At 43.7% G+C, this 72,089-nt stretch overlaps 1 protein-coding gene across 1 annotated transcript; it reads right to left on the reverse strand.

Annotated features, from left to right (window-relative positions):
- Window positions 1-23,876: 23,876 nt before the first annotated feature.
- LOC130482848 (putative 60S ribosomal protein L39-like 5) lies at window positions 23,877-24,118 on the reverse strand. Its single transcript, XM_056855721.1, has one exon. The coding sequence runs from the start codon at window positions 24,064-24,066 to the stop codon at window positions 23,911-23,913; it is 156 nt and encodes a 51-aa protein (XP_056711699.1). The 5' UTR covers window positions 24,067-24,118; the 3' UTR covers window positions 23,877-23,910.
- Between the last annotated feature and the right edge of the window lie 47,971 nt (window positions 24,119-72,089).

The following is a 72,089-nucleotide window of genomic DNA, read 5'->3' on the forward strand; positions in this document are numbered from 1 at the left end:
ACTGTATGGGGTTTTATTTTGTTGTTGTTGTTGTTGTTGTTCAATGTTGCTGTGCAACATGCTTGCTTGTACTAGCACTGTTAAGAGAAATGATTTAATTCCTCTTTACTCAATTTCTCCCTAAAATCCAATCGATAAAATTATAACTGCTATCATGACATGGCCTTTTATTTTCTCTTTTCTTTTATATCTGTTTTCCCCCTATATTCTGTTGCTATATATCTATAAAAAATAAAAATCTTTTTAAAAATAAAAATTTCTCCCTAAAATCTAACATTCAGTTTCTTTTCCTCGTTTCTAGGAATCTGGAATCTGTTTGAAATTAATTCATTTGGGGTAAAATGAGAAATTTGGAGAGAAGAGAGGCAGGAAGAGAGGTTCTGCAGAATTTTAGAATTTCACTTTGCAGATGCTCAGAGGCAGACGATGTCTTCCCAAACCTTCCAGTCCTTCTGCTAGAGCACCACCTTGTGGTGTGAAACATAATATACTGGCAAGGACTGTAGTTACACAAGGATGCACTGATTTCTCTACTGAAATAAAAGAGAACCCCTGTTTTTAAAAGAGAAAAAAAGAGTAAGAGGAATCAATGGCTATACCTAAAAAAGTGAATTTGGCAAAAAAAACCCAAATAAAATAAATTCCACTCCCCATGACAACACCAGTTTGTACATTTATAGTTTGCTGATATTTGTATTGTTGTAAGAATTACATATTCAGTGGTTTTATTCTGACTGACATTATTTTTAAACTGTTTTTAGTGAGATTCATTAAAATTGTATTTTTGTTTAGAGTCTGTTTATATTTGAACACTTCTTTGTTTTTGATTCCTCAGCCTCCCAATTTACCTGATCTGTCTTTTGGATTGGGTTTACTTTTCCCTTATTTAAAGTTACAACACGCTGCAGGTTATTATCTTGAACAAGCAGCAGATCTGAAAACATTATCTTTTGATTTGCTGAAGGGGGGAGGAGCTGCAATTAGTCATGCAATAAGGGCTCAGAGGTGTATTATACTGCTCAGAAAGATGGCTGTGTGTTTCAATGGGTAACATGCTGCACAATTAAGTCAACTGCAGATAGTAATGTGCTTGCAATACACAATTGTAATTCAGATCTTCATTTCACAAATCACCAATTCAATGGTGCAAAATGCATGTGGTCAGATCTGCAATGTTCTATGTGACGTCTGTGTTGAATGGAGAATGTGATGCACAATTAAACCAACTGCAAATAATATGTTGTACTGCATACCAATGGTTCTTATTTGCAAAAGCCACATTCCTGCCTGTTGCAGATATGTCTTCCAAACACAACAGAGTGAGAAAACATGAATATATTGGCAATAATAAACAAAGAGGCATGAGCACTAAAATACGTACATTTATTTATGAACATGAACCAATAGTCCGCTCCAAAAGTAATAAAGGGGTCCATATTATATATTGCTACTGTTTCCTCAGGAAGGATATTTTAAAAAAAACCATACCTCTTGCATAAGCGGTGATTTTTGTTTGTTTGTTTGTTTTGCAAATACTTCAATCTATCCCTTCTTCCAAACATTTCCTGGCAAACCGTCCTTTTTAAGTGAATCTCTAAGAAAGTTAACTTATTGCTGGAGTTGTCCCTGTCTTGCTCTTTGTAAATGATTAAAGACTGGGAATGAAAATTCCTTGGAATCCCATTTGAAAGACAGAGGAGCCCTTCCAGGTTCTGCCTGTATCTTGGGCATCAATCATTGGTAAGACCTTAAGTACCAGCACTACCATCAATAACCTGAAAGGAGGGGGGACACCCTGAAATTCTGTCTTAAATTCACTCCTTATCAGAAATTTATGCTCCTCCATTCCAATGGAGGAGAAATGTTGTGATCTAAAGCCATGTGAATGTGTAACAGCTGCATTGCTTTATAAAGCAATGACACTGAGATATTTACCATCACCAATAACGTAACACCCTGATCTGGATAGCCCAGGCTAGCCTGATCTCATTACATCTCAGAAACTAAGCAGGGTCAATTATGAAAAGATGTGAGATAAGGTTGCCAATCTCCAGGTGGTGGGTGGAGATCTCCTGCTATTACAACTGATCTCCAGGCAACAAATATCAGTTCACCTGGAGAAAATGGCTTCTTTGGGCGGTGAACTCTATGATGGTAAAGTTCCTCCCCATCTTCCTTAGCCCACCCACCCTCCGAATTTCCAAGTATTTTGCAACCTGGAGCTGGCAACCTTAGAATCATAGAATCATAGAGTTGGAAGGGTCCACCAGGGTCATCTAGTCCAACCCCCTGCACAATGCAGGAAATTCACAACTACCTCCCCCTAAACCCCCAGTGACCCCTACTCCATTCCCAGATGATGGCCAAGATGCCCTACCTCTCATGAACTGGCTAAGGGCATAGAATCAGCATTGCCTACAGATGGCCATCTAGCCTCTGCTTAAAAACCTCCATGGAAGGAGAGCTTACCACCTCTCGAGGAAGCCTGTTCCACTGAGGACACTCTTTAACTGTTAGAAAATTCTTCCTAATGTCTAGACGGAAACTCCTTTGATTTAACCCGCTGGTTCTGGTCTGACCTTCTGGGGCAACAGAAAACAACTCGGCACCGACTTCCGGTGGTGCTGCTGGGGAGAGCACTCCATTTCCCCAGGCTGTCCTGGGAGAAATCCAAGTTTGCGTTACTTCTGGGGTACATAGATACCCCAATCCGACCCTTGCAAGTGGGTTGGAAAGCAGGAACTCCCTGCAGCCCGCAAACGCGGTTTGACCTCCCAGGTACTCTGAGGGGGCTTTTTTAAGCCCCTCGGAGTCCTGGACGCCGGTCCTGCGAGGGCACTAGGGAAGGACATCGCCAAAACGCAACTTAGGCATCAAGCTCCACCCTCCACCACCTTAATACCAACATAAGGACTACATAAAGAAAAGAACCTCACCTCTTGACACCCAAGTGAGTACAAAAGAACTCTTCGTCTACCTACTGGAAACTTGAACAGACGGGGGGCTGATAAGAATATTTCTGGGACCCCCACTCCTCCTTAATCCGAACTGAAAAAGTTTGATCTGAGTTAGCCATCGGGATTAGTGACAGGAGCCTTATCAATCCGATCAGCCTAAACCATAATAAAGAGTCGGAAGGATACCTTTTGATTGACAAGAATTATCACCAATGGGTCCAAGGGAAGGGGAGGGTGATTTTTCTTCCTGATTTTCTGGCGAAAAGAATATCCTGCCACGTTTGCAGTAAGGGAGTGCCTGGAACGGAAGACCCTCTATAACACCCTCTCTATCATCGGAACTAAAACAACAGGAAGTAGTCGTAGGACTGATTACGCGTCGCACTCGAGTTACTCTGAAATCATTCCTGAAGGAACAACCATCGAGAAGAGGCGGTAGAAGGTCCACGGCACTAGCAACTTCCTGTATACTTCCTGATCAGCCCGACCTAGAGCGACCGAAAAAAACTCACTGGTATTTCAAAACTTTAAAACGCAATTTTAGAGCTAATTTCGACTCTTTTCAACCCGAAAAAATTATAAGGCTGATGTTTGAATCATTATCTTTTAATTAGTACTTTAAAGGCCCTGTCTGTGGACATGTATTTTACCAGCTTCTTTTGAATGTAAATGTCGGGAACTCGACCCCGCTCTGGCTCACTACACAGCCCTGCCTATACTAAACTAAGGGAATCACTACAAACCTCAACCATGGAAAAAAAATTACAGGACATGCTAACTAAACAAACAGAGGCAACAAATAAACAGTTTGAACAGATGTCTACACAGATGGCACAGTTGACTTCTATGATGACAAATCTTGGTCAAGCATCCCAAGCTATTAATCAGAAGTTGGATGTGGTTACAGGAGACTTGAAAGAAGTAAAAACTCAAATGACTGTCATGAAGACAGATATGCAAGCGATGGATGCATCAATTAAGAAAGTGATGGATGAGCATAAGGATACAAAGAAAAAATTAACAAGTCAAGAAAAACAGATTGAAACAATACAAACTGACCAGATGGCGGCAAAAAATCAAATGGCAATGATGGAGATGAGAGTGAGAGAGACTAACCTTCGTATATGCAACTTTCCAGACATGATGGGAGACAATAAAGAAACTGCACTACCAAATTTGGCCTACTTATTTCAGATAGATGAACAAGAATTAAAACAAGCCATTAACAGAGTATACAGGATACCATTACCTGCTAGAATGAGGAGATCTAAGCCAAGAGATTTGATGATAGTGTTTTATGACACTAGAGTTAAAGATAAGATTATGAAGATTCACTATGAAAATCCAGTGTCAGCAGGAGATTCCCCTCTCATATTACTGAAGGATATTCCAAGGCATCTACTTTCAAAGAGGAACAACTACAAAGATTTTGTGTCTACATTGAAAGCTAATGGTATCAAATACCGTTGGATCATGCCACAAGGTTTGGCTTTTACCTACAAGGAAGTGAAAACGACAATTCTATCTCAAGCGGATGTGGGGAAATTTCTGAGAAAGTATAAAATGGACCTTAAAGAACTATCTGGGGAGAAGGAGGAAGAAGAAGAGGAAGAAGAAGAGGCACAAGGTGCAGAAGGAGGTACCAAATTATAGACTTTTTACTCTGTTAAAAATACTACATTATGGCAAAAGCAATTTCTTGGAATGTAAATGGACTGAATGAGAAAACTAAAAGGGCTAGAATTTTCAAATATCTACAGAAATATAAATACTCCCTAATTTGTCTACAAGAGACTCACATAGCTTCAAAGCATAAAAAATATTTGGAGAAACAGATGCTTGGACAAGCATTTATTACCTCAGCTAAAACTAAAACAAAGGGAGTGGTAATTTATGCCCACCCCAGTCTTTGTCCAGAACTATTATACAAAGATAATGAAGGAAGAATTGTAATTATTAGAACTAAAATATTGGGACAAAGAACAATAGTGGTTGGAATTTATGCACCTAATGAAGGGAAAAAATCCTTCTATGAAAATCTACATGATTTGATAGCCCAACACGCAAAAGATCAAATCTTATTGATGGGCGATTTCAATGGAGTTATTCTCCCATCATTGGACAAAAAATCAAAAGCAAAAGACATCAATGACGGATGCTTACCTAAAACTTTCTTTACTATGGCTTCAGAATTAGAACTACAAGACATTTGGAGAACAATGAATACAACTGCTAAAGAATACACTTTTTATTCAGCGAGACACGATTCACACTCCAGAATCGATATGATATGGGCCAGTAAATCAATTTTTACTCAGTTACGTAAAATCCATATTTTACCCAGAACTTTTTCTGATCATAATCCTGTTACTTTTGATTGGAACAATAAACAAGCATTTAGATGGCGAATGAATGATAAACTTCTAAAAGACAACAAGATACATAAGGAATTACAGGTTTTAATGAAAGACTTTTTTGAAATTAATCTCAATGGGGAAACTTCTTTAAATACAGTTTGGGATGCATTCAAAGCTGTTCTGAGAGGCTTTATGATACAGAAACATTCGGCTTGGAAGAAGACTCAATTACAATTTACAAACAATTTACTTTGGAATTTACAAAATTTGGAACAGAAATTGGTAACGGTAACACAGGAAGAGGAGAAAAGAGAAATTCAAATAAAGATTTCTGCATCTAAACATCAATTAAATTTGGTAATAATGGAGGAAATGAATAAAAACTTGAAACTTGCTAAACAAAAGTATTTTGAATATGCAAATAAACCAGGAAAATTTTTAGCAACACAATTGAAGGACGCATTCCAAAAAAAGGTTATAACAAAAATCCAAACTGTTAAAGGACCAGTCTATTCAACTTCAGAAATTCAGAAAGAATTTGTTTCATTTTATTCTAAGTTATATCAGAAAGAAAATATTCCAAAACAGAAAATAGAAAAATTTCTAAATTCAATACAGATGAAAGCTTTGTCAATGACCCAGAGAGAATGTATTGAAGCTCCAGTAACAAGGGAAGAAATACAAGAAGCAATACTGAGACAAAAAACGGATAAAACACCTGGACCAGATGGAATTACTGCACTATTTTACAGAACATTTAGTGACAATTTAGTTGGATTTTTTGGCTTACTTTACAATGCAATTTTGGATGAGGGAACATCCCCGGAGACTTGGTCACATGCATTTATATCATTGATACCTAAAGAAGGAAGAGATCCAGAAAAAACATCCAATTATAGACCTATATCGCTGTTAAATGTGGATTACAAAATTTTTGCTTCAGTTTTGGCATGTAGGATAAAACAATTCATTAAGGATCTTATACACGAAGACCAAGCAGGTTTCATACCAGGAAGGCAAATAAAAGACAATGTGAGAATTTTACTAGACTCATTGGAATATTTTGACCAGAATATCCAACAAACTGCGGCTTTTGTATTTTTGGATGCAGAAAAAGCCTTTGATATGGTCTCCTGGAACTTTTTGAAACGGATTTTGGATAAATTGAATTTTGGAGATCGTTTTCAGAAAGGTATATCGGCTATTTATACCTCCCAACAGGCTAAAATTTTGGTTAATGAATCAATGTCAGATAATTGCCAAATCACGAAAGGGACCAGACAGGGATGTCCCTTGTCTCCACTTTTATTTTTGTTGGTGTTGGAACCACTATGTGTGAAACTAAGAAGTATGGAGGACATCCGCGGGTTAAGAATTAAAAAACATGAATTTAAGTTGAGAGCATTCGCGGATGACCTACTGTTAATTTTGGAGAACCCAACACAGTCAATGAATATACTTCGGGAGACTTTGGACGATTTTGGGAAAATATCAGGCTTTAAAGTGAATCAAGAAAAAACAAAGATAATATTTAAAAATCTACCGGAAACACAGCAACAGGAATTTATATCATATACTGGTTGGGAGAAAGCCAACAAAGTTAAATACCTGGGAATTTGGATTACTGCAAAGAATAAAGATTTGATAACCAACAATTACCTCAAGTTATGGGGTAAGATTAAAACTGATATGATTATATGGTCAAATAAAAAATTGTCACTAATGGGACGTATTTCAACGATTCAAATGAATGTCTTACCAAGGATGCTCTTCTTATTCCAAAATTTGCCAATAATATCACACACTAAATATTTCGATACTTGGAGGAAAGACATTTCAAACTTCATCTGGCAAGGGAAAAAACCAAGGACTGCTTATAAATATTTGGTGGATCTAAAAACTAGAGGAGGTTTAGCACTGCCTAATTTTCAACTCTACGCTGAAGCGGTAGCTTTAGTATGGCTAAAAGACTGGATGAATTTGTCAAATATACGTTTGCTAGACTTGGAAGGCTATAATAACTTAAGTGGATGGCATGGCTATTTGTGGTATGATAAAATTAAGTTACAAGCAACATTTCGTAATCACATAATCAGGTCCTCTTTATTTCGTATCTGGATGAGATATAAACACATCTTGGAACCAGAAACACCGATGTGGATATCGCCTCAAGAAATGCTAACATTGCGCCCACTTAGACCAGACACATTTATTACTTATCAAGATCTAATTAATTGGGACGGAAAGAAATGCTCACTAAAAGACTTTAAACTTCTTAAGGATGATTTACAATGGCTCCAATACTACCAAATTAAATCAGTTTTTGTACAAGATGCTAAAAAAGGTTTTTCTAAAGAAAAATCTTCTTTTCAAAGGATTTTACTAGATAATAATACAAAACTGATTTCTAAAATGTATAATCTCCTTTTAACAATATATTGTGGACTTCCGGTGGTGCCGTTGGAGAGAGCACTCCATTTCCCCAGGTTGTCCTGGGAGAAATCCAAGTTTGCGTTATTTTTGGGGTACATAGATACCCCAATCCGACCCTTGCAAGTGGGTTGGAAAGCAGGAACTCCCTGCAGCCCGCAAACGCGGTTTGACCTCCTAGGTACTCTGAGGGGGCTTTTTTAAGCCCCTCGGAGTCCTAGACGCCGGTCCTGCGAGGGCACTAGGGAAGGACATCGCCAAAACGCAACTCTGGCAGCAAGCTCTACCCTCCACCGCCTTAATACCAACATAAGGACTACATAAAGAAAAGAACCTCACCTCTTGACACCCAAGTGAGTACAAAAGAACTCTTCGTCTACTTACTAGAAATTTGAACAGACGGGGGGCTGATAAGAATATTTCTGGGACCCCCACCCCTCCATAATCCGAACTGAAAAAGTTTGATCTGAGTTAGTCATCGGGATTAGCGACAGGAGCCTTATCGGATCGATCAGCCTAAACCATAACAAAGAGTCGGAAGGATATCTTTTAGACTGACAAGAATTATCACCAATGAGAAGGTCCGAAGGAAGGGGAGGGTGATCTCTCTTCCTGATTTTCCGGCGAATTCCTGCCACGTTTGCAGTAAGGGAGTGCCTGGAACGGAAGACTCTCTATAACACCCTCTCTATCATTGGAACTAAAACAACAGGAAGTAGCTGCGGCACTGAATATCCGTCGCACTCGAGTTACTTTCAAATCATTCCTGAAGGAATAACCATCGAGAAGAGGCGATAGAAGGTCTGCAGCACTAGTAACTTCCTGTTTACTTCCTGATTAACCCGATCTAGAGCGACCGAAAAAACTCACTGGTATTTTAAAACTTTAAAATGCAATTTTAAAGCCAATTTCGACTCTTTTCAACCCGAAAAAATTATTAGGCTGATCTTTGAACTATCATCTTTTAACCAGCACCTTAAAGGCCCTGTCGGTGGACATGTATTTTACCAGCTTTTTTTGAATGTAAATGTCTCGACCCCGCTCTGGCTCACTACACAGCCCTGCCTATACTAAACTAAGGGACTCTTTACAAACCTCGACCATGGAAAAAAAGTTACAGGATATGCTAACTAAACAAACTGAGGCAACAAATAAACAGTTTGAACAGATGTCTACACAGATGGCACAGTTGACTTCTATGATGACAAATCTTGGTCAAGCATCCCAAGCTATTAATCAGAAGTTGGATGTGGTCACTGGAGACTTGAAAGAAGTAAAAACTCAAATGACTGTTATGAAGACAGATATGCAAGCGATGGATGTATCAATTAAGAAAGTGATGGATGAGCACAAGGACACAAAGAAAAAATTAACAAGCCAAGAAAAACAGATTGAAACAATACAAGCGGATCAGATGGCGGCTAAAAATCAAATGGCAATGATGGAGATGAGAGTGAGAGAGACCAACCTTCGTATACGTAATTTTCCAGATATGATGGGAGACAATAAAGAATCTGCAATACCAAATTTGGCCTACTTATTTCAGATAGATGAACAAGAATTAAAACAAGCCATTAATAGAATATACAGGATACCACTACCTGCTAGAATGAGAAGATCTAAGCCAAGAGATTTGATGATAATGTTCTATGACACCAGAGTTAAAGATAAGATTATGAAGATTCATTATGAAAATCCAGTGTCAGCAGGAGATTCCTCTCTTATACTACTGAAGGATATTCCAAGGCATCTACTTTCACAGAGGAATAACTACAAAGACTTTGTGTCTATACTGAAAGCTAATGGTATTAAATACCGTTGGATTATGCCACAAGGTTTGGCTTTCACCTATAAGGAAGTGAAAACGACAATTCTATCCCAAGCAGATGTGGGGAAATTTCTGAGAAAATATAAAACGGACCTTAAAGAATTACCTGGAGAGAAGGAGGAAGAAGAAGAGGAAGAAGAAGAGGTACAGGGTGCAGAAGGTGGTACCAAACTATAGACTTTTTATTTTGCTAAAAAACACTACATTATGGCAAAAGCAATTTCTTGGAATGTAAATGGACTGAATGAGAAAACTAAAAGGGCCAGAATCTTCAAATATCTACAGAAATATAAATACTCCCTAATTTGCCTACAAGAAACCCATATAGCCTCAAAGCATAAAAAATACCTGGAGAAACAGGTGCTTGGACAAGCATTTATTGCTTCTGCTAAAACTAAAACAAAGGGAGTGGTAATCTATGCCCACCCCAGTCTCTGTCCAGAACTAGTACATAAAGACAATGAAGGAAGAATTGTAATTATCAGAACTAAAATATTGGGACAAAGGACAATAGTGGTTGGAATCTATGCACCCAATGAAGGGAAAAAATCCTTCTATGAAAAATTACATGATCTGATAGCCCAGTACGCAAAAGACCAAATTTTATTGATGGGCGACTTCAATGGAATTATTCTCCCATCTCTGGACAAAAAATCAAAAGCAAAAGATATCAATGATGGATGCTTGCCTAAAACTTTCTTTGCCATGGCTTCAGAATTAGAATTACAAGACATTTGGAGAACAATGAATACAACAGCTAAAGAATACACCTTTTTTTCAGCAAGACATGATTCACACTCCAGAATTGATATGATATGGGCCAGTAAATCAATTTTCACGCAACTACGTAAAATTCATATTTTACCTAGAACTTTTTCTGATCACAATCCTGTTACCTTTGATTGGAACAATAAACAAGCATTTAGATGGCGAATGAACGATAAACTTTTAAAAGACAACAAGATACAAAAGGAATTACAGGTTTTAATGAAAGACTTTTTTGAAATTAATCTTAATGGGGAAACTTCTTTAAATACAGTTTGGGACGCATTCAAAGCTGTTCTGAGAGGTTTTATGATACAGAAACACTCGGCCTGGAAGAAGACTCAATTGCAATTTACAAACAACATACTTTGGAATTTACAAAATTTGGAGCAGAAATTGGTAATGGTAACACAGGAAGAGGAGAGAAGAGAAATTCAAATACAGATTTCTGCATCTAAACACCAATTAAATTTGGTAATAATGGAGGAAATGAATAAAAATCTGAAACTTGCTAAACAAAAGTATTTTGAATATGCAAATAAACCAGGAAAATTTTTAGCAACACAACTGAAGGACTCATTTCAAAAGAAGATTATAACAAAAATCCAAACTGCTAAAGGACCAGTTTATTCAACTTCAGAAATTCAGAAAGAATTTGTTTCATTTTACTCTAAGTTATATCAGAAAGAAAATACTCCAAAACAGAAAATAGATAAATTTCTAAACTCAATACAGATGAAAGCTTTGTCAATGACCCAGAGAGAATGTATTGAAGCTCCAGTAACAAGGGAAGAAATACAAGAAGCAATACTGAGACAAAAAACGGATAAAACACCTGGACCAGATGGAATTACTGCACTATTTTATAGAACATTTAGTGACAATTTAGTTGGATTTTTTGGTTCACTTTACAATGCAATTTTGGACGAGGGAACATCCCCGGAGACTTGGTCACATGCATTTATATCACTGATACCCAAAGAAGGAAGAGATCCAGAAAAAACATCTAATTACAGACCTATATCGCTCTTAAATGTGGATTACAAAATTTTTGCTTCGGTTTTGGCATGTAGGATAAAGCAATTTATTAAGGATCTTATACATGAGGACCAAGCAGGTTTTATACCAGAAAGGCAAATAAAAGACAATGTAAGAATTTTACTAGATTCACTGGAATATTATGACCAGAATATTCAACAAACTGCGGCTTTTGTATTTTTGGATGCAGAAAAAGCCTTTGATATGGTCTCTTGGAACTTCTTGAAACGGATTTTGGATAAATTGAATTTTGGAGATCGTTTTCAGAAAGGTATATCGGCTTTCAGAAAGGTATACCTCCCAACAAGCTAAAATTTTGGTTAATGAATCAATGTCAGATAACTGCCAAATCACGAAAGGGACTAGACAGGGATGTCCCTTGTCTCCACTTTTATTTTTGTTGGTGTTGGAACCGCTATGTGTGAAACTAAGAAGTATGGAGGACATCCGCGGGCTAAGAATTAAAAAACATGAATTTAAGTTGAGAGCATTCGCGGATGACCTACTGCTAATTTTGGAAAACCCAACACAGTCAATGAATATACTTCAGGAGACTTTGGATGATTTTGGAAAAGTATCAGGCTTTAAAGTGAATCAAGAAAAAACAAAGATAATATTTAAAAACTTATCGGAAATACAACAACAGGAATTTATATCATATACTGGCTGGGAGAAAGCTAACAAAGTTAAATACCTGGGAATTTGGATCACTGCAAAGAATAAAGATCTGTTAACCAACAATTACCTCAAGTTATGGGGTAAGATTAAAACTGATGTGATTATATGGTCAAACAAAAAATTGTCATTAATGGGACGTATCTCAACGATCCAAATGAATGTCTTACCGAGGATGCTCTTCTTATTCCAAAATTTACCAATAATATCACAAACAAAATATTTTGAAACTTGGAGGAAAGACATTTCAAACTTCATCTGGCAAGGAAAAAAACCAAGGACTGCTTATAAATACTTGGTGGATCTAAAAACTAGAGGAGGTTTAGCACTGCCTAATTTTCAACTCTATGCTGAAGCGGTAGCTTTAGTATGGCTAAAAGACTGGATGAATTTGTCAAATGTACGTTTGTTAGACTTGGAAGGTTATAATAACTTAAGTGGATGGCATGGTTATTTGTGGTATGATAAAATTAAATTACAAGCAACATTCCGTAATCATATAATCAGGTCCTCTCTACTTCGTATCTGGATGAGATATAAACACATTTTGGAACCAGAAACACCGATGTGGATATCGCCCCAAGAAATGCTAACTTTGCGCCCACTTAGACCAGACAAATTTATTACTTATCAAGATCTAATTAATTGGGAAGGAAAGAAATGCTCACTAAAAGACTTTCAACTTCTTAAGGATGATTTACAATGGCTTCAATACTACCAAATCAAATCAGTTTTTGTACAAGATGCAAAAAAAGGTTTCTCTAAAGAAAAATCTCCTTTTCAAAGGATTCTACTAGACAATAATACAAAGCTGATTTCTAAAATGTATAATCTCCTTTTAACAATATACTGTGAGCAGGACACGATTAAACCAACAATGATCGATTGGGCTCAAAATGTGGGACATGATATTGTTTTAAATAAATGGGAAAGATTATGGTCTAAAGATTTAAAAGGAATAAAAGCACAGTCAGTGCGAGAAAACATCTATAAAATGATGTATAGATGGTATCTAACACCCAAGAAAATTGCAAAGATTTATAAAACGATGTCCCCTACTTGTTGGAAATGTAATAAAGAAATTGGTTCCTTTTATCACATGTGGTGGACCTGTGACAAAGCCAAAGACTTCTGGGACATGATCTATAATGAATTGAGATTAATACTACAAAAGAATATACCCAAAACACCAGAAATGATGTTACTGAGTATGATTCCAGACGACTTAGCAACACAAAGAACCTTTTTGATTTATGCCACAACAGCTGCGAGACTGCTTTATGCAGCGAAATGGAAAGGGCTAGAAACTCCCGAGAAAAAAGACTGGATTGTTAAAATGTTTGAAGTGGCAGAAATGGCAAAACTCACAGCTATTCTAAATGAAGAAAATGACGTTCGGTTTTTGGGGGAATGGGGGGCGTGGATGCATTATTGTGAATATGAGTTAAAATTGGGAAGAATGGAAGAATATTTTCTAATCTGATCCAGAGGATTATTTTTGATTTTTTTTTTATATTGAATAAGCATAATTATATTTACTAACAGATTATGGTTTTTTATATATGGTATTGATATTTTATCAAGATTAGATTACCTATGACGGGATGAACTTTTTATTAAGAGGCAGATAGAGGTGATGGGGAAGTCAAAAAATTTTCCATTTCTTTTTCTTCTTTTTTCTTTTCTTTTTTTTATTATATGATATGGAATTATAACAACTTTAGGTTAGAATTGAAATTCGATATTGTTATAGATGTTGTTAAATGCAATGGAAAATTTCTATCATAAAACCCAATAAAATTTATATATAAAAAAAAAAAAACAATATATTGTGAGCAGGATACGATTAAACCAACTATGATCGATTGGGCTCAAAATGTGGGACATGATATTGCTTTAAATAAATGGGAACGACTATGGTCCAAAGATTTAAAAGGAATAAAAGCACAGTCAGTGCGAGAAAACATTTATAAAATGATGTATAGATGGTATTTAACACCTAAGAAAATTGCAAAGATTTATAAAACAATGTCCCCTATCTGTTGGAAATGTAACAAAGAAATTGGTTCCTTTTATCACATGTGGTGGACCTGTGACAAAGCTAAAGACTTTTGGGACATGATCTATAATGAATTGAGACTAATACTACAAAAGAATATACCCAAAACACCAGAAATGATGTTATTGAGTATGATTCCAGACGACTTATCAACACAAAGAACCTTTTTGATTTATGCCACAACATCTGCGAGACTGCTTTATGCAGCGAAATGGAAAGGGTTAGAAATTCCTGAGAAAAAAGACTGGATTGTTAAAATGTTTGAAGTGGCAGAAATGGCAAAACTCACAGCTATTCTAAATGAAGAAAATGACGTTCGGTTTCTGGGGGAATGGGGGGCGTGGATGCATTATTGTGAATATGAGTTAAAATTGGGAAGAATGGAAGAATATTTTCTAATCTGATCCAGAGGATTATTTTTGGTCTTTTTTATAATGAATAAGCATAATTATATTTACTAACAGATTATGGTTTTTTTTTATATATGGTATTGATAGTTTATTAAGATTAGATTAACTACGACGGGATGAACTTTTTATTAAGAGGAAGATAGAGGTGAAGGGGAAGTCAAAAATTTTCCATTTCTTTTTTTTTTTTCCTTTATTATATGTTATGGAATTATAACAACTTTAGGTTAGAATTGAAACTTTATATTGTCATAGATGTTGTTTAATGCAATGGAAAATTTCTAGTATAAAACCCAATAAATTTTATATTAAAAAAAAAGAAAAAAAAAGAAAACAACTCGGCACCCTCCTCTATTTGACAGCCCTTCAAGTACTTGAAGATGGTCATCATGGCCCCTCTCAGTCTTCAGGCTAAAGACTGGTTATCATAGCCCCTCTTCAGGCTAAACATACCCAGCTCCTTCAACCTTTCCTCATAGGACTTGGTCTCCAGACCCCTCACCATCTTTGCTGCCTGTGAGGTACTGTGTGCTTTTCCTGTGTGCTCCCGCTTTGACTCATAAAAGCAGTCTGGCGGCCCTTTGGATTTCTTTGGTTCAGGCTCTGTTTCCAACAGGGCCCAGGTTGGAATGTCTCGCTCCGCCATCCTTCTCCCTCGTTCTCCCCGCTCTCCCCGACCCCCTCCCCTTGCTCTGGCCTTGGCTTGTAGATAGCAATAACGAGCTTCCTAGGACCTTTGATGTTCCTGTGCTAGGCACAATTATCTCGTGGTTTTCAAAACATGTAACTGGCATCTGTTCTGTTGTAAGGTTTATAATTCTGTCCTTTTGAAACTGTAAGCACTTGCAACTTTGATCCTGTAGAGCCTAGTCAAACCTGAAGCTTTCAATAAATTCCTTGTTTCTGAATGATCGTCTGAGCAAGTGATTTTATGGAAATTGCACAGGGAGATTAGGAACCCTCACATTAAGTTGCAAGTCTCTTGCCTCGTTTTCCTGCTCCTGTACCGTTCTTGGACAGCTATGGCAGGCAACGGGGATGACAACGACAAGAAGGACAGCACCGTACCCAAGAAGCCCGATCCGGCCCCTTCGGAAGGGAAGTCGACTGGGAAGACGCCCAGTGGAGCCGACTCGGGATCGGGCCAGGGTACAAAGCCCAAGTCCACCCGCTTGAATACCTGGCTGGAGTCCCCCTGAGGATGGTCGCTCCCGCAGAGCGACGCGCGGTCACGACGGACTGCAGTTCCCGGGATAGGGTTCGACGACAACCCGGCCCGAAAGGAAGCCCTGCTGCTACACCAGATGGATGAGGAACGACAGAGGTGGCAGGAGGAGCGGCAGGACATGCTCGAACGGATGGATGCCATGAATGCGGTGATCCTGGAAATGGCCCAAGCCCTGGACGATCTGAAGGTCCAGCCGCCACAGCCAGCCCCGACGGATGGAGGGCAGCCAGTGCAACCCGTGGCTCCTGCACCCCCCATCCGCCCCGCTCCCTCGGCCCGCCGGGACTTGAAAATCACGTATGATGGGTCGAGTGACCAGTTGACATTTTTTATGGTTCAAGTGGATATTTTTATGCGGGAACAAACTAGGACCTTTACCTCGGAGGAGTCTCGGGTCCAATATGTGGCGTCCCTACTGCAGGGCGAAGCGGCGGCCTGGATGGTCTTACAGTATGAACTCCGCTCCCCTGCCCTGCGAAGCCTAGATGACTTCATGATAGCCCTCAGACATCGTTTCGAGGACCCGCATCTGGGCGAAAGGGCCAAAACCGCTTTGTTACAGTTGCGCCAAGGGACTAAAACAGTGGCGCAGTATGCCAGCGAGTTTCAGTCACTTTCGAGTAAGATTTTAGACTGGAGTGAAGCTACCAGGGTGCAATATTTCCGTGAAGGTTTAAACCCGGAATTGCAACACTGGGCTTTTATGCAAGGTAACCCTCCCGATGTAGAAGGATGGGTGCGGCACGCCGCCGACATCGAAAACCGAAAGCAACTGCTGATTCTATCCAGGCAACGTACCGGCCGAGAAACCAAACCCCGTGGAGACAGGCCTGGCGGCCCGAAAGACTCTCGTTTCCCCTCAGGGGGAGGGCCGTCAGTGGCAGAAAGCCGCAAGCGCTTCGAGAGCGGGGCTTGTCTCATTTGCGGGGGTAAGGGGCATTTTGCGTCTCAGTGCCCCTCCCGGCTTGGACGTCCGGGACCATCTCGGCCGGCAACGACCGAACCTGAGAGGACCCCCTCCGAGGGAACATCTCGCCGCCGGAGCAGCGCACCCGGCCGCCGGAGCACACCCTCGGAGTTACAAGCACGATCCGACTTCGGAGCTGCGAAAGCTACTGACCCATCGGGGTCCCGGATTACAAATGAAACCCTCGACTCACCGGAGTCACGGATTACAACTGCTGAGTCCGCCTCCTCCAGCGAGGAGGAGGAATGGGACAGACCGGCAAAAAACGCCGTCGGTCTGCTGTAATAGGGGCTCCGCGGCAGACCGCTCCGAATGTTGTGCAAGGAGCTCCGCTTATGGTAAGCGATCAGGAAGACAATGTGTATGTGAAAGTCCTTCTCACTTTGCCTAAGGGGGGACCGTTGTTTGAGCTGACAGCCCTGGTTGACTCGGGTTGTTCCCGCACCCTGATAAGCGAGAAGGTCGCCCAACAACTGCGGGTTAAGTGAAGACGATTGCCCGAACCCGTCCGGTTTTCCCAAATGGACGGTAGTGACTTTAAAGGAGGCCCAGTTACCCACCGCACGGCAGCAGTAGTAATGGGAGTGGGGGAACATTGGGAGCGACTTTATTTCACCATCGCTCCCATCGAGGCCTCAGTCGTTCTGGGGATGAACTGGTTGTTAGGGCATAACCCCTCCATAGACTGGGTCGAGCGGGTGCTCACTTTTCCCCACTCCCTGTGTGAGCACCATGATAGGGACCGCTTACGGAAGACCCGAGCCGCCGCTCTCGTGGAGGCCCCTCCTGCTAGGACGTGCCCATCCCAGTTACCCAGCGAGTATTCACAATACGCGGATGTGTTTGACGTACGGGAATGTGATGAATTGCCTCCTCACCGTGAAACTGACTGTGCCATAGAAGTGGTGGGGGATGGCAAGTTATCCAAAGGGAAAATTTATCCCATGAGCCCCAATGAAAAGGCAGTGTTGCGAGAGTATTTGGACACCAACTTGGCGCGGGGTTTCATCCGCCCCTCGAAGGCGCCATACTCAGCTCCCGCCTTCTTTGTCAAGAAAAAGACGGGTGATTTAAGACTGTGTATTGATTTCCGTAGACTGAATGCAGTCACCCAGTCTAATGCATACCCCCTCCCTCTCATTTCAGACCTACTCGCACAATTGAAGGAGGGCCAGATTTTTACTAAATTGGACTTGGTAGAAGCCTACCACCCTCAAACTGATGGCCAAACCGAACGTGTCAATGCTGTGGTGGAATGTTATTTGAGGTGTTATGTTAACTACCACCAGGACAATTGGGTGGACCTGCTGCCTTTTGCTGAATATGCCTATAATAATGCCCCCCATTCCTCCACAGGTTTTAGTCCATTTCAAGTGGTGTACGGAAGGAAATTCGGACCCTTTGGTTCTCCTGCCATTACTCCAGAACTTGAAGGAGTACAGGAGGTCCAGGATTGGGTCCATGTAGTCCAAACAACTTGGCCCTGGTTTCAGAAGAACCTGGAAAGGGCCAAGCTCAAGTACAAGGATCAGGCCGATAAGCATCGGTCCCCGGGATGGGAACTCAAGGTGGGGGGACAGGTTTATCTCTCCACTAAAAATCTACGGTCACTTCGGCCTTGTAAAAAGCTTAGTGACAAGTATGTGGGTCCTTTTCCCATTACTCGGGTCATCAACGATGTCACAGTGGAGTTAGAACTCCCCAAGTCACTTCGAGGGGTGCATCCGGTGTTCCATATCAGTTTGCTCAAACCATACGTCGCAGCCCCCCAATTCCATCCCCCTCCTAAGCCCGAAATACCCACGGTTGTTGGGGGGGAGACACATCTCGAAGTGTCAAAGGTGTTGGATTCTAAGCTTAAAAAGGGGAAGTTGTTTTATTTGGTCCGTTGGAAACATCTGGGCCCCGCTCAAGACGAATGGGTGGCGGCTCCCCATGTGGCAGCCCCCCGCCTTGTACGAGAGTTTCACTCTGCTTATCCTGACAAGCCTCGTCCTGCTGAGTTCGGGGAAGGGGGGCCTTAAGGGGGGCAGAATGTGAGGTACTGTGTGCTTTTCCTGTGTGCTCCCGCTTTGACTCATAAAAGCAGTCTGGCGGCCCTTTGGATTTCTTTGGTTCAGGCTCTGTTTCCAACAGGGCCCAGGCTGGAATGTCTCGCTCCGCCATCCTTCTCCCTCGTTCTCCCTGCTCTCCCCGACCCCCTCCCCTTGCTCTGGCCTTGGCTTGTAGATAGCAATAACGAGCTTCCTAGGACCTTTGATGTTCCTGTGCTAGGCACAATTATCTCGTGGTTCTCAAAACATGTAACTGGCATCTGTTCTGTTGTAAGGTTTATAATTCTGTCCTTTTGAAACTGTAAGCACTTGCAACTTTGATCCTGTAGGGCCTAGTCAAACCTGAAGCTTTCAATAAATTCCTTGTTTCTGAATGATCGTCTGAGCAAGTGATTTTATGGAAATTGCACAGGGAGGTTAGGAACCCTCACACTGCCCTCCTTTGGACATGTTCCAGCTTGTCTACATCCTTCTTAAATTGTGGTGCCCAAAACTGGGCACAATACTCTAGGTGAGGTCTAACCAGAGCAGAGTAAAGCGATTCCATCACTTCGTATGATCTGGACACTATACTTCTGTTGATGCAGGCCAAGATCACATTTGCCTTTTTAGCTTCGTTCCCGGGGAAAAGTTTGGGAGTCAAAACCGCACTCTTCAGCAGCAGGAATTTCCTGCTCCATGTTCCACCTTTTAGGAACGTGGTCGGGACACTAAAAGTGTCCCATTTTCGGAGAGTCTCCAGGTTCTCTCAAGAGCTCTTGAGAGAAAGTGTGATCAGGTCAGCCATCTTGCCGGAAGTTCATTAGGTTTACTTTTATTAATTGCTTTATTTAATTCCTCCTGAGTTATAGGTTCCTCCAAAATATTTTGTAAAGTTTGATTAATATCTTTACATTTATTTTCCAACAGATATAAATCCATCTGTTGCTCATCTACAACCCCTCTTGTATATAACCTGGTATAATATTCTAAAAAATGTTTTTTGAATATATTTGGTGTCAGTTGTTATAACACCCCCTCTTTTAATTTTTAAGACTGGTTCTTTCTTATTAGTCCCTTTCATTTGCCAGGCAAGTAATTTACCTGCTCGTGTGCTCAAAATATCTCTGCTTATTAAACAGAACCTTTTTTTCAATCTCTGATGTAATGTCTTTATTTCATTCTGTGTTCTTTGTCTACTGGTTTTATCTATATTCTTTATAAGGAGCCTTTCTTTTTGCTTTATATCCTCTAAGATGGACTTTTAAATTTTTTCTTGTTCTTATACCAAATAGAATTTTGTTGGATCAGGACCCCTCTCATCACTGCTTTCCCAGCATCCCATACCACTGTATCTAGGGTTCCCCTATCTAAATTATTAGTTAGATGATCTTGTATAACTAACTGTATATTTTATCTACACTCCTTCCTCCTCAATAAATTTTCATTTATCCTCCATATTTTCCTTCTATCACCACCCATTTTAAATTTAGCCCCATAGCATTATGATCTGATAAAACCTTTGGTAAGATTTCTGCTTTCTCTAATTTATTCATTAAGGCCAAGGAGGCCCAAATCATATCAATTCTTGATAAGGAAAGATGTCTATCTGAAAAAAAAGTATAGCCTTTTTTTGTAAAATTCCTACTTCTCCAAGTGTCATACATATTCCAATGGTTATCCATGTTACAAAAAGCATCTGGAAGCTTCCCTTCTCCTTTGTCTCTCTTTTTTTAATATTCCTATCTATACTAGGATCTATTGTGTGTGTTAAGTGCCATCAAGTCCCTTCCAACTCATGGCGACCCTATGAATGAAAGTCCTCCAAAATGTCCTGTCTTTGACAGCTTGCTCAGATCTTGCAAATTGAAGGCTGTGGCTTCCTTTATTGAGTCAATCCATCTCTTGTTGGGTCTTCCTCTTTTCCTGCTGCCCTCAACATTTCCTAGCATGACTGTCTTTTCCAGTGACTCTTGTCATCTCATGACATGACCAAAATACGATAGCCTCAGTTTAGTCATTTTAGCTTCTAGGGTCAGTTCAGGCTTGATTTGATCTATAACTCATTTCAATTTAACTTCAACTTAAGTAATTCCTTAAGACATCGAAAAATAGTTTGACTTACAATTTAAAAGGCAAATGTTGAATTCATTGATAGAAGGGAAAATCAACATTCTTGTTTTCATTTCCTATCACCAGATCCAAATAGTATCCCAGCATTAACTAGTGTGGTTTTAACTTTCACCCCATTTGGCAAAATTGGCTGTCTGCTGATTACTTACAAGTTTATTTCATTAACCCACTGGTTAAAGCTTGCAAGCTTTAAAATCTCTTAGATACAACACAAGATGACATTCATCTTTGTCTCAAGGAAAACAAACCAGGCAAGGGAGTGGGTAAATGATTGGGCAGCAATGAGAAATAAAAGATAGAAGGAGGTTCTCTATGGGTGGCTTAGGGTTGCCCAGTCCCCCCAGCCACCCGCAGGGGATGGGGGGTAAGGGTGCCAGATCCAGGTTGAGAAATTCCTGGAGATTTGGGGATGGGACCTGGGGAGGACAGGGACCTCAGTGGGGTACAATGCCATAGAGTCCACCCTCCAAAGCATCCATTTTCTACAGGGGAACTAATCTTTGCAGTCTTGAGATGAGCTGCAAATCCAGGGGATCACCAAGTCGCACCTGGAGGCTGGCATCTAGGGTTGCACAAAAAAGAAGAAGTAAATGTTGGGTTCAAGTTTATTGGGCCCAATTTTTTTCAGTAAACACAGGAAAAGCCGAATACCCATACCGGTAAAGGGGTATTCGGCTTTATTTCAGGGTTTACTGAAAAAAATTGGGCCCATTATAGTCTATGGGGATTTTTTTTTAAGCTCCTGAGGGGAACTCTCCTTAGACCGACACTGAAGTTTGGTGAAATTTGAGACAGGGGGTCCAATTTTATGGGCCCGCAAAGGGGTTGCTTCCATCCTCCAGGTGTTTATGAGAGCCATGCTGTCAATTAGTTTTCAGGTTCAGAAGGTCAGCATGACCAAGGACTGGTGGAAAGAGATGACTGGCAGAATGGTGCCTCTGAGTCTGAGGGCTCTGTGTCAGGAGCGGGCCTGTTCGGCTCCTCAGCTCCTCTGAAGTGTTATGACTTTCTCACGGCTTCTCGCAGCTGCCTCGCTTTGTTGTTCTAACGGACACTTTATCTCATGCATTCCTCTCCCGTGGGAAACTGAGTTACTATGCCAACCTGCCATATCAGCTATGCTAATATATATTACTGATTTAGTTTACAAGCACTGTTAACCCGTTTGATTTCCAATAAAGTCAACTTGCCTTAGGACCACCTGTCTGGGTTGTTGCTTTTGGGGATTCTTCGGGCCAAGGGCTTACACTCTATTCGTATCTGGGTTGCTTTGCATGATGTCCATGCAAATTTTCTTCCAAACTGAGAAAAATGGCTTACATGCAAGAGAACTAGGGCACGGAAAACATTTCTTTTGGTGGCAAGTGACTTCCTGTGAACTGTTCTTTATTATAGTAATCAAAAATCTGATGTCAAGAGATGGTCACGGTGCAGGAAAACGAAACCATTATTAGAGGCGACCTTCCGTTTGAGAGCAGGTTTTCATGGGAGGAGGGTTATATCAGAGCCAGACGAAATCATGATCAAGGCAGCTCTTGTGATTGCTCATCTGCATAGGTCTTCTTGAGAAGCCTGTTCAGCAGCTGTTAGCTGGTGCTTTTTAATTGGAGGGTATATTCCTCTAGACGGGACTGGTTGACCCCTGTCTTTTAAATAACCCTTCTCACTCCAGACTATCCAGATTACTCCACTGAATGGTGATGGATAGTTTGGTCAGACCAAGTTGGCTTCAATTTCATGACCCCCTACCTCAAACTATCGGGCCCTAACAAAACAAGTCAAAGATAGAAAAATGGGAGAAAGCACGAGCCATGCATCTGAGCAAAGGTGAATAGCCAAAACCCAAAAAGCCAAATATCTATTTGACTTTTCGGGAATCAACTATTTGTCTTTGGGTAGATTCCCAGGTTTTGGTATTCAGCCGAAACAAAACCCAAATATTGCCCAAACAGCGAATTTAGGATTTATTTTCAGTTTGGGTTTATCGATATGCACAGTCCTACTGGCATCCCTAAGGTGTCTGTAACATCTGTTTGGGCCAATAGCCACAACAGTCAAACAGAGTCTTCTCACCACAAGATGGGGGTTGGACTAGATGGCCTGCATGGCCCCTTCTAACTCGATGATTCTATGATGGCCTGGTTCATTAGCTCTGATCTGAACTGGCCCACAGAACTGCAGGTGCAACGTAAAGTTTTAGACACTGATGTAAATGTCATCAGGTGAGGACTACGGTTGGATGCTTCCATCTAGCCCCCAGCAGCTTACCTTTGTATTTTTCTGTGACACCTGAGGATCTCTCTACAAAGAAACATACTCAGTAAGTCCACCTAAAAATAAAAACTAACAGCAATTAGGAATCCAGCCCTGTGTATGTGTAACAAGAGAACTGAAATTGGGATTCCAAAATTCTGTTCTCTGCTCTGCCATTTTCTTTGTGTAGGACTTTGAAAAAGAATCCTCCAGGGGACAGATCACAAACCCCGCTGAAGTCTTTCCAGCTGCTTCAAAAAGAAGACCTCTGGATGAGGGATTTTTAAAAACCCTCAGTGTATTTTGGAACTGAGTACCATTTTATGTACTATTTAAGGAACACCTGCTCACTTGAGAGGGTTTTAAAGAGATGGCTAAATATTGAAAAACCACTGAGCTCTTCTGTTGAAAACGGCTGGAGTGGTGTGTGAGATTGTTGTGACTATAAAAAAACTAGTCCAAACAGAAGAAGGCTGATGTTAGGCAAACCCAGAATGAAATTTTGTGTGTGCAATCTCATATTTATTAATGAACCTCTCTCCACCAGCAACAAGATTTTTTCAAACACAGATGCACTGAGAACTAAAAGAACTCTAATTGCATACAAAGCTTTCCATTATTCGGTTTTAATTCTTTCAAAAAACTCTTTGTGAAAATAAAGGTTTTTAAAAGAAAATATGCACAATGTGAGTCAGCTGGCTGTGGCAGATTGGTAGCAAACAGCCTTCTGAGGTCTTGATGCAGGACAAGACATGTCACAAGGGTTTGAGCCACTTCTCTTTACAGATCAAGCTTGGTCCTTCTCCAGTGCCTCCCTTTGGAGTTGTATCTGATCTTATTGCCAGTTTTCATACAGATCCATTGCGGTATGGACCGGTTCTGTTTCTGCTTCTTAGCAAGAAACTGCTTGATCTTGAATGTCTTGTGGGAGGACATGGCGAAGACTTGCCCACCAGTCACCACAATGTCACAGAGGAAGAGAGAAAGGAGAGGCCCCAGAACATGAAATTTTTAGTTAGGAGTTTAATGTCTGTGAGCTCCACCTTAAGAAGAGGCAGAGAAAAGGAATTAAGTCTGCCACCCTACCGTCACCAAATATTATCCCTTCCTAACTTCTTTCTTCAGTGCAAGTAAAAAAATGAACCACATGTATGGTGACCTATACATTTTCTTACAATTAAAAAATGCAAAAAGGGGAAAGAGGCCTAAACCTTACCTAAAGTTTAATTGATTTGTAACAATAAGAATGTAATTTCACTTTTTTGGAGATGTATATGTCCAGACAATGTAACCAAAAAGGTTGGGGGGGGGATCTGTGTATAGAATTATCCCTCTCAATTACAAAAAAGCTACAATTAAAATCCAAATACAATTCAAATTACAAATATTAAAAACTGCATCACAAAACAATAATCTTTGGCGACATATATATGTACCTTCCCCAGTATATAATTCCCCCCTCTGTTTTTGTATATATCCAGACAATGCCCTTTAAAAGACACATATGCTTTCCCTCCTGTGTTGCTGTGGTGTGGCAAACTAGTTAGGCTTGACCGCTCTCAGAAATCAACACAGGCGGCTGCATTCTGGAATTCTGGAAAAAATACTCCCTGAATTTCACAAGTGCCGCAGATGTTATCTGGCTGAACTGTGGAATATAAATAGTGGTGGGCGAGTGCCACTTAACTTGATTTGGTATTGGTTTGCTATTTATAAGTGAGTGCTTAGAAAATAAATTGGCTGTTTTCTGATACCTTTCCCCCCAATTCATAATGTCGACACGTGGGGGCCCAAGATGGAAGACTCCTGTTTTACCGTCACCAGATGTCAAATACAGGTATCGTGTTATGTTTCAGCTGTCGTATTGACATTATTCAGTAGCTGGATCACATCAAGTTTCCTTTTTGCACTATGTTTAATCAATGCACACAAGCAATACTGTGCACTGGCCATCTGCAAAAAAGAAAAGATCATGCACTGAATATTGCTATAAATTATGCATGCGCACAAGTCACAACAAAGTCCAGATATTAAGAATGGGATTACGGTTGTTCATTAACACATCGCTGGTACATCTGGAAAGATTATCAAGCAAGCTCAGACCCCAAAATTCAGGAAGAAATTTGGATGAAGTGAATTCTGTACCTATTAATGCAGTGGGGAGATAACAAGATAGTGGTCTTCAGCTTCCCTCTGGGTAAAAAAAACCCCTGTTATTTATTTAACTCAGTGACCTTCTAAAACTGAGGTGATAAAGGGCAATGGAAATTCAAAATTCCAAGCGATTAATCATGTTAGAAATTGAATCAGATAGATGAAGGTCATCTGCAAGGTGACCTTGCAATAATTCCCCACCACCAACAACAACAACCACCAAACTCAATGAGAAGAAATGGATGTAAGATAGAAAACCTCATTTGTTTTACAATAAATCATATTTTATGGGATGTTTACAATCTCGCTTTAAGATCGATGGCAACTGGGGAAAGTGGAGGCTATCTTCTAAATGTGACCTAGCAATAAGGGTTCAAGAGCGTTAGTGTCAGGCTCGAATTAGGAGTAATTTAAACAAGCTTTCAAGAAAATTTTAAGATAAAAATGGGAATGCCACGAACAAATCTGTTCCTTGGTTCACAATCAAGAAAAGATTCATATCCTGCAGATTTAGATATACTTAAAGTCAAACACTATTAGAGAAATTTCTCTGAAGGTTTGATTTGAGAGTCATTAAATAGGAGCTGTAGATTTTGAAAATCCAATTTAAGACAGACCTCTGGTTACTGGGCCCTGCTGTTTCCAGCATACTAGGGCCTTTTCTTACAGGTTTGTTATGTTTTATTAGTTGTTCACTTAAATATTTTGGGCATACTTCTGAATATGTAATTTGTATCATAGACAACCCTAGGTAGGTTAGCACGTCCCTGCGAAGTATACACCTAAGACTAAAGTTCCCAGGTCTCTCTTTGCCACCAGCGGGAGGTTTTGGGGGCAGAACCTGAGGAGGGCAGGGTTTGGAGAGGGGAGGGACTTCAATGCCATAGAGTCCAATTGCCAAAGCAGCCATTTTCTCCAGGTGATCAGATGTCTGTCAGCTGGAGATCAGTTGTAATAGCAGGAGATCTCCAGCTATTACCTGGAGGTTGGCAACTCTACCTGAGAACCAACCCAGAGATGACATGGGAGAGTCACAAAAAGGTCTTCCCAGAATTTTGAAAAGGCCACAAGCTGGGGAAGCCCCAGTTTGAATCTCTGCTGCAACACAGGGGGAGAAAGGCTTGAACCACAACATGATTTTGCTAATCAAAATGAACTCCTCTCTAGGAAAGGATAAAAGATGACCAACTTTTATCAACTCCCCCCCCCCCCCGAACTGGGTGTGTGTGCTAATTTTGACTGTTGAACCTATGCTGGAGTGGAAGTAGGGCTGCCTAGCCTCCAGGTGGTGGCTGGAGATCTGCTACTACAACTGATCTCCAGGCAACAGAGATCAGTTCCCCTGGAGAATCATAGAGTTGGAAGGGGCCATACAGGCCATCTACTCCAATACGTTGCTCAATGCAGGATCAGCCTAGAGCATCCCTGGCAACTGTTTGTCCCACCTTTGCTTAAAGACTGCCACTGAGGGGGAGCTCACCACCTCCATAGGCAGTTGATTCCACTGTTGAACAACTCATACTGTAAAAAAATTTCCCCCTAATATCCAGCTTTGGCAATTAGACTCTTTGGGATTGAAGTCCCTTCCCTCTCCAAACCCCACCCTCCTCAGGCTCCACCCCCACAATCTCCAGGTATTTCCCAACTCGGTGCTGGCAACCCTATCACCTACCAATTTTTGCCATTTATATAGCTCACTCAGCAGACTAGCTGGCACATCATATGACGGACTTTGGACTCATGTTTCTTTTGCATCCTGCAAACATTCAGAGAAGCTGCAAATGGGGAAGGTGTGAATTTCTCCATGAACTGTCATCTGTCAAAGTTACCATCTTCAATGGTTTGTGCCAAACAGCCATGAATGCCTGACAGACAGGTTTGCATTTGAGTGCTTGCAAAACTGCACGGGGGCACCGCCTATTCAAACTGATCAGCAGCTATTAGAATCACTAAGGACTACTTAGATGAACAAAGAAGTGTAGGATTTTATTCAAACACAACATTCATTTATGACTGATTCATATGATTTGTGACTAGGGTTGCCAGCTCCAGGTTGGGATATACCTGGAGATTTATAATGCCATAGAGTCCACCTTCCAAAGCGAACATCTAAAAAGAATGGAACCACAGTTGGGGCCTCAGTGGCTAAACCCAGTGGGAGAGAATTTTATCTCCCATATTTATTACTCTATAATGTTAGTTCTTTGAGGCTATATACTTCCTTTTTCCTTGATCCACAATACACTATTATATACACCGATGATTCTGTAGAAATAAATACATTTTAAAGGAACAATCAAAGTGATTGGTGCTGTAGTTTAATCGTAATAAAGTAGGGGACAAAAGATTTCAATCACTTGATTAACCGCCACTTTAGAATGGCAGTGCCAAAAAAAAAAAAAAAAAAGTAAATGAATCAAACACCGAGTCTTGCCATACTTCAAAAACTGCTTGCGGGACTGTTAAATTAGAAGCTGTTCTTTGATTTTCTTTCTGGAACCAGCTGTTTGCATTGACGGCCCTCTTCTCATATGCTTTCATATATTTTTCCTGCTTAAGACTTCTACAAATTTAATAAGGAGCACCTGCAGAACACTGGGAAGTATTAGGAACAGTCACAATCAAAATTGACTGCCAGGGCTGTTAGCAACAGGTGAAATTATTCATAATTATCCCTTGCGAGCCAGCTTGTGATATAGACTCAGTGATCGCTGATTAAATAAGCCAGCAACAAATGCGAAAATATACTGAATTCAAGAAGTAGTAAAACTAAATATAATAAATCTTGCCTGCAGATGCAGTAAGGCCCTTAACTGGAAAATGTAATAAAATCTATCAGCAGCTGCAATGTACGCAGAACATTTTATATAGCTATACAAATAATTATACCCATCACCCCCCCTCCCTTGCTGTTTATGGACTCAAAGAATCTCATGCTTGGTCTTCTTCCTGCGGATCAAATGCTATGGGACTCAGTAATTTCAAATATATATTAAGCATGACAGCATAGTAATACAAAAAAATGTGCAGGGTGAAAATGAATTTGCAAATCCAGATGTGCTTTTTAGTCATCTTGCCAGCAAAAGGATGCAGAATACCAGCAGGACTTCAAGAGTTTCCTGAAAGAGGCAAGGGAGAATCCAACTGTGGTTGTGCTTAACTAATTGGTTCCCACATTTTTTAAACCCTTATTAAGTGAAATACAGTAGAAAAGAGCAAGAGTACAGTAGCAGTAGCACCTTAAAGGCTAACACAATTTCTGGTAGAGTAGGAAATACACACGTACACACAGAGAAACAGGGGATCTGCAAGCACTTGCAGGGTGCATCTCATTTTCTCCTCTCCCATTATTTCCTCGTTCCCTTCCTTGAATTCCCCATAGCCTCTCCCCCTTTCCTGCTTCCTTCTACCTGCCCACCTACCCACCAGCAAACCTACCTTTATCTGCCCCTCTGTTTTCAGCATGTCCTCCTTCTGCCCCCTGGCAACCTCTCCTTGGGAAAAATGTGTGTGATTCGGGATGTTGGGCTGGACCCATTTGTACAGTGGGAAACCTGCAAGGGTTTGTGGGGGGCACCTCACTTTCTTTTGCATCCCCTTTCCCACACTACCTCCTCTTTTCTTCCTCTTGGCTACTCTCATATCCTCACATTTCCCTGCTTCCTTCTCTCTTTCCCTCCTACCCACCCATCAACCAACCCAGGAAATCTTCAATAAGATTTTCTCTGGTGATTAGGGTTGCAAGGTCCCCCCCTCTCCTCTGGTGGGAAGTTTTGGGGGCGGAGCTGGAGCAGGGATTTCACGTGTGCAGCCACGACAGCACGATTATGTCACTTCCAGTTTATACCAGCTAATCGAGATAGGCCTGCTTAGCCATACAAGCCCCCAAAACACTAGTGTTTAGGGGGGTTGAGTGGTAAAGCAGCCTGATGCGATGCGGCACTTCTGGGTATAAACTGGAAGTTACATAATTGCATCAGTGCAGCCATGCGTGCATGATCCCCACCAATCGCCTGCCAATCTAAGCAACCTAGGAACCCTATCTGTGATCCTGACGTTTCTCCAGGGGGGTATTAAAATATGTTAACATTTAAAATGACCAAAAAAAAAAAAAAAACAGAGGGGAAATGCACCATCTGATGAACACCATCAGATCGGTTTTCAAGCCTACAAGGGGTCTGATTTTAAAACCCAATGTAATTTGCAATAATTTATACTCAAAATATTGGGGGTCTCCACTCTCCCATAAAGTAAGCATGTCTTCTTATAAACCCCCGCTGCACCTTTCACATCATTGATTGACAGTGGTGAGGAAATGTGCAACATGAGGTGTGTGCCTTTGGAGGGTTGCCCATTTTGAGGATAACATGTAGTTCTGCCCTCGTAGAAAACTCCAACCTGAAAGTTTGGTGTGAATGACAGGCAGCATGGTGCAGTGGTTAAGAGCGGTGGACTTTAATCCGCAGAACTGGGTTTGATTCCCCACTCCTCCACATGAGCGGTGGACTCTAATCTGGTGAGCTGGGTTGGTTTCCCCACTCCTACACATGAAGTCTGCTGGGTGACCTTGGGCTAGTCACCACTCTCTTAGAGCTCTGTCAGCCCCATCTACCTCACAAGTAGGGCTGTTAATTCGGTTCGGCCCGAACTGAAAATCAGCCGAATTTCCCTTGATTCGGCGGTTTTTAGTTCGGGAGGAACCGAACTCAAAACTGGCGGGCAACCGGGGGGGCCGAATTCAGCGAGTTCGGGAGTTCGCGAATAAATTCGGCCAATTCGGGGCCGTCAGTAAGCAGCATAACTTTCAGTAAGCAGCATTCTCCTCCCCCGGCCAATTGGTGGCCAAGCTGGGTCTTCTTCTGGCCAATCAGTCAGGATTGAGTACTGGAGGAATCAGCTGATGTGCGGCCGGCCAGGGAAAGAGAGAGAGAGAGGGAAATCCTCATGTGTGTGTGAGGGGGTGCTTGTGCACATTCACTCCTTTCCGTGGCTGCAGGGGGCGCATTTTTTGGGGTACAGACCCCAAACTTTCAGGGGATATTCAGACAGGTTTTCTTAAGAGACCACCCAAGTTTTGTAAACATTGGGTCAGGGGGTCCCGAGATATGGGCTCCCCCCCTTTTTCTTTCCATGGCTGCAGAGGGCGCATTTTTGGGTGTGCCAACCCCAAACTTTCAGCGGAGCATCAGACAAGGCTTCTTAAGATACCCCCCAAGTTTTGTAAACATTGGGTCAGGGGGTTCCGAGATATGGGCTCCACCCCTTTTTCCTCTCCCCCCTTTTCAATTTTTGTGGCTGCAGGGGGTGCTTTTTTGGGGGTTCAGCCCCCAAACTTTTATCATAGCTTCAGAGAATCCCTCTTAAGAGACCACCCAAGTTTTGTAAAGATGGGTTCAGTGGGGGCTGAAATATCGGCTCCCCCCCTTTTCTCTTTCCGTGGCTGCAGGGGGCGCATTTTTGGGTGTGCCGACCCCAGACTTTCAGCGGAGCTTCAGTCAAGGCTTTTTAAGAGACCACCCAAGTTTTGTAAACATTGGGTCAGGGCCCCCCGAGATATGGGCTTTCCCCTTTTCCCTATTGGGATGAATGGATCACCCTCGAGAGATGCATACATATGGATCTTATATTGGATACAAATTGAATCATATTGGATTACCCAGCCTCCCAGCCCCTCCTGCTGGAACAGAAGACAGCCACAGTAAGACCCCTTTGGGGGCTTTAATCTATAATTTTTCTTTTCTGTGTGTGTGGGGGGGGAAAGCAGAGTCTGTGTGTGTGTGTGGGGAGGGAGCAGTTTCTGTGGGTGGGGGGGGGAAGCCAAAGGGGGCTTTTGCCGGTTCTGCCTGGGGTGTGTGTTCCCCCTCCAGTCTCTCTCTCCCTGGTTTGAGAGGGGGCTTCATTTTTATTCTTCAGGTTTTTCCTCATTCATAAGATCAGTTAGGTTATTTTGATGCTTGCTCAAAACTGGTTTTCAAATGGTGACTTAAAGAATGCATCTGCCTGGTCCCAAGTCCAATGCAAAAGGAGAAATTCCACCCCCTCCTGCTCATTATGCATAGCTAGCTGCCTCTGTCCCTTTCCATGGTTTGCTTTGTCAGGTGTTGCTTTGCACTGTTGCAAAGGTGTTGCATTGCGTGCTTGTGTTGCTTTGCAGTTGTATTGTTTTGCAAAATTCTTCACACCTGCCCCGCCCTTTGCATGTTTGCAAAGGTGTTGCTTTTCAGTTGTGTTGCTTTGCAAAGTTCTTAGCACCTGCCCCGCCCTTGCTCTCATCAGCTGTTTGTCGGGGCTGGGAGCTTTGTGCGTGGGCGGCAAGCTCTGCTGAGAGATACACATTAAGGGTGGGGGGGACCCCTTTCAGGGCCCATATCTCAGCCCCCCCTCACCCAATCTTTACAAAACTCGGGGAGTCTTTCAATATACATCCTTTGAAGCTCTGCTGAAAGTTTGGGACCTCTAAGCCCAAAAATGCCGCCCCCAGAGCCGCGGAAAGGCGGTTGTGTTTTTAATGGCTTTATTCGGCCGAATTTTTTTCCGAACTTTGAATTCCCGCCGAATTGAACGGATCCGAAGTGGGGGAGTTCGGCACGTACCGAACCCACAAGGGCCAAATTCGGCCGAATCCAAACTGTACCGAATTTTTTTTTTTTTTGACAGCCCTACTCACAAGGTGTCTGTTGTGGGGAGAGGAAGGTGATTGTAAGCCAGTTTGATTCTCCCTAAAAGGTAGAGAAAGTTGGCATATTAAAAACCAACTCTTCTCCTTTATGCAATTTTAATGTTATTGTTGTGAGTTGTATATAAATCACATCTGAATGGTATAAAATTGCATAAATGCCAAACTGCCACCTCAGAGCATTGGGAACCCTAAAAAAAAAAAAAAAATTGGGCAAAAGTTCATCCCTACAGGGTAGGGGCTGGTAGGACTGTGCATTTTAATCTATAACCTTCATGTATTTTTGTATAGATGAACACTGTAATGAGATGGATTATATTTGATTTTAAACATTAACAAGGATGTAATCCCTTTTCTACTGGAACACATATTCATCCCAACAGGTCAGAGTGGTGAGATATTCCAGAGGCAGTGCTCACCTGAGTTGGTTCTGTTATCAAAACAGAGGTGCATATGTGGGGCACTTAGGGCTGTTGATTTGGTAAAAACCGAACCAGAAAAATACAAATTAAATGCAAATTCAGTAAAATTCAGGTTTGGGCTTCCTGAGTCTGCAAAATCCGGGAGGTTGGCAAAGCAGGATTTACCATTCCTGAAAAAGCCGGATTAAAATCCAGCTTTTTCGGGAACGTATTTCTGCTGCTCCTGGGGGGGCATTTTTGAAGGTAAAAGTCCCACATTTTCAGAGTAGCTAAAAGGGATTCTCCTTGCAAGAACCCCCAAGTTTGGTAAAGATTGGGTCAGGGGTCGCCCCCATCCTCCTCCATTGAAATGCACTGGCAAAGTGGCTGTGACTCTTTAATCTGATCTTTGCAATGTATCTCAATGGAGAAGCCAGGTGTCAGCCCTTGGCCCACAGAACCAGAAATCACCACAAAGTCATATAGAGTCCAAGCAGATGGCTTTTACTGGTCAAATAGGCATACAGTGCAAAGGAATAAAATGACAGCTATGAGAGACTCACTAGCTGGGAGATAATATAAAGCAGAAAAGGCGGGAGATTACAAGCATAGGCTGAATACAGTTTCCCAGGAGCTGAGTTCCCAGGCCTAGGTATGCGACCTTGAGGGCCAGACAGTACAGCGCAGAGACAGAGGCAATAACGAAACCGAGATAGCAGCCTGACATTCTGCTCCCCTCAAGGCCCCCTCCCAGTTCGCAAGGGGGCTGGCTTATCCGGGTAAGCAATGTGAAAGGCGTTGACGAGGTCAGGGGCAGAGACATCCCGTGCGCGCACCCATTCGTCATAGGCAGGGGGGAAATGTTTCCAACGGACTAAATACTGCAGGTTGCCATGGTGAACACGGGAGTCAAGGATCTTGGAGACTTCGAAGTGTTCCTCCCCCCCCCACCATGATGGGTTGCGCAGGAGGTGGATCCGGATGCCACTGTGGAGAAGCAACATGGGGTTTGAGGAGGCTAATGTGGAAAACAGGATGCACACGCCTCAAGGATTTGGGGAGAGCCAGTTCCACCGTGACAGGGTTTATGACCCGGGTGATGGGGAAAGGGCCAATGAATTTAGCACTGAGCTTATGGCACGGACGGGTGGAACGGAGATTTTTGGTGGAAAGGTAAACCAAAGCACCCACTTGCAGATCACCCCCGGGGGAGCGATGTTTGTCAGCTTGCGCTTTGTATTTACGCTTGGCCCGGTCGAGGTTGCTAACGAGCCAGGGCCAAGTGGTACGGAGGGCGTGTGCCCAGGAGGCAATGTCGGGGTTCCCCTCCCCTTCTACATCATCTGCAGGAGCAATAGGACTGAAATCTTGTCCATACACAGCAAAAAATGGGCTAAAACCTGTGGATTGATGCATGGCATTATTGTAGGCATATTCTGCTAAAGGTAACAGTTCCACCCAGTCATCCTGGTGGTAGTTAACATAACAGCGTAAATAACATTCAAGTACAGCATTGACACGTTCAGTTTGACCATCAGTTTGAGGATGGTATGCACTAGACAACCCTTGTTCCACTCCCACCAACTTGAGGAAAGCTTTCCAAAACTTAGAAACGAAACCACTTCCGCGGTCACAAATTATCTTACGCGGAAACGAATGTAAACGAAAGATATGCGTCACGAAGAGGCGGGCCAGTTTCTGAGCAGAGGGGATCCCTGCGCATGGAATCAAATGTATTTGTTTAGAAAACAAATCAGTAACAACCCACAACACAGTTTTACCCCCACTGAGAGGGAGATCAGTCATAAAGTCCATAGCAATCACTTCCCAAGGTTTGCTGGGCGTTTCAAGAGGTTGTAGCAGTCCCGGGGGTTTGCCCTGCGATCGTTTCGCAGCGGCACAAACGGGACAGCTGCGGATGAAGGAGTCAATGTCGGAACGCATTCCCCCCCACCAGAACTGTCTGCGCAATAAGTGAAGGGTTTTCAGAAACCCAAAGTGCCCAGCTGTTTTGGCTCCATGAGCTAAATGTAAAACGTCCTTCCGGAGAGCTTTGGGTACATACAATTTCGAGTCCTTGTACCAGGACCCTCCCTGTTCCAAAACACCAGGAGGTAGGGTATGAGCGGAGCGTTCTAAAAGGCACTGGTCCCGAAGGACATTTAAAAAGGACTCGGAGATGGGGATTTTGGAGGGGGCCCCCCCGTCGGTCATGGTGATCTTAGAAACAGTTATGGGGCTAGTGCTTACGTGCGGCGGCGCGCAGACTGCAGGCGGCTGGGCGGCAGGAGGGGTAGGAAGGGCGGGAACGCCGGTCTGTTGCGGTGGCGGCTGGGCAGCCGGTTGGGCTGGCAGAGCTTGTAAGTTGGGTAAGGCGTGCTGATGCTGGGATCGAGTTTGCACAGCCAGCACAGGTAGGGCCCCCCGTTGCATAGGGGTGAACAGAGAGTTGGTGGGTCTCTCGAGTTTTACCGGATATTGTGGTAAACGGGAGAGGGCATCCGCGAGAACGTTCTGCTTCCCAGGGACGTGCTTCAGGGTGAAACGGAACTGAGCAAAGAACTCCGCCCACCGTTGTTGTTTCGCTGACAGCTTATGGGACCCCGTGAGGGCAGCTAGATTTTTGTGATCGGTCCAAACCTCAAAGGGGACTTTAGACCCTTCCAAGAATTGCCGCCATAGAGTCAGTGCATGATGAACTGCTGAGGCCTCTTTCTCCCAGATGGGCCAGTTTAATTGAGCGTGCGCAAATTTTTTTGAAAAGTAAGCGCAAGGGTGAAGAAGACCATCCGGTCCTTGCTGGAGGAGAGCCCCTCCCATGGCTACATCGGAAGCATCGACTTGCACAATGAACATTTGATTTGGGTCTGGGTGCCGTAGCACCGGCTCCGAAGTGAAGAGGCGTTTGAGGGCCAGAAAAGCGGCTTGGCATTGCTCAGTCCATAGGATTTTTGCGGAGGGCAAGGCAGCCGAGCTTACTTTTCCCTTAGTTTTCAGTAGGTCCGTAATGGGTAGAGCCACCTGGGCGAAGTTAGGGATGAATCCCCGATAGAAGTTTGCAAATCCCAGAAATTGTTGTACTTGCTTACGGTTGGTGGGGGGAGTCCAATCGAGGACGGCTTGGACTTTGGCGGGGTCCATGCGAAGACCTTGGTGGGAGATGATGTATCCCAAAAACGTGAGTTTGCTTTGATGAAATTCGCACTTAGCTAGTTTTGCGAAAAGTTGATGGTCACGCAGGCGTTGCAGAACTTCCCGGACCAGAGCCACATGCTCTTTCATAGTTTTCGAATAAATGAGAATGTCATCTAAATAGACCACCACCCCACGATATAGAAGGTCATGTAGGATTTCATTGATGAGTTGCATGAAGACCCCCGGGGCCCCTTTTAATCCGAACGGCATCACAAGGAATTCATACATTCCGAAACAGCTAGAGAAGGCAGTGAGGTGCTCATCCCCTTCGCGGATACGGACTCGGTAGTAGGCTTCCACCAAGTCTAACTTAGAGAACACACGGCCTTCCTGTAATTGTCCCAAAATATCCGATATTAATGGGATAGGATAGGCGTTGGTCTGGGTAACCGCATTGAGCTTTCTGAAGTCAATGCACAGGCGAAGGTCGCCCTCTTTTTTCCGGACGAAAAACGCGGGGGCCGAGTTTGGGGCATTCGAAGGGCGAATGAACCCTCTGGCGAGGTTTTTGTCCAAAAAGTCCCGGAGGACAGTGCGCTCGGAAGCGCTCATAGGGTAAATCTTACTCTTGGTTAATGTGCAGTCCTTTACCACTTCAATCGCACAGTCTGAGGCCCGGTGGGGGGGTAAGGCATCACATTCCCTAAGGTCGAAGACATCTTCAAAGTCCCGGTATACAGCAGGTAGAACCGGTGGTGCTGGGGCAGTAGAGGTTAATGCTGGAACGGGCGGATATAGCAGAGCAAAGTTCTGCCGATGCTGGTCGCAGGTGGGACTAGCGAAGGAGATAGTGTTTGTTTCCCAATTAATACTGGGACTATGTCCTTTAATCCAGTTAATTCCCAAGACCACTTCAAATCGGATAGGGGCTATAGTGAAGTCTATTTGTTCCCAGTGGGAACCAATTCCCATCGCTACCCCTACGGTTCGGTGATCAACTGGACCCCCCTGGAAATCGCTCCCGTCCATTTGGGCAAATTGGACAGGGTTTGGCAAAGCCTCAGATTCGGCTTTGAGAGCAGCAAAAGTGGCCTCGCTTATGAGAGTGCGACAGCAACCGGAGTCAATGAGTGCTTTGACGGGCAATTGGGGGCCACCTTTATGGTGTTGTAGAACTGCGTCCACGTAGACAGTGGTGTCCACTTCCTTGATTTTAGTGGGAGCATTTGGTTTAGCAGGGGAATCTGCAGAGGTCTGTGGAGACGCTCCATTCACCACAGACCGAAGCCGTTTTTTGACAAGTCGAGGGGAGATTCTAGGTTTAAGGCTGGAGAATTCCATGGGTCTCCTTCATCCGAGGATGGAGAGTTGTCCCCCAATGGGGCACTTGTAATCCGAGACCCGGCAGGGTCATCAGTAGTAGGCAGGGAGGTCGGGTCTCCAACGTGAAGTGCAGAGGGTGTGGGTCTTGCCGGCGCTGCGCTGCGGGTGGCCGCGGTGCCTCTGCGTGGTGGACGACCTCTGGCTCGGGTTGTCGTGCTGGGGCGAGATGTTTCCGGGCGGTGCGGGCAGACAGCTGCAAAGTGACCCATTCCTCCGCAAATAAGACAGGCCCCCCTCTGAAACCGGTCTTCCCGTTCCTGGGGCGGGCGTGCGGGATTCCGTGGAGTGGGCGGTGGCGCCTTGGGCTGAGGCTTTTGGGTGCCTTTTTCCCTGTGCTTTTGGAGGACATGGGAAACATAGCGTCGGCGGCTTTCCACTTCCTCGGCTAACAGGATCCATCCCTCAAGAGTATCAGGATCCCCTCGCATGTAAGACCAGTTCAGAATATCAGGGTGTAGGGATTCCCTGAAATGATGAATTAGGGTGGCCTCGGGCCATCCCACAATTTTACTCGCCAGTCTCTGAAATTCATCGGCAAACTCTCGAACCGGAGTGGAGCCTTGCCTGAGTTGTAACAGTTCTGATTTGGCTCGTTCCCCCAGGAAGGGGTCTTCAAACCTCCTCCGCAATGCAGTCATAAAGTTGTTGAGGGTACGGATAGAGCGGGAACGGGTGTCGAACTGGAGGACCATCCATTCCGCTGCTTTACCCGTTAGAAGGGAAGCCACATAGCGCACCCTGCTATCCTCTGTGGGGAACAATTGTCCCTGTTCCCGCATATAGCTGTCCACTTGATGTAAAAAACAAGGTAGAGTCTCGAGGGACCCATCGTAAGTAGTTCTCAATTTGAGTTGCTTCCAAGGTCCGGGTACAGGCTGAACCGGTTGAACAGGCGGTCCGGGTGGCGGTACAACGGGAGCTCCGGGAGGCGGAGGCAGAACAGGCACGTTAGCGGGTGGCTGGCCGGGAACCCCCGGACCCGGGGGTAGAGCGGGCTGTGCCTGGGCTAAGAGAGCTTGTTGTAACTGTCTATTGTCCTGAAGCATACGCTCCATTAGTTCTTGGAGCTGATCGACACGGTCGGAGAGTTCCCGATTCCGGGCATGTAAGAGGTAAACGTCCTCACCTGGGCCGCCAGTGCGCTGAGGTTTACTTGTCCGAAAACTCGTGGCCCATTGAGAGGTGTCTTCATAAAGGTTCTCTTCCTCAGACTCCTCTGGATCCTGACGTCGGCCAGCAAGGCGGCGTGCGCGTTGGGTTGTGCGCGACGGAGCAAAAATTGGGGAGAAAGAGAGACCTAACGGGCCCCCTGTTCTGTCTTTGGGACGGGTGTCCATTGGTGCCCGCTCCTTAGCCCTGGCAGCTTGAGCCTCGGCCTCCTTGGCTGCTTCAGCAGCTTCCTTATCCGCAAGAACCTTGGCGTTCTCAAGTCTTTGGGCTATAGCTGCAGTAACACGCGGTAACAGCTCCGTTTCCAGAAGTGCAAGTATGGGATCGGGGCCCCCGCCCAGTAGTGGCTGTAGCCGGACTGCAATTGCGGGCGCATCGGCCTCGAATGTTGAGGCCAAATGTTGGGCCAAGGTGGCCACCGGGGTGTCCTTTGTACAGTCCACAAGGAGGAGAGCTGTGTGAACGGCAATCCGCTTGGCCTCAGCCTGACAATCGGCTGCATTAGGTACCAGGGAAAAAACTTCCGGCGCGGCTCCTGCCATCGTAGCACTTTCCCGGGTAACAGAGCGCGTCAACGTCCTGGATGGGAGAGACTCCCGAGAGATGAGATTGTCCAAAAGTTCAGTCAGTACTTGTAAATCCTCGGATGCCAACCGGGCATCATCCAGTAATTGATCAAAATCCTGAAGGTCTAAACGAGTATCAGTAGCTTCCGAAGTTAACATCCAGAGAACCCCCTTTAGAGACTGCCACTGTGTCTGCACCAGTCTCCGCAAGCGGCAAACCTCTAGGGTAGTCCGGAAAAGTTCAGCGATTAAGTCTTGTAACAGAGTAGGATCCTCAGAGAAGGGCTCCAGGGTAGTAGATCACCTGGAGAGCTGCACAGCTCCCATCCAAGTGGCAGGCGAACCCTCCTGGGCTCCAGCCTGGCTAGTAGAATGGTGAAGAGATAGCTGTCATAATGTCAGCCCTTGGCCCACAGAACCAGAAATCACCACAAAGTCATATAGAGTCCAAGCAGATGGCTTTTACTGGTCAAATAGGCATACAGTGCAAACGAATAAAATGACAGCTATGAGAGACTCACTAGCTGGGAGATAATATAAAGCAGAAAAGGCGGGAGATTACAAGCATAGGCTGAATACAGTTTCCCAGGAGCTGAGTTCCCAGGCCTAGGTATGCGACCTTGAGGGCCAGACAGTACAGCGCAGAGACAGAGGCAATAACGAAACCGAGATAGCAGCCTGACACCAGGCTTTAAACGGTGGGTGGGAAACTTCACTCGGTGCCTCCATATAGATACAATGTGATACACTTTGACTCTATGGGGGTGTGGGGTGAACTTTCCCACCATTTAAAGCCCGGTTCTCCATTGAGATATATTGCAAAAATCCAATTAAAGAGTCTGAACACAGCCACTTTGCCAATGCATTTCAATGGAGGAGGATGGGGTGACCCCTTCCAGACCCCCAGACCCAATCTTTACCAAACTTGGAGGTTCTTGCAAGGAGAGTCCCTTCTAGCTACCCTGAAAATTTGGGACCTCTACCTGCAAAAATGCCCCCCAGGAGCTTTGCAAAAACAATTCCCATTGCTTATCACTGGTGAGAAAGAACTCATTAAAGCATTTCCTCCTTCTCTTCGCACCTAGCCGTGAGATCTGGGTCACAGAAATTAACCTGACACGTTTTTTTCTCACCAGTGATAAGCAATGGGAATTTACCGGTATAGGGGAATTCAGCATTCAGGTTTTCCCGGGCAGGAGGGAAGGCCAATAAACTCGAACCCGAAGTTTCCCGATTTATTTTTCTCAACAACCCTAGGGGCCCACAATACTCAGAGTATTCCCTTTTGTGGGGGGGCAAACTTGTGTCTCCAGGGCAATTAACTAAATCCAGGCTGTGCTGTCCAGTATGTACCAGTGGGGTATAGTGGTTAAGAACAGCTCCAATCTGGAGAACTGGGTTCGATTGCCCACTCCTCCACATGAAGTCTGCTCGAAGTCTTGAAGGTTTTAAAGTCTCGAAGGCCTTGGACTAGCCACAGAACTCTCTCAGCCCCACCTACCTCATGTGCCTGATGAGGCATGGGAGGAAGGCAATTGTAAGCTGCTTTGAGACTCCTTATGGTAGAGAAAAGTGTGGTATAAAACCCAACTCTTCTTCCTCTTCTTATTCCTAACTTGGAACAACAATACTCAGAAGAAAAACAACTCTTCTCTGAAGAAAAAGAAAACGTTTTTGCATTTCCTGAACCAGATCTAACTGGCAAAAATGGAATGGTCAAGCTATTGCAAGCCATGAAATAGGTGACAAATATGCAGCATACAAACAAAACTTTGTTAGCTGTCCTGCCTACGAGTTCCTGTCTATAGAAGGGAGATCTGAGGAGAAAATAAGCTAGCAGAAAATGGGAACGTGCCAAAGAAAGTTACACTACACCTGATCCTTGAGAAAGGCATGTTTGATCTGGATGGTATGGAGACTATCAGAGGAAGCCCACTCCATAGTGCCAAAGGTTCCAGAGGGGAAGGATGGTAAAGATCCAAATGTCTGCGAGGGGAGCCAACTGTCAAGCAGTGGTAAGGGTCCCCTGTGCAAGCACCGGGTCATTCCTGACCCTTGGGGTGACGTCAGATCCCAACGTTTACTAGGCAGACTGTCTAGGGGTTGGTTTGCCAGTGCCTTCCCCAGTCATCTTCCCTTTACCCCCAGCAAGCTGGGTACTCATTTTACCAACCTCAGAAGGATGGAAGGCTGAGTCAACCTTGAGCCGGCTACCTGCAACTGACTCCCATTGGGATCGAACTCAGGTCGTGAGCAGAGCTTGGACTGCAGTACTGCAGCTTACCACTCTGCACCACGGGACAGTATTAGAGGTTAAACCAGTTCAGAAACTGAAGGGGCTGGAGTGGTCTTTTTATAGGAGGGGAGGAATTCCCAATATGGGCTTAATATGCTGTGGTATGCCATAGGTTGTGTGTGTTTGTGTGTGTGTGTGTGTGTGTGTGTGTTAAGGGGCATCAAGTCACTTCTGGTGTATGGCGACCCTTTGAATCTATGTCCTATTGCTAACAGCGTTGCTCAGGACTTGCAAACTGAGGAGCGTGGCTTCCTTGATTGATAGGGTTGCCAACCTCGAGGTACTATATGAAAGAACAGTACTAGGCTGTAAATACGAACAAGCAATATTTAGTAACAAAATTTCCTTCATTGTTGTACATTATTTTTATCACACTAGTTATATCATCCTACTACTATTGAATTTTTTGTTGCTTCATTTGGGGCTTGTCATTTTGTGTAACTTGTTGCCTGTTGATGCATAGTCCTTTTCCAATGTGATTAGTGGTTTACTAAATATTGCTTGTTCATATGTGGTATAATACAGTTAGCATTGGATAAAAGGAAGGGAGCACAAGAGGGAAAAGTAGGTGTCTGTACTTGAATTGTTTGTTGGCCAACACTAGAGCAGTAATGTTAGATACTAGTTGGTTTTATAGAAATATACTACAGCATTTTCAGGTACTGGAAAGTATCAAAAGAATGGTTCAAGAGTAGAATCATTGCCTCTAATTTTCCAGTTCCATATCATATTTCAGTTTTTAATATAACTGTTTTGCACATGTGCTACTGATTGGAAAACTCTCCAGAAAACCTTTGAAAATATACACCTTTAAAAATAACCTGAAACCCTTTCCTATTGAAGGCTTGTCTAACTTGTGACTATTGATGTCCCCCAAAACCATATTCATCTGGCTCTGAATATGAATTTCTTCAGTTTGAGTCCAGGCAGGCAATGGCTAACCACCTCTGAATGTCTCTTGCCTTGAAAACCCTCCAAGGTCATCATCATAAGTCAGCTGTGACTTGATGGCACACACACACACACATGTTCCCCTGGAGAGCATGTTCGCCATGAAGTTCTCAGCACAGCTACTTGCATTAGCTGAGCCCAATGGTGAATTGAAATAAAGGGAATCATAGAATCATAGAGTTGGAAGGGACCACCAGGGTCATCGTCCAACCCCCTGCACAATGCAGGAATTTCACAACTACCTCCCCCCCACACACCCCTAGTGACCAGAAGATGACCAAAATGCCCTCCCTCTCATCATCTGCCTAAGGTCACAGAATCAGCATTGCTGACAGTAATGTCACACATCTCAACATGGCTGACCAGGCCAAAACAGGCTACCATAAATATAGGATGGCCCTCCTGTGTTTTGATCCATCTCCTGGTTTTACTACCAGCTCACAGCTGCATCTTGTTATCCTTTTGCTATATGGCCATTGGACACACAGCTGATTGCCTTCCAACCCATCATGTTGGGTTGCACCTGGAGCTATCTGCAGGACCACCTCTCCTGGTATGTTTCCCAGAGAACTGTACAGACATCAAATACCAACCTTCTGGTGATCCCCGGCCCGAAAAGTGTCCGGCTGACCTCGACCAGGGCTAGGGCTTTTTCTGCCCTGGCCTGTGCCTGGTGGAATAGTCTCTCCAGTGAGACCAGGGCCCTGCAGGACCTTGGAGAGTTACGCAGGGCCTGCAAGGCAGAGCTATTCTGCCAGGCTTATGGTTGAGGCCAGCTACAGTCCCTTTTTCTATAAACGCTGGCCTCCCCAACCCTCCACTACTGATTGCCCCTTTTACCACCTATGGGGGTGTCTATCCACCTGTTCGCCCCACTGTAGCTCTATGTTACAATGTGGGGACTGCCATTTTTATGCTATTTAGGATTGTATAGGGCTGTTTTACTTGTGTTTTAAATGTTTTATGCTATTTTAATATATGTTTGAATGTTACGTGAGCCGCTCTGAGCCCGGTCTTTGCCTGGGAAGGGTGGGGTATAAATAAAATAAATAAATAAATTTGGGGGTGAAGCCTGAGGAGGGTGGGGATTAGGGAGGGGAGGGACTTCAACAGGGTATAATACCATAGAGTCCACTTTCCAAAGAAGCCATTTTGTCCGGGTGAACTAATCCCTGATGACTGGCGATCAGTTGTAATAGTGGGAGATCTCCAGCCACCACCTGGAGGTTGGCAACGCTAATTATGTGAGTACTTGGGGAGCTTATCTATCAAGCCACCCCCAGGAATGGACAACTGATGCTTGTACTGAAGAAGAACTTTTACAGCCCAATGGCTTGAGCTGATGGAATGTTGGCCCTTTTTCCTATTTCTTTAGTTGTCAAGCTGCTGGCAGACCTGAATAACTTGTGATCTATGAAGCTGAATGCAGACCTCCAGTATATATGGTGTCCCGCCAGTGTCTTGACTACCCCCTGTTCTCTTTTTTTGACATCTCAGGCAGGAAGCAAAATACAGGAGACGTATTGAATCCCTGGTGAACTGCCATACCTGTGTTTGGCTTGGTGGATGACAAGTGATATCTTGTACTTGCATTCTGAATCTCTCCCTTCCTTCTCTTCTAGCTTAACACTAATGATCAGACCAGAAAATTGGACCTGGAGAGCTCCCATGGAGACATGTCCTTAAATTACAGTGAGAGATGAGTTCCAAAGCCAAGGGGTTGATTAATATCACTTGGGATAATTAAATGCTTGCTGAAACAACTATGCTTTCACCACAGCGCTTTCAGGCAGCTTGTTTCCGCTGGCATGAACTTATGTTTTCCAGTTACATGTTCTTCAACAATGCATAACACAATTTACATCTGAAAAGGTCACAAAGCTCAGTGCGGCAGAGTGAATTAATCCTGCCAGCAATGTGTGTGGGTCTTGATAGTGCAGCTAAAAAGCTTTTCTGGAGACAGAAAGGGGCAATAAATTGCAAGAATTTAGGGCTGGAAGCGGCACTTGTTTAAATTCCTTCAAAGAGAACTAATTCCCATTTGACTTCAGGCAGTCACCTTGCCAGTTATATTCAACTGATACAGTTGCCTCTTTGGGACCCATCTTAGGCAAGTCTACTCAGATAAGGGTCCTTATGATTTCCTGGGAGTAAGCCCCATTCATGCAAGTGTCCAGGAAGAAATTGATCACACACATAAACAAGATGCTTTGATAATCATAGGTGACTGGAACGCAAAAGCAGGAAACAAAGCAGAATCAAATATTGTTGTAAGCTTTTGGCTAGGAGCACAAAAGGAAGCAGAATAGTGACTCATAGAATTCTGTGAAGACACAAATTGTTCATTGTAAACACATGTTTCAGGAAACCAAACATATGATTGTATACATGGACATCACCAGATGCCCAATATAAAAATCAAATAGACTACATAACCAGAAGCTAAAGATGGAGAAGCTCTATTCTCTCTGCTAAAACAATACCAGGAGCTGATTGTGGTACAGGCCATGAATTGTTAATATTGAAAATTAGAATAAAGCTGAAGAAAAACACCAAAACATTCACAGTGCCAAAATAGAATCTAAACAACATTCCTGAAGAGTTTAAAGACCATGTAAAGAACCAATTTGCAATACTAAGTTCAAGTGAATGTGAGGCAGAAGAATTGTGGGTTGAAACCAGAGATATTATCAAGGAAGAATGAGCAAAGACTATTCCTGTATCCAAAAGAAATGAAAACACTGCAGCAACTTTCAGACCATCATATTTCTTACACAAGTAAAGTGATACCCAAAATCTTACTACAAAGACTGTTACCATATATGGAACAAGAAATGCCAGATGTTCAAGATGGATCCTAACAGCCCGTTCCTGAGCTGATGGTGTAGGGGAATGGCGGGGAAGAGGCGCAGCAGTGCCTTTTCCTAAGCCATTTCGCCTCTGCCGTTGAAGGGAAAAAAGCCATTTCATGGCTTTCCCCCCTTCAAGCAGGGCTTTTTGCCCCCATAGGGAACCGCAAGGCTGCACCTGCTAAAAAGTTGTTTGCCCCATAGGGAACAGCGAGGCTGCGCCTGCTAAAAATCTAAAACATGCTAGGTGTAAAGAAATAGAATGAAGGTATTGTCCCAAGTGGAACCACTGAATGAACAATCTGATACACAGGAGAAGCAGCAGCTAAGAACCAAGTTATGAGGGAATCAAGCAGTAGGTGGAGATAGCTATATCCAATGCAGGAGAGTAGTCATGGAGGACAGGGTCTTGGGTTTCAATGAAACTCAGAGAAACATGTCCTGTCCCTTTAACAGAGGCTTAATGAAATATTATTTACCATGCCATGAAAAGCTTCAGCAGCCCACTTCTGCACATTAAACCTCTATTAAAGGGACCTGGATGCCCTGACCTGGATGGCCCAGGCTAGCCTGATCTCGTCAGATCTCAGAAGCTAAGCAGGGTCGGCCCTGGTTAGTATTTGGATGGGAGACCACCAAGGAATACCAGGGTTGCTGTGCAGAGGAAGGCACTGGCAAACCACCTCTGTTAGTCTCTTGCCATGAAAACCCCAAAAAGGGGTCGCCATAAGTCGGCTGCGACTTGACGGCACTTTACACACACACAAAGGGACAGGACATTTTTCTCTAGGCCTGTCGGTAACGCTAAGGACTGGATGAAACCTTTAACATTTGTCAGTGAGAAGACAATCTGGGATTTTGGCAAGGGCAGTTATATTGGGAAAGGGATGGCCATTTTGACATTAACGAAGTGAAATCCAAGTCATAAATGCTGCTGTTAATATCATTATACCTAATATGCCGTGTGTGTTGAGGGGGGTTAACAACTGTTGGAGATATTCAGAAATATTCTAAGCTAGTTATTATTCAGACTGCTAGATTCCAGTTTAGGGTCCAGCCATCAACAGATCTTCCAGAGCATTCTAGAAAGGGTAATAGCCACTTCTCAGGACTCCAGTTTTAATTGGGGAGGGGGGATCTTTCCTTTTGTTCAGTTACACCAAAATTAATACCTCCACTGTGCTCTCATAAAAGGAGTGAGAAGAGATAGCCACCCTCTCTTTGCCTGTCTGTTGTTAGACCCAGAGAAGAACAATAATTTGGTTAGGAAATTTTGATCAACAGTACATGGGAGAAATTAAACCTCTCTTCCCCTAGTCCACAACTTAGGGTTGCCACCTCTGGAATGGGAAACATCTGGAGATTTTATTTATGTATTTATTCAAAAAAAATTGCCTGCCCTCCCTGGCCAAGGCTGGGCTCAGGGTGGCTCACATCATTTAAAATACACATCAACCGTCAGAATTTAAAATGATAAAAATAACATTCCAGCTAAAAACTCTCAAGACGGTGCTCCACTTTCTATTGACTTTACCAAGCAAACCCCCTCAGTTGTATTCCAACATATAATACAAAAGGGGGGGGGGAATAGGGAGTATAATATCCGCAGCTGCCCTCAACTATAGGCCTGGCGGAAAAGCTCTGTCTGGCAGGCCCTGCAGAACTCTTTAAGGTCCCGCAGGGCCCTGATGTCACCAGACAGCATCTTGCTCCTACCTCTGTGCCGTCTTGGGACATTATCATCTGTCTTAGTGACAGGATATGGGTTTTTACTGAAATAACACCCCCATTACACTACGGGAAAGTATACTCATATATAATATAGTTTATTCCATTCCAATTGCCACATTCCAGGTATATAGTCTATTCCATTCCTTATATAGTTTTTTCCATTCCAATTGCCACATTCCAGGTATTTTAATAAGTAAAACTGATTCCCTAAAATGAGGGTGGCCATCACCTCATAGTACACTTTCTCCCAGTCATATTTTCTAAATCTCTGTTTTATCTCCTTTGTTGCATAGCCCAGAGTAGCCCAAAATCTGGTTTCCTGAATTTAAAAAAAATGTCCAGGTTTGATAAGCCCGTACCCAAAAAATCCCAAAAAATATTTTTTGCAAAGCCCTACTAGACATTAAATAATAAAAATCTAAACAAATCAACCCTTTTCTCCAACATTTTTCTTATAAAAATCCCATTTTTAAAAAATCATAACAATAATTATAAGGAAAATTATTATTCCTTGGTACTCAGCATGCCCTAACCTGGATAGCCCCAGGCTAGCCTGATCTCATCAAATCTCAGAAGCTAAGCATGGTTGGCCCTGGTTAGTATTTGGATGGGCAACCTCCAAGGAACACCAGGGTAGTGATGCAGAGACAGGCAATGGCAAACCACCTCCAAAGGTCTCTTGCTTTGAAGAGCCTATGGGGTTACCATAAGTCAGCTGTGACTTGACAGCACAGAAAAACAAAGTCTGGCATGTACTGCATAGTGTTCCAGTTTGACAAGGGTGAAAGATATCAGAGGGAGAAAAATCACATAGTGCTGCAGTGGTTAAAATGTTGCACTAGGACAGGGGAGACTTGAATTCAAACCCCTAAGTGTACTGGGTGGCCTTGGGCTAGTCATTCTCTCTCAGTCTAACTTATCTCACAGTAATAAAATGCAGGATGGGAGAGCCATGTATGCCATTTTGAGCTCCTTGTAGGAAACCTGGGAGTAAAATGCACTAACTAAATAATTTAATACTGGGGGAATAAGTTGTCGGGTAATGTAGTTGACAGGGATGTTGTCCAACCATCAGAGTACATCAATCTTGCCACCAAAGAAGATTGTGCCGATAGGTTTCTGCACATAGCACTGCACTGTTTCAGAGGCCCGGGGAAGGCCTTTTGATTTGGCTTTGCAGAAGCAGCGCTACCATTTTCCTTCTTTTGCTGAATACTTCCTTATTGAAAACATGCATTTATGGGTTTTTCTGAAGCTTGCTTTGTTATTGCAATTGCTATCATGTGGCTAGGTTGTATGTGAGACAGTGTTTGCTTGAAGTGTTCAAAGAGCCTGCTCTGTAACTCTACCCACCTTCATGGCAAGCCAAATGCCTTATTGGCATCATATTTTCTCCTGCCTATCATGAAGTTCCAGATTCCTCCTTTTTTCACTGTTTAAGCAAGAATTTAATTTTTTTATGAAACAGGAGTGCTTTCTCATGTTTACTTAAGGCCTTCTATGCACGGCTGTTTATTTTGCCATCACCTCTCTGATGACTTCAGGTCTTTGTTTGGATTATGCATGCCATTTCATAAGCTCTCCCCCTGAGTTTCACCCGTGTTTTCAAATTCATGATGAAACTGGTCTCTGAAAAAGTGGGCAAAATGCAGGGAAACACAGGGGGAGAGCGAGGCGACCTCTGATGGTCGGAAACAGCATGCATAATCCAAACAAAGACCTGAAGTCATTGGAGGGGTGACAGCAAGGGAAACAGCCATGAATAAAAGGACTAGGACTAGGCAGGGAAGATCCCTTGGAGCAGAATACAGTCTCTGAGAATTTAATCCCAGTTGGGCTAGAGATAAAATTACAGATATACTATATCAAGGACAGATGGGAACATGTTACCCACTGAAGCCAGTGGGAATGCCATGGACCTACAAGTCTCAGCAACGATCATAGCAACTTAAAGAATCTAAAAATATTTTTAATGACCCAAATGTGAACCCCAATACAATTTTATCTGCACATCTCCTAGATAGCCAGTCCTGTCCACCCTCTTGTTGTGTTGGATATCCTGAAATGGCTACATACTTATGCCTTCAATGACAAGTTTTCACCTTTGCAGTTATAGCAGAACAGAAAGCAGTCAAATGTTGGCATGCTTTTCTGGGTTTTATGCAACGGCAATTTAATTCAAGGTTACATTCAATAATCATGCTATACGCTGCCCAGTGCGCTTTCATTGCCATACAATGCAAACAATTAAATTTCTTATTGTAACTTACAATAGTGCCGTAGTCAGACAATAAACACAGATTTCTTTTTTTAATTACTGTTTCAGAGATAAAGGCATAAAAAATAGATAAGGGCCTAATAGATGTGAAAAGCACTTCAGATAACACGGTTAGCATAGTGGAGGGATAATAGTTTGACCAAGGTAATCAAAAGGAGTGTCATTAGAATCTTCAGGGCTACAGTAGATAGATGCTGGAGATGCACAGTTGGTCTGAGGATCCCCCTCCCCGCAAAAAGCAACCTTGGAGGCTGTATTCAAGAAGGAAAATCTGGTTGGAAGGGAGCTTATTTCTTGCCAATAGATCCAATAAATAGATCCAATAAATCCAGTACCATTTCATACCATTGTTCAGACATTGATATGAATGCATATAGAATGTGGGGGGGGGGGTTCCCTCTCCTGCTGGCTGTCCAGGTGGTGGGAGAAGTCTACTCTGTTACAGATTTCCCGAGCAGGCAGTTTTTGTCAACTCACAGGTAGTTCCTCACACTTTCTGCCCTGCTTTCCCTTTTCAGGGAATAGAGATTTTTCCTGGTGGAGTCAAAAGTGCCGGTGCAAAATATCCCTGGCTGCCATGAGGCCCTTGGGGATGATTACCAGTTGTGCTGGTCACGTTTCTATTGATGCTGACTTTTTGTTTCCCTGGCTCCACAGAACCAGAACACCAATGATGCTCACAGGTCCCTACTGGCCAGAATGTTTTCTGTTTTCCCACTCTGTGCATTATTTCTGATGGAGATCTGATCATGGCATCTCTGCCACAATGTCCCTTCACTACATCAGGTGGCGTGGTTATCCCAACCATCAGATGGGACCTAGCTAGAGTTGTAAAAGTTGTTGTTAACATTATGCATACCTCCCACTTGTCTGTCTTATGCTGCCAAGTGAGCTCAATTTTTGTATGATTGGGTTCAGACGGCCCACAGCCTCATACGTCACCATTATGTAGGGTGTGTCATTACTCATGCTTATTAAATGATACTCGCCCGGCTGTTATTTCTGTCAAGCACATCTGGCAGTCATCTCAGTCCTCCATGTCCCGATTAATTCTTACTCAATATTTACAGCACCAGTATGCTAATGGCTTTGAGAGGCCTGGCTAGTCTATTTTCCCTACACTAATGCCCCCTGTTCTTCCTTGGAGTTTATATAGTACTGTTACCAACTATGCATAAAAGCTTCGATCCAATGCCAATGTCTAACCTGGTTTTCTTTCATCCTGTAAGGTGGTGTTTCTGGTTGTTATCATTTTGACCAAAAAGATGGGGGACTTATTGGTCTGTTATCACTTTCCATCTGGTTAAGGTAGAGCCCCGTGGCTCAGAGTGGTAAGCTGCAGTACTGCAGTCCAAGCTCTGCTCACGACCTGAGTTTGATCCTAACAGAAGTTGGTTTCAGGTAGCTGGCTCAAGGTTGACTCAGCCTTCCATCCTTACGAGGTCGGTAAAATGAGTACCCAGCTTGCTGGGGGAAAAGGGAAGATGACTGCGGAAGGCACTGGCAAACCACCCCGTAAACAAAGTCTGCCTAGGAATCGTCGGGATGTGACATCACCCCATGGTCAGGAATTACCCAGTGCTTGCACAGGGGACCTTTACCTTTAAGGTAGTATTACCTAGCTTGGAATTTGACCTAGGGTAGTGTCCAATTTCCAAGTTCAAGACATTGCCTAACCTCTTTTCTTCTGAATCCTCAGTCACTAACTGAGTGGTCTCTTCATGTGCTCAATGCCAGAAGACCATGTCCTTCAGGTTCAGTACAGCTGGTTTATGGTGCATAGAAGGCTGAAGCAGCAGCTTCTTCGGAAACTGCTCCTGGGTGGGTGGACGCTGCAGGACTTTGTGTTTATAGCAATGCTGAACTGAACTGTCCACTCCATGTGGAGGTCCCTTGCAACAGGGCTCATGCCTCTTTTGCTTTCCTTGCCACAACAGATCTCCAATACTTCTGTAAGTGGCAATCTGGTCCTCCCGTCCACATTACTCTGGCATTGCCCCATAGATGTGGACTCAAGGGGGTAACATCTGTTTGGGAGAGTTGTCTTTTAATTTGGTGACAAGCCCACACCCACCTCGATGGTAGGTGAGCTTGCTATTCTACCATGCACAGAAGCCACGAAGATGAAAAATAGAGTTGCACTTACCTGTAGAGCTGTGCATATCGGTAAACCCGAACCGAAAATAAGCCGAAAATCGGCATTTCAGCTTATCTGGGGTTTTACCGGAAAGGAAAAGGGCAATAGCCAAGCCGAATTGGGCGATTCTCAGATAAGCGGAATATATATTTTCGATTTATTTTAAAAAACCCACATTCTATGGAAAAATTATTTTAAAGGTTCCCTGTTTGCTGTTTGAATTTGGGGTTTGGAGAGGAGATCTTGCTTGAAGAAAGCATTGGTGTGTGTGTGGGGGGGGTTTCTGTGACATGCTGAGTTCACTTTACTGGGAGAGAGAACCTGCAGCTGTTGCTGCCACTTGTTAGAGAGAGTTTTTTCTGGGAGTTGGTGTCTTAGCTTAATTGGTGTTCTGCATTAGCTTTACATAGCATCATCTTGGGAGATTTGCTGTGTTCATCCACCAGCCACTTTACAGTCATACAACTAGCTTTAATAACGAAGGACCTGTTAGGAACTTGTAGGGTAATTTACATCTCCCTCAAGTTTAAACCATAGCTGTAGGGCTGTAGTTTCTTTCAAGTAGGCTCTCTTAGGTCTTTAAAAGAGCAAAGGACATTGATTTCTAAATAGTTAAATAGCTCAAAAATTTATTGATAGCCTATCCTGGCCTGTATTGTGCCTGGGCCAGGTAGCATTAGATTTACATTTCCACAGTTAGGAGGAAAGCACTTCCTTGCAGAAAAAACTCCTCCTGGGTCCTTGGGAATCCATTGGTGGAGCACAGACTTAGATAGGGCTTAATATATCCTCAGTGCAGATACTTCCCCTTTTTGAAGAGTTTCCTGTTTCCATCTCCAGGACAGTGTGAGTGGTTAAACTTAGACAGGTCTCTAGAGCAGGATCACCAGGTAGTTCTTAAAAAAACAAAAACAAAAAAAAAACAGAAATTATTAAGTGGTGGTAAGGTTAGGGCCTCTTTTTGTTTGGAAAAAAAAGTTTTCTTGGGGGAGGGTTCATAAAAGGTTTTCTGGGCAGGGTCTGATTGTAGTCCAGGACAGCTAGTTAGGCCCTTAAATTTCCCTGCATTACAGATAGCCAGAGTTTGGCCCAGGGGAACAATGAAAAGCAGGGGTGCAGGTAAGAAGGGCCCTGGGGGCAAAGCGAAGGAGAAGACTAGAGGGGTGGAGGGGAGGGGGAGGAGGAGGGATGCAACTCACTCTCGACCTGTGAGGGGAACAGCTCCAGAGCCACCGTCCAAGATTCCATGGAGGAGTCTCTTTGGCGAGGGGTCCTCTGGAGCTGTCCCACCTGCACAGATGACCGCAGGTTCTGGAACTGGGCTGGGGTCTGCTGCTCAGGCTGTCCCTATTCTGCTTGCTGCCTTCCCAGCAGCAGCATGGGGAAGAGGAGCAGCCTGTGGTGTCTTTGAATCTGAGCTTTGTCGATGTGAGTCTTTCAGAGTTCACCCCAAGGATCAGGAGGCTGGTGGAGGATCTTGCACAGTCGCTGGACCAATCATTGACTTTGCCTCCTCCTTCACACCCAGCAGTCCTTCCAAGAGGAGACAGGAGGAGAGGGTGGAGGAGGCGCAAGAGGAAGAGATGAAGGGGCACCCCCCAGAGCTGTGGCCATCTCAACCCCTTCCCCCGCCACCATCTCCCCCTGCATCTCCTAGACACGGCGTCTCTGCCCCGAACTCCTCTAGGAAGGCTGCTCCTGTGGCACCCGCAGCGGCCACGCCATGTGGGTGCCCCCTTACATCCTCAGTCTGGAAGCATTTCCAGGTGATGGAGGATACACATTATGCTCAGTGCCAGATGTGTAGGGCATGGATCAATCGAGGGAGAGACCTTAATCTATGGGGTCTGGAAGAGGTAGCCCTCTCCTCCATACAAAAGCACTGCAAAAGACTTCACAAATGCTTTTGTTTGGAGGAGGGGGTGACCTCTTCCAGACCCCATAAAATTGGACCCCCTCACCCAATCATCACCAAACCTGGCGATTCTTGCAAAGAGAGTCCCTTGAAGCTACCCTGAAAATTTGGGACCTCTACCTGCAGAAACGTCCCCTCAGGAGCTATGAAAAGTCATGAAGCATCCCCATAGGCTTTAATGGGCCGAATTTTTTCGGGAACCCCCCCAAAAGCCGAATTTCCATATTGACTGGTATGGGAATTCGGCTTATTTCAGGGTTCCCCCCCCCCCAGAAAATGGGACCAATAATCCCGAACCCAAAATATACTGATTTTTTCCCCCTTCACAGCTCTACTTACCTGTAACTGTTGTCCATCGAATGGTCTTCTGTGCAGGCACGCATCCCTCCTTCCTTTCTCTGCTGTGGGTCACTGTTTAGTGGCGATTGTGTTCTTCCACAGTGGCGAAGAGAGAACTGAGGCAGGAGCGCTCCTCCCCCCTCTGTCACGTGACCATTGGGCAGGAAGCCAGCTCGCTCTCAGCCTGGGACGGAGGGGAGAGGGAGCGCTCCAAGCACTCTGAAGCTCCTCAGAGCTTTCTAGTCAGTTCTCCGTGGCTGGCCTGCGCAAGTGCAGTACCTATGCATGCCTGCACAGAAGACCACTCGATGAACAACAGTTACAGGTAAGTGCAACTCTGTTTTACCAATCTGGGGTACTTGTACTCCCTGGGGTACGAACAAGATCATTTAGGAGTAAGTGAAAAAAATTGAAGAATGGTGGGAAAAGGCATTTGAAATAAAAACTATTTTCCTTACAAACGTTTTGGTAATATGAGGGGTACAATTTATGCAAATGGGCTGCCAAGCAGTACACAAATGAAAAAAGATTGTCAACCATTGTTCTAGAATATGGTGATATCATTTCTGGCTTCCTAGCTGGAAGTGATGTCGCTAAATCATGCAACTTGATATTGAGGGACTGGCTAATTCCGAGGATGCATATATCCTCCGGACGAACTCAGGGCGAATTAGGGATATTGATTCACAGAATATAATTGCAGGAGCAAACAAGATCTGCTCCCCTACATATTTTGGCCTTACTTTTCAAAAAAACTCAATGGCCGATTATTTTTCCAGCCTAATTCACCCATTCCAACGCAGGGCCTTCATGCTAGCCAGATTAAATATATTCCCATCTGCTATAGTTTCTAGCAGATACAGGGGCATACCCTGCAATAAAAGAATTTGTACCTGCCAGATGACAAAACCAGAATCAGTTGAACATATTCTTCTTCATAGTCCCCTGTACCATAATTATTGTCTAGAATTAATAAATCCCCATATTACACCTTCAGAAAATACAACGCATGATATCATTAAATATTTACTTGTGGACAAGATTCCTGCTGTCACTGAACATGTGGCTGAGTTTCTGATGGCTGTCATCAAATCAAAACAAAAGAGTAATGATTAAGTAAATGGTATAAAATTAACCTAGGTTACTTGAAAGCACAGGGCTTCATCATCAGAGAGAGTGTCGGGGTCTATTGTAGCTCACAGTCACCTGTTGGATATATGTATTGTTATGTTTGTAGGATGGAGTGTATTATATATCTTTGTACTATTGTTATTTTTATATCAGTGTCCTTTCTATGCCAATAAAGGTGTCTGAATCTGAATCTGAAATCATGCAACACTATTTGAAGTCTCCACAATCCAAATGTTCCTGCTGCATATTGGAGCTGGGCTGGCAACCCTATAGGAAGGAGCATCACTATTTCATAAGCTTCCCAAAGTCCTACAACTTTGTAGCCTTGAAATTAACTTGTGGAAGTAGTGTTACCATTTTTTTTTACCTCATACTTTTACCAAAACATGACCCTTTTCATATAGAACTGTTATTTACATGTTTTCATATATATTTGATAAGCTTTGCATAGGATTTTAGGGTTTGGGGTTGTTCCAGGTTTTGTCCACAGATTGATAGAATCTGAATATTGCTGATATGTTTAGATGACACAGTGGAGGTGGAAAGTGCCATCAAGCTGCCACTGACTTATGGCCACCCAAAGGATTTACAAGGTGACATTGCCTGCCTCTGTGTCTTGACCCTGGTCTCCCTTGGCGGTCTCCCATCCAAGAACTAACCAGGGCTGACCATACTTAGCTTATGAGATCTGACGGGAGCGGGCAAGTCTGGGCCATCCAGTCTTGCAATTAGGGTTGTGCAAAAAAACAAAACAAAAAATCAGTACATTTTGGGTTCGGGTTTATTCAGCCCTGTGTTTTCAGTAAGCCCAAACTAAGCCAAATACCCATACTGGTAAATATGGGTATTCGGCTTATTTCTAGTTTTACCAAAAAAAAAACCTTTGACCCAATATAGTCTATGGGGTTTTTTTCCGATCTGTTGGGGCATTTTTGGAGGTAGATTCAACAAATTTGCAGCGTCACCAAAGTTTGGTGAACGGTGGGACGGGGTCCAATTTTATGGTTCTGCAAATGGGTCGCCCCCATCCTCCAGGCATTTGCAGGCTGAGCTGTCCATCGGTTTTCAAGTTCAGAAGTTCAGTGTCACTGAGGACTGGCAGAAAGAGCCAATTGGCAGTCTAGCACCTCTGGGGCTCCCTTCATATCTGGGTCGCATAGCATGATGTCCATGCAAATCGGCTTCCAAACTGAGGGAAACGGCTTAAATGCAAGAAAAATAAGGCATGGAAAACATTTCTTTTGGTGGCAAATTACATTCTGTGAACAGAGCAAGAGTCCAGTAGCACCTTAAAGACTAACAAAAATATTTTCGGGCAGTGTTTAATAAAAAATATTTTTGTTAGTGTTTAAGGTGCTACTGGACTCTTGCTCTTTTCTACTACTGCAGACAGACTAACACGGCGACCCACTGTGAATTCTGTGAACAGTCCTTTATTATAGTCATCAAAAATCTGGTTTCAAGAGATGGTCACGGTGCAGGGAAATGAAGCCTCTACTCTGGGTGACATTCTTTTTGACAGCAGATTTTCATGGGGGGGGGGTGATATTGGAGCCAGACAAAGTCTTGACCACCTGGGCTGTCTGAAGGATATTGCTCATCCGCTGGGATGAGGAAGTCTCCTTTGGAAGGCTGGTGGTGTGAGCAGCTGTTGAAGCTAGTTCTTTTTACTTAAAGGTTATATCCCTCCGGACGGGACTTGGTGAGTCCCGTCTTTTAAATAACCCTTATGCCGTATCCAGATTAATCTGCTGAAAGGTGATGGTTGGTCAGACATAGGGGTTTACCGCACTTTGTATTCCCAGCAATGTATTAAGAGTTTGAAAATGTTATAAAAAACATCGCTTTAAAGGGGTTTTTGGATGCCACGGCTCAAAAATGGTTGGAAGATGTCTTCACAGCTAAAGGGGCCAAACAAAGTGCGAACAGTATTTTTTATAACGTTTTCAAACTCTTAATACATCGCTGGGAATACAAAGTGCGGTAACTCCTCAAGCTGGCTCTGATTATACAACTCTGACCTCAAAAGGGTGTCAGGCCTGCTTTCCACAGCTCTAAGCAGCCTGACAGACTCTGACTGTTTTAGTTTCGATTCCACCAGGTGCCTCTCAAGGCCAAACTGGCTAACTGCTGAATTCCTGTTCCAGTGCTATCTCCCGTGGGAACGGCTTCTCAGTAGAGGGGGGGGGGGGCGCCTTGACCTGTTATGACTAATACTTTCCCTTATACGCCTACCCTGTACTCCCAATTGCCATTTGTGCCAATGTACCTGTAAGCTCTGCATACCTGTATGTTTTCCATTAAATCAGCTCATTTTTGGACCCTTTGTCTCTGGATGCTGTTTGTGGGATTACCATGGGACAAGTGCTTACAAAGGGCCCCAACTATGGGGTCCTAACAAAACCAGTCAAAAAAAAAAAGATAGAAAAATGGGAGAATGAATCAGAGCCATGCATCTGAGCAAAGGCAAATAGCTGAACCAGGAATTGCCTATTCAGCTTCGGGCAGATTCCCAGGTTTTGGTAATCAGACAACCAAAAACCCGAATATTGCCAAAATGGCTAATTTTGGGTTTATTTTCAGTTCAGGTATATTGTTATGCACAACCCTACTTGCACTCTATCTTTAAAAGAATGAGTAGAAATAGAACAGCATGGTTAAAGATTAGGGTGTACAAGAACCCTGTTGTCTCCAGTAGAAAGCACAGAACAGCCAAGGGTGCATGTGTAAACTGAGGGCTCACCAGCCACACCCCTCTGCTCTTGATCTGGGTTGGCGAGACATGGCTCAGCCCAAACAAATGACATTTATGTCATATCTTGCCCTCATAACAAATTAGTTTGATACCCCTGGACTAGGGCATGAATAATTATCTGAAAAAGCCCCAGAGCTCAGTCTGGTTGAAGGCAAAGTGCAGAAGTTCAGCAACATGGCTAGAGCTCACCATCTGAACACCATTTGAACACCAGCATTCATGACCCAAATTCTTACCAGGTAGTGATCTCAGAGAAATTCTGGAAAGGCAATGGAGGACATAGTCCCCAGGTATTGCCAGGTGTTGCATTCAAAAGAGAAGCAAACTGGAGATTCCTTAGGGGGAAAACAGATTGTATACATCCTTGAGAAACTGGGCTAGGGGTAGCCAGTGTGGTGTAGGGGTTAAGACTTAAGAGCTCCTGCACCTGAGCAGCAGACTCTAATCTGGTGAACCAGTTTGGTTTCCCCACTCCTATATATGAAGCCAGCTGGGTGACCTTGAGCCAGTCAGTTTTCTGAACTCTCCCAGCCCCACCCACCTCACAAAGTGCCTGTTGTGGAGAGAGGAAGGGAAGGAGATTGTAAGTCAGTTTGATTCACCTTAAAAGGTAGAGAAAGTCAGCATGTAAAGCGAACTCTTCTTCTTCTTCTTCTTCTTCTTCTTCTTCTTCTTCTTCTTCTTCTTCTTTGATGTCACTCTGTCTTACAGTTGAAAGAAAACCTTATTCGAGGAATGGGTAGTCTTGGACACATGGACTAAAATTTGGAATGCTTAAAGATATGCTTTTATTGACCTTGCAATGAATCATGCAGTTCCTTCAAACCGGTAATGCCGCCTGCCACGTGTGGCTGCAGCGGGCAGCCAGCTCGCTCCACGAAGGGCGAGGGGAGGCTCCCGCTGGCATGCGTGGCTGCAGCAGGCAGCCCGCTCACCCTGGGGAGGGCAAGGGGAAGGTTCCCGCTGGCACGCGCAGGCCTATGCTAGCACAATTGCCCGCCAACCCTCAGCTGGTCAGCGGGCAGAGGGGCACCAGCGGGCACCTGGCAACCCTAACCATAACACAAGAGGGAAAGGCTTTCAGCCTTCCCCACCTGTGCTATTTTCCCAATCCAAAGCAACCTAGGGGAGGTTATTTGCCTTGTTGGGAGGTGTAGTCCGACCCCACACATGGCTCAGTGACAGAGCATCTGCTCGGCATGCCGAAGGTCCCAGGTTCATTCCCCGGCATCTCCAGTTAAAGGGACAAGACGGTGACGTGAAAGACCTCTGCCTGAGACCCTGGAGAGCTGCTGCCGGTCTGAGTAGACAATACTGACTTGGATGGACCAAAGGTCTGATTCAGTATAAGGCAGCTTCATGAGTTCTCCACATACACACACAAAATATGTTACAGGAACACAACTCTGGGCATAGACGAGGGATTTCTGGGGGAGTGGGAGGAAGGTAGTTGTGAATTTCCTTTGGTGTACAGGGGGTTGGACTAGATGACAAGGTCCCTTCCAGCTTTGTGGTTCTAACTGCTTGTTAGTGACCAGGAGATTTGGAAAGGATCGTTGGGATGGCCCCTACCCCTATCCTACAACTCCAGTGAGCAAAATTTATTTCCTTATTAAAAAATGTATACCTCAGCTAGACAGCTGAAGTTGAAGCCTTCCTCCAAGCTAAAGAGAACTTGCCCCAGATTAAGTGGCTGTTCCATTGGAGAAAGAGTCACAAGTTGGTGAATGGCTCCTGATGCTGGAGGAAAGTTCCTGGAAAGGATGGTTGGGTCCCACCTCACGGACTCCATTCCCATGTCTGTTACATCACATTCATTTTAGTGAGTTACTTGGTTCCCCAGTCAGAAGTACTACGGCTTGGCGAACCCAGGTAAGTTTATTTTCTTAAACTTGAGCTTCCTGCAGCGTTTCCTTAAGTTACACTTTAATTTTCATCCCTATAAGGACGGTCTTCTATTACTAAATCAATACACATTTCCAGGGTCAGTTATTTAACTTCTCCCTTTTATGGATGGAATTTTGGTTTCTTTCTCAAACCTCTGATATTATTTGAAAGTCTGCTTCCTCGTTTTTTAAAAGAAAAAAGATCTTTGTTCTTTGGTCACTGTGAAGTGTTATCCTGCTGCTTCCTGCTCTCAGTTATTTGCGGGGGGGAGGTACTCTTTGAAACTCTGAACCGGCTTTTGTCATAATTGTTACTTTTGACCCACCCATCAATTAATGCAGAGAGATCAGACCTTGCAAAAGGAGCGCAGGTAAAGAAGAGATGCAGGATATAAGATGTTAGGCACTGCCTAGATCAGCTCTAAAGACTTCTTAAATCTGAGACAGGACATAATTTGCTTTCATCTTTTCCAAATGATGAAAGAAAGAAGCAACAGAAGTTTAAAAAAACAGAGTGGCTTTGTAACTATGCCTTTGTTTTAAAGATCCCGAGGTCACTGGTCCTGACAATAAAAATATTGACTTGAAGCAGGACCAGGTTTTCACTATTAGAAGAAACAACTGTATTCTTCTATGGAGATAGATTATGATGGGTAGCCTGTAGTAGTCTGACTATGGGTAGTCTGTAGCAGTAGAAAAGAGCAAGAATCCAGTAGCACCTTACAGTAGCTCCTTTTGTAAATCACCGCTCACTTCTTCAGATGAATATAGTTGTAGAAAAGAGCAAGAGTCTAGTAGCACCTTAAAAATTAACAATTAACACAATTTCTGGTAGGGTATGAGCTTTCATAAGTCACAGCTGTGACTCACAGCCACAGCTGTGAGCTGTGACTCATGAAAGCTCATACCCTACCAGAAACTTTGTTAATTTTTAAGGTGCTACTAGACTCTTGCTCTTTTCTGCAACTATATTCTATAACTTTTATGTCAGTTTGGGACAACTAAGCTATCTTGAGCTCTGGTGGCCAAAATTTGCAAATCACAAGTCATGCCAACCCACCATTCCTTAGAAATCAATTCCACCGAGTTACATTGGTATTCTCAAATATGTGTGCACAAGATTGTAACCACAGGCTGAGTATAACCATGGGCTGAAATCCTGCAAAAACCCCACCACCACCAAGTGTACTTAAGCCTATTAATTAGGTACTGAACTGCAACCATAGTTGCATACTCAAAAATTTAATTAAGGCAGATTAGTCATTGTGAATTGAAATGGTTTAAATAATACACCAAGGTGCCAAGGCGAGGCACCAGGCTGGATTAACCAATAAACTAATTATGTAAATACTTTTCATTCCTGCTTTGTTGTTGTTGATCTTCCCTCTGGCTATTTTGTTTCTTTATCAGCTTGCCTTCACACACACACACACACACACACACACACACACACACACACACACACACACACGAAAGAGGCAGCTTTGCAGGATTATTTAATAAAGAATCATTAACTCTTTCATAACACTGGGAGACAAAGGACCCGTTCGCCCAGAACAGCTGTTGATTCAAAACGCTCCATTCTAGGGTTGTCAGCTCTGGATTGGGAAATAGAGTCCACCTTCCAAAGCAGCCATTTCCTCCAGGTTAACTGATCTCTGTCGCCTGGAGATCAGTTGTAATAGCGGGAGATCACCAGCCACCACCTGGAGGTTGAAGGAAAAATCAGACACCTCTGTACAATTATCAAAGGATGAGAAATTCAGTACAGGAATCCATCCGTAAATAATGCCAAATATATTCTGGCTAAATCTTTACAGTATGTGGTAATATAACCATCAGCATCATATATTACCAACAAACACGTGTATTTTTTCTTATTTACAGAATATTCCAACAGGTAAGTTTACAATCAATTCCTCTATCAAGTGAGTATTGAAGCAAAGTTCACTTAAAAATGTCCTTTAAGGTGTATTTCTTTCTTTGCAGCACAGCAGGCTATTGAAGGAGAAAACGATCGTTTTGGAGCACGAAGCCCAATTCTTTCTCAGTTCTTCAAAAATATAATGCATGCAGTTATATATCACCATCCATGTTATCGGGTTTCAGCTGAATACCATATTCAAGATTAAAGTGCAAAATTCTTCCCCAAAAGGGGTAAGATATTGGATTCCTTCCACTCCAGGTAAGGATTCCCGTGGCGTTCAACCTGGAGGTTGGCAACCCTACGTGGGAGCTATGGAGCTGTGCAATACCTGAGCTTGCCTGGCCCAGCTCTGGGAAGCTTTCCAAGCTGAAGGTTACTCAGACTCCTTTAATATATTCTTTATATGCTGTTTGCCCCCTGGTAGCCCACAGATCTGCAGCTATGGCTGTGGGTGGAGCCCGCCCAAGCAAGGCTCTTATCAGTCATGCAAACTGCAGGCATTCTAGCATTCTTGGCAGGCTTGTAGGAATATGTCGCAAACATTTGAAAGATAATCTGAGGCTGATAAACGTCTAACTCTAGATTAGAATTTATGGCCCTTTGTCAACAGAATTGACAAATGACTGACTCTGACTCCTTGTTTTACAGTCAATAGATTGAAGAGACAAGAGGTTGCTTGGTCATCCATCTCTCTTTCAGCTTTCTACACTTGTTATAATTGTAATTAATTCTGGTGGCTTTAGATTTTTTAAGAAGAATTATTTCAGACTGAAGAAAAATGGACTCTGGGAAATGTTGGCTATCGTCTTTCTTTGGAGAAACCTCCATTTAAATGGAGATGATAGAGTGTTTCCTCTAACATACTAACTGCTCATTCATATTAGGGTATCAGACATCCAAATATTTGAGAGTACAAGCCTCACATACCTGTGTTTGCTCTGAGTAAGAAATGTTGGGATAAATGTACAATACAGACCAATGAACCACTTAATCTAAAGATTGTTAATTGTTTAAATTGAGATCTAAACTAATGGAGAAATACCAGTTAGGGCTAGTTTGGATTTAAGTACATAAACTTCTTCTACTCAAAAGAGGCCATATTCACAATCATATTCAAGCAAGGCGATCCAGTGAATCACTCACACACACAAAAAAGGTTTTGGACTAGTGATTCTGAAATAGCATCTGCTGCCACACAAACACACACATGCACACCCCGAATGCATGGGAAACCACTTTGGTACAGATGAAAGTCAAATGCAGGTTAGGGAATTGGCTGATAAAAAGGCCTGAATAAAGTAACTCTTTGGATCCGTTGGGTCGTAGAAGAAGAGTTGGTTTTTATACCCCGATTTTTCTCTACCTTTAAGGAGTCTCAAAGCTGCTTACAATCACAATCCCTTCCCCTCCCTACAATAGGCATCTTGTAAAGATGAGAGAGTTATGAGAGAACTGTGATTGGCCCAAGTTCACCCAGCAGTAGGGTTGCCAACCTCCAGGTGGTTAGGAAACAAACACAGGAGCAAATCTGTATAACGAAGTGCAAAATGATATATTAGTCAAGCTACACAATATAGAAAGCAAGGTAAGTAACAGTGCAACTATATATCTATCCTAAAGACAATGGACAGCAAGGTAAGTAACAAAGTGTCTCTGAAACTGTCCTCATAAGATTCCATGTATTATAAAAGTCCAAATCTTGTACAATTAGCTATAAAGAGTTATGCACATTTTCAGACTGAGGAAGAATCGGAAACGGCCGTCTCCCCTTCATTTCATGAAAGTGGAACTTCCTTTTTCTTGTAACTTGCTGAAGGACATCTGACAATAAGAAGAAAAGCATAACTCTTTATAGCTAATTGTACAAGATTTGGACTTTTAGAATGTCAGAATAGGGGCTTTTCCGTATTCTCAGTTTCCTCACTTGTAAGCTCCTGTTTCTTCAGTGTGTGTGTGTGTGTGTGTGTGTGTGAGAGAGAGAGATTTCAGCTCTGCATGTGTTTTGCTCCCTGCAGATATAAACTGCAGGTTTTTATGCTGGACACACACCTCTGTTATTGAATCGACCACTAGAGGGAGCAAAACATGCGCAGAACAGGAAAACCATGCCAAAGAAATGAACTTACGAGCAAGGAAACTGAGAATGCTGAAAAACTCTAGGGAAGACCTGGGTTCACATTTCCACTTAACATCTATGTTAAATGGGCAGGGGCATATTTTGATTCTGATGAAAGTTTTCTCAAAACTGCCTTCAACCATTTCAGAGCAGCACCAGTTATATGCACATGTATGATTAGTCAACAAAACAATGGGAGCTATACCCAGCTGATTTTACTTTTGTCTATATTTGGAGCCCCAGTAATGAACTGGTTCAAATTTGATTATAGCCCTATTATTGAAAGACACTTTTCTTATATTATTTTTCTATTCCTTGGTTTCACATGCAATCTACATTGACTGTTACAAAAATTATGTTATTGGTAGGGTTACCAGCTCCAGGTTGGGAAATACCTGGAGATTTTGGAAGTGGAGCCTGAGGAGGGTGGGGTTTCGGGAGGGGAGGGACTTCAGTGGGATATAATACCATAGAGTCTAACTTCCAAAGTGATCTCTGTTGCCTGGAGATCAGTTGTAATAGCAGGAGATCTCCAGTCAACACCTGTAGCTTGGCAACTGTGGTTATTAGTTGATTGTAGACATATGTATACTCTGTATTGTGACCACTGAAGAAGGCCCTATGGGCTGAATATATATACACACACACACCTTTCAAGGCTTCAGGTTTTAAGTCTTAAAACGTGATTGCACTTAATTTTATATGTATATATATATATTCTTAAATATTGTGGCTCAACCTTCTATGCTCCTAGCATTTATGATTAGCAGCATGCTTAACTCATCCCTGGAAGGAGCAGGACAGCTGTACATTTAGTCATAGACATAAACATTTCATAGGTTTCTGACTTGACCATTTCTGTGTCACCAGATGGAGAGCCAAAGCGGTGTAGTGGTTAGCCAGATGGGTGACCTTGGGCTAGTCACAGTTCTCTCTGCTTCACAGGGTGTCTGTTGTGGGGTGGGGAAGGGAAGGGAAAGTGATTGTAAGCTGGTTTGATTCTTTCTTAAGTAGTAGAGAAAGTCGACATAAAAAAATCAACTCTAACTCCTCCTCCTCTTCTTCTTCAAACCCTCCTCTTTCTTTGGACACTAAACCAAACAGGGTCTGTTGCCCAAAGCAAAGGGATCGGTTGCCAACCTCCAGGTGGTAACTGTGCAAAGAAATAGTAACCGGCTCTTGCAATATATGCAAATTTGTGACGTTATTATTTACATGTGCAAAAACATACAAGGTTACAACAAGCAATACAATTGTGAACTTTTAGTAGCTGAATGCTACTCCAAGGAAGTCAATCTCGGTCGACAACAACTTTATAAGGTAAGTACAGAAACTTATTGCTTAGTAATGTCTTTTTCTTTTGTTACAGGTGAAAAAAATTTTTTAGGCATGATTGAGGCTGAACCTCAGCTAAAAAAATGTTTTCACCTGTAACCAAAGGAAAAAGACATTACTAAACAATAAGTTTCTGTACTTACCTTATAAAGTTGTTGTCAACCGAGATTGACTTCCTTGGAGTAGCATTCAGCTACTACAAGTTCACAATTGTATTGCTTGTTGTAACCTTGTATGTTTTTGCACATGTAAATAATAACGTCACAAATTTGCATATATTGCAAGTGCCGGTTACTATTTTTTTGTACAGTTTGACTAGTTAGTTTTGGTGCTTCTTTTTGTTAAACCTCCAGGTGGTGGCTGGAGATCTCCCACTATTACAACTGACCATCAGGCGACAGAGATCAGTTCCCCTAGAGAAAATGGCCACTTTGGGAATTGTACTCTGTGACATTAAAGTCCCTCCCCTCTCCAAACCCCACCCTCCTCAAGCTCTAACCCCAAAATCTCCAGGTATTTACCAACCCAGAGCTGGCAACCCTATCCTGCCTCCCACTGCCTCCCTCATTTTGTGATGACTCCCCCAGTCCTCTCTCAAAATTCAAAAAGTGCCCACATGTTCAACAAGGTTTGGTCTCCCTGACACAGAAGGACATTGACAATAGTCACTCAGAATGTGACATGTGACACAGGCAATGGGAATAGGGTTGGCAACCTCCAGGTGGTGGCTGGAGATCTCCTGGGATTACAACTGATATCCAGGAGACAGAGATCAGTTCACCTGGAGAAGATGGCTGTTTTAGAAGGTGGACTCTATGGCTTATTACTCCATTGAAGTCCCTCTCCTCCTCAACCTCTGCCCTCCTTAGGCTCCACCCCCAACATCTCCAGGTATTTCCCAACACAGAGCTCACAACCGTAAATGAGAAACATGTAACTGATGCCCTTTTGGCCTAAGCACACAGGAATTGCACAAAGGATTTGGGAAATATTGCTTTTCTTCCAAGGAAGATACCTTTTGCACATAGAGAACTCTCATTTTAGCCTTCTGGCTATATTCCACTGTCTGTCTGACAATCTGAACTCTTGCTCGAAAATCAAACTGGGAAATTACCAGAAATTTGAGTTGAACTATGGCTGGCAAAGAAAGTATTATCCATTGTTTGCATGATTGGCAGCTACCATATTCACTGACGATGTGCTCGTTCCCTTAATAGCATCTGGAAACCTACTGCAGAATGTCAATATCATCTTCTTTAATATGTGAAAAATAGCTTGTAGATACAATTGTGGAGAGCAATTTTACAGTCTTGGAGGAATTGCCAAATATTTTTAATACATGCAAGTGATCTCAAGAAAGCTTCCTATAAAGGAAGCCATTGATTTAGTAACAGAATTCACAGCACATGAGCTTCAGGATGGGTTCAGTGACTTTCAATCAACTTCCTGTTCCCCGTGCTATACTTGACACAGAGACAATATTAATATTCTCCTAAACATGTCTGCAAATCTTGTGTTAGAAAAGAATGGATTTTGGCTTGGAAACAAAAAGGATATGGTTCCTGTCTAACATTTGCATCATCGAGTCATCCAAGAATCAATGCCTCCCCTTCCCCTGCACCTAACCAGTACAAGTTCACTTGATAAACGAGCCTAGTGAGAGGCCCAGAATTAGTACTAAGTGGATTATTTCTGCTTCTTCCAGAAATGGGGAAAGGGAAGGCAGGAGGAGGAAAGCTAAGTAATCCTCTTTATATCTCAAGGTGGCTGAACTTCTAATTTCCAAGTAAAATTAGGGGGGGGGGATTGAGTCCCACAATCTTATTGGCTGGGTTAAAGGAAAAGCACAGCTGCAAAACATCAACTTCTGGTTCCAAACCAGTTCCCGAAATCTAACATTTACCATCTCTCCCCTTTGGCTTTCTTGGAGAAGGTACCCATAGATCTGAGGGGGCGGGGGGAATGCATCTGAGGTCCGGCCAAGGATGGTGCTCCACAGAGCCAGGTATGGGAGCCAATTCCATGACCTCCCCTCAGCTCCAAGGGCTTTAGAACTCCAAATGAGGGACAGGAGAAAAAGGAACTGAGAGAATTATGTTCAAAGGTATTTATTCTCCCCCCCCAAAAAAAGCCTTCTGTTCCCTTTTGGGCAAAATTCACAAGCACATGGGAAAGAAAATATTCATAAATATTTATACTCTGGGACAATGACACCAACCGCAAAGCTTTTCAGGAGTGTTTTTGTCCCAAATACAAGCTCGAGACTGGAAGTCAGACCATCTCAACAAAGGCTAAGGAGCTGGCCTTTGTATAAGTCAAGGACGTGGCACAGAATAGCAGCCCTGTTAGCTCTGGGTCAAACTTTGCCAGTAAGGCTCTTTGCAAATATGGAGGATGAGCCAGGCAAAGTCAGACATCAAAAGTCCACTTGGCCCCAGGGACTTATGCCCATGAAATAAATGGGCCTTCAATGTGCCATATGAAACCAGCAGCAACAGCTCCCAAAGTCTTACTATTTTCCTTTGATTTATTCAAGAAGAAAAGCTGGTTTTTATACCCTGCTTTTCTCGACCTTTAAGGAGTCTCAAACCAGCTTACAATCACCTTCCCTTCTTCTCCCCACAACAAAATGCTTGCATTTTCTGACCAGCAGAGGTCGCCTCGCTCTCCTCGTGTGTTTTCCCCACATTTTCTGGATGCTGGCTAAACAAAAATTCAGAAAACGTGGCCAAAATGTGAGGAAACGGCAGGGAGAGCGAGGCAAACTCTGACAGTCAGAAAATGCAAGCATAATCAAAGCAAAGCCTCGTGGGGTGACCTCGAGGAAATAACCATGCATAAATGGCCTATGTCTCCCTTCAATTGTCATTTCCCTGACCTGAACTAGCCCTGTGGAAATGCCGTTTACCAAACTGGGACAAACATGCAGGTACCTGTACCATTGGCCAAATAGTGGTTCGGATCTACCAGAACATTTTAGGCTTCACCAGGAGTGGAGGAGTAACCAAGTCAAACTCCCTGGGTGGAAATCTTTCCATCCACAGGTGGCTATTTCAGTTGGTAAAATGGTGTGGGGCAACACCCCCCCCACCTTCATGTTGTAGTCCTGATGCCAATTTAGCCACCACCCACCTTCTATATACCAAAAAAAGCCCTGGGAATTGCATTGACAGAACTCTCAGGTCAATTATTCACTCAAAAAATTGCTGCTCTCTTGAGGCGGAGTAAAAAAAAAACCCCGAACTTAAAAGGTTATTCATGGAATCGAATCTAATTCATAAAGCCCGATGTAGCTTGGATTACTCATGAGAAAAAGGCCGCAGCATTTGACAGCGGTTGTGTCTGCCCCTGACTGTTCAGCCCTCCTCCTGCCGACAAGCTCACTGTTGAGGCTGGCCCCCACCTCCGTCACAACTCCGCCCATCGCAGCTCCGTAGAGGGAGCTGCGTTCGAAGGAGAGGGGGAAGGCGAAGTCCCATCAGGCTCCAAACTGCTCGACTCCACTTTCATGCAACCGAATGCATGGGGAGTTCTGCCTTGGATTTGCCACTCTCAGGATGCACATTTTCCCCATCCGAATTCTCAAAACTCAACAATAAGCCCCCAATGCAGAGTTTTGAGAATTTGGATGAGGAAAATGTGCATCTAGAGAGAGCGGCAAATCCAAGGCAAAACCTCCCCTGCGTAAACGGCCCTTGTCTCCCTTTCTGCTTTGACTCGGCATGGTTTCCCCCCTTTCCCTTTCAGCTTTGGATTCATTTTCCCATTGACTTCTGTTTTCTGCTTCTGCCCGCTTTCCTTGTTTCTCTTTTAGTCCCCCCCCCTTTTTGATGGTGTGTCCTGACTTGTTGCTTCGTCCCCCTTTGGAATAGTTCTTTTCCCTTCTCCCCTCGTGATTTACTCTCGCGCTCCTTTTTTTTCTTCACCTCCTCCTCTTTGTTTCCCCCTTATTTTTTCTTTCTTCATTAGTGCAGCAGCCAAAGCACCCAGGGCCATTTATGGATGGGAGGCCACACATCTCTTGTAATCTTGCCATAGAGATTTGGATTTGGTATGGCACTCAAGTGGCCGCACAAAGCAAATGAAAAGGGGTGGGCTTCTGGTGGGAACAAAAAAAGAACCCTTGGCCAATAGCCGCCCCTGTGGGTGGGGAGACGTAGGAGAGGGAGGAGACATTTGCCAGGATGGGCGGGGAGAAGAAATCTGACTCCAGGAGTTTTTCATGGGACCCTCCGGCAGAAAGGGCGAGGCAAAGGGAAAGATCGTAGCAACACAGGTTTGAGTTGCTGCTGGTTTGCTGTGAATTTTATGGGCTACCTCGGGGCAGCTGTGAAAAATAGAAAATAAGGTCTGGAGCAACAAAGCATCGAAACCGCAGCAAACAGCCATGAATAAATGACCTTTGAGTCTGATGTGCATAAGATTTCAGGCTTAGTCACAACTCATCTTTGTAGTATTGTGTGTACTAAGTCAATTGTTTTGTGATAATTATGTGGCGATAAATTTAGCAGGAACACTTTATCGGATATCAGCTTTGAAGGTTACAGGGGTAATTAAGTTTTAAGTGTTCCGATTCACTCATTTATGAAAAGACACATTGGGTGATTTGGTATTAAAAGTTTTATGGTGGCAGAGCATGACATATCATTAGCAGCAACACAAAGCCAAAGTAGAAGACAATGTATTTCAGGCCAGGGCAAGCAGCAAGAAAGGCACAACCTATACTCCCTCACTGACTGAATTTAATACCTGAATCACTCCTGAGTTAGCAAAATATTATTGTAACCACTGCTTTGCCATAAGGGTGTTTTTTAATAAGTGTGGTTAAGAGAAATTCTCTTAACTGTCCTTTACTCAAATTCTCTCTGAAATCCGACAACCCATTTCTTTCCCTCTTTTTAGCAATTTGGAGTCTGTTTCGAATCAATTCTGTTTTGGCCAAAAGATAAATTCAAAGAGAAGAGAGGCAGGAAGGGAGGTGCTGCAAAGTTTCAGAATTTCACTCTGCAGATGCTCAGAGGTAGGCAGTGTCTTCCCAAACCTTCCTGTCCTCCTGCTAGAGCACATCCCTGTGGTGTGTAACATCATAACAAACCTGCAAGGGCTGAAGTTACAAAAGGACTCATAAAGCACCACCATGTGGTATAAAATATATCTACAAAGAGGATTTAAAGAGAAATTCCTCTTCTGAAAGAGAAAAATAGAATAAGAGGAATAAATGGTTATATCTGAAAAACATGAATTTTTGGAAAAATAAATTCCACTCCCCATAATAATGCTACTTTAAATAGTCCTGGTTAAATAGTCCTGGTCCTGGTTAGATGACCATCTCTGGCATTGTACCCATGACTGTTACCACATTAAACGTGGTTGCACAGATGAAGATTTACAAATATACTTTGGGATGTTTTGCTAGTCTTTAACATGTATTTTATCATGGCTAGGTTTCAATGTGAAACTTTAAGTGACTGACATTTTTTTCCCTTTGAGAAGCATAACCTTTTGCCACCATGCCACAAACTATTTATCCACTCCATTCCAGAGAAAGATTGCCCTGTGGATGAAGGGACTGGTATTTAAAAAAATACTAGTCCCATCTTTCTGTCCAGACCATACGTAGCACACTTGTAATTTTTGTTCAGGAGTAAATAAAGAGATTCAGAGCAGTGGTGTGCATTTTAGTCAATGAACAGTTGCATTACTGTACCCAGAAAGGGAAATGGCAAATGGGATGATAGCTGTAATACTGCCCTCTGGCCATTGGTAATGGTAGTGCTGAAGTGCAGCAGAGATCAAGGTCTTTTATGCATGGCTTCTTCCCTTGCCGTCACCCCTCCGATGACTTCGGGTCTTTGTGTTGATTATGCATGTCGTTTCCGACTGTCAGAGGTCGCCTCGCTCTCCCCCTGCCTTTCCACGTGTTTTCACATTTGAGATAAAACAGGTCTCTGAACAAAACACGGGGAAAGGCAGGGGGAGAGCGAGGCAACCTCTGATGGTCGGAAACGGCATGCATAATCAACACAAAGACCCGAAGTCATCGGAGGGGTGACGGTGAGGGAAGCAGCCATGCATAAAAGGCCCAAGACAGCAGACTCCTGCTCTAGCAAACTATTTTCTACTTGTGCATAGAGTAACATCCTTGAGTTCCATTGCTTCAGTTCCTCCTCCTCCTCCTCCACCACCTCCTCTTCTTCTTCTTGTTACTATCTGTCCCGAGACGGACCAGGGTCGGGTCCATCGGGATCTGGACAACCACCCCCACCCCAGCAGAACGCCGGAAAAGGGGAGAGACCAGGAGAAACCCAGGAGTAGCAAGGTAACCGCCCCCTTACCGGACGAGTTTCTCTCCCCCGCAGGCTAGACCATCAGCGCAGGATCCCCGGCCAGCGGACTTTGCTGCAAGGAAGGAGCCGGCCCCCAAGCATCCCTTGGCATGCCCAATCCACGGCCGGAGGAACGCCCTAGGAAGACCGCATCAGGAGCGCGGACGGACGGCAGGGGGGCAAACGACCGCGGCATTTCAGCCAGCCTCCAGCACCACCGCCCCACCACCCAGCTAGCAGGGCGCGTCCAGGGCGGGGTCGAGGCAGCATTCCCGCTGCCCAGCTGACAGGCGGGTGGGCGGGTTCAGGGCAGGAGTGAAGCACCACGGGGGCGGGAGGACGGCCCAGGATGGCCAGCTTCCGGGGAGGGCCATCAGCCAATAAGGTCTCAGGGGCGGGGCCAGGACAGGGCGTGCGGAGCCAGGCCTATAAATAAGGCCACTTGAGCAGAGGCCGAGGAGGAGGGTAGTCAGGAGGCTCCGTGCTGGCGTCTGGCAGTGGTGAGACTCTGGCTTCGTCGGCGGGAGAGGTCGACTCAGACTCTCCCTCTGAATGGTCTGAGGCCGAGGAAGCTCCATTGGCTCGCCCTCTTCAGGCTGCGGAGGAACAATGGGCTGGGAACCCTGAGTCCACGCCTCTTACAGTATCATTAGTATTTACTTTATTTATAGTCTGCCTTTCTCACTGAGACTCAAGGCAGCTTACATAGTGACAATCAATGCCATCTACAGGAGGAGACATCTAATAAGCACTGTAATAGGATTAGGTTTACAAAAATCTGAAATAAACAGTAAGTGTTAGACACGATGTGTTACACAAGGCAGAAAATTATATACAAGTATAAAACACTGCAGTAAGAGCAAGATAATATATACTGCAAAGAGATGGCTTTCAATGCCATGAATAAATGTATCTTACAACTGTCAACCAATTAAAGAATGAGTAGTTAATCATCTGCCTTTTAAGCAAATAATCTCTTAAATATTCAATTAGAATTAAATGCATTTGTATGGCCAAACTTTCCATAGGCATCTTAACATAGTGAAAGCAGCATGAGAATAGTTACAGTTTAATAAACAAAAGCCACCAGTCATTAGTGCATCTTTGTGGTCATGATACAGGTAAATTCTGAATTTCTTTTCTTTTCTCTACCTTAAGGAGTCTCAAAGCAGTTTACAATCATTTTCCCTTCCCCTCCCCACAACAGATACCTTGTGAGGTAGGTGGGGCTAAGAGAGTTCTGAGAGACCTGTGACTAGCCCAACGTCACCCAGCAGGCTTCATGTGCAGGAGTGAGGAAACCAACCCACTTCTCCAGATTAGAGTCCTCCACTCTTAACCACTACATCACACTGTTTGCACCTAGCTCGATGGGAAACTGCACACATCAACATGTGCTGTGTATGTGTTTCCCTTCCAAAAGCCAAGTCAGTCTTTGTCAGAAACTGAAATACTGCTAATCAACTCTTTAGGTGTGGAGGTAGGGTTGCCAGGTCTCTCTT

Source organism: Euleptes europaea, chromosome 9 (assembly GCF_029931775.1).
Source record: "Euleptes europaea isolate rEulEur1 chromosome 9, rEulEur1.hap1, whole genome shotgun sequence".
Classification (NCBI taxonomy): domain Eukaryota; kingdom Metazoa; phylum Chordata; class Lepidosauria; order Squamata; family Sphaerodactylidae; genus Euleptes; species Euleptes europaea.

Excerpts from the sequence above, each read along its gene's own strand:
- LOC130482848 (XM_056855721.1), bottom strand. The coding sequence starts at position 24,066 with ATGTCCTCCCACAAGACATTCAAGATCAAGCAGTTTCTTGCTAAGAAG.